Source organism: Melozone crissalis, unplaced genomic scaffold (genome assembly GCF_028551555.1).
Source record: "Melozone crissalis strain CALT ecotype California unplaced genomic scaffold, PUWL_Pcris_2 ptg000019l_1, whole genome shotgun sequence".
NCBI classification, from domain to species: Eukaryota; Metazoa; Chordata; class Aves; order Passeriformes; family Passerellidae; genus Melozone; species Melozone crissalis.
In genome coordinates, this window is record NW_026535797.1 from 24512674 (window position 1) to 24584338 (window position 71665).

At 41.7% G+C, this 71665-nt stretch overlaps 1 protein-coding gene across 2 annotated transcripts; it reads left to right on the plus strand.

The window, feature by feature from the left end:
* The first annotated feature begins 13859 nt into the window (after window positions 1–13859).
* On the plus strand, window positions 13860–35605 carry BMS1 (BMS1 ribosome biogenesis factor). 2 transcript variants are annotated; one of them, XM_054276787.1, is made up of 22 exons: window positions 13860–14118; window positions 14486–14676; window positions 15047–15126; window positions 16218–16406; window positions 16891–17033; window positions 18279–18400; window positions 18985–19181; window positions 19870–20006; window positions 20474–21300; window positions 21824–21925; window positions 22874–23031; window positions 23555–23636; window positions 24608–24684; window positions 25727–25912; window positions 26965–27153; window positions 27721–27901; window positions 29214–29272; window positions 31326–31448; window positions 32485–32632; window positions 33483–33658; window positions 34153–34314; window positions 35024–35605. In XM_054276787.1, exons 1-22 carry the CDS (start codon window positions 13943–13945, stop codon window positions 35258–35260), a joined length of 3942 nt encoding a protein of 1313 aa, XP_054132762.1. In that variant the 5' UTR covers window positions 13860–13942; the 3' UTR covers window positions 35261–35605. The 2 variants fall into 2 exon arrangements, with proteins under 2 accessions (XP_054132762.1, XP_054132763.1); XM_054276788.1 differs by lacking the exons at window positions 29214–29272; window positions 31326–31448; window positions 32485–32632; ... (1 more) ...; window positions 34153–34314; window positions 35024–35605 and adding an exon at window positions 28738–28962 and having other exon boundaries at window positions 27721–27917.
* Window positions 35606–71665: the final 36060 nt, after the last annotated feature.

Genomic DNA, 71665 nt, shown 5'->3' on the forward strand with positions numbered 1-71665 from the left:
AAATAATCAATATACCTTTTTATTAAGTGATATTCTTCCAGCTTCACATGGGGCAGCAGCCCCCACTCGCTGCCAGCCCTGTTGACTGCCATGGGCAGCTCTACCAGCCCTGGCATCTCAGCAGCCTTGGACCTGAATGTGAAATAGCTCATCAACTCCCTGCTCAGGCCTTTCTTGGGGGCTGACATTCAGAGATTCCATTTCTGATCCAGGCCAGTGTCTTTGACCTGACTTTTTAAAACAGGCTATTTCTCTTGACAAAGAGAGGAGTCTTTAGAGTGTTTAAGCAGCTGAATATAGCTCCAGTTGTAATCATTTAAAGGCAGAAGACCTGTAGCATCATCTAGTATGGCCAGCACATGCCATTAAATATTACCTTGTTTCTCTGAATAGAGGGCAGTGACTTGCATTTACAGGACACGTTTCAAGGGGCATTTTGTCTTTCTTTCAAGGTGTCATAAAACAGAAAGTCCACAGCTTTCAGTGATTAATCTTTCTTGTGTTTCTTAGGTGTTGTTAGATACATCTGGTGACTGATTTTGAGGGAGTAATTCTCCAGAGTAGCTGAAAAGCTTGCTTTATCATATTTTGCAAAGGTTTGCAATTCTGCCCTCATATTTTTGACAGATTAGTTATCTTTGTGGCTTCAGCATTGGAAATGTTATTTGTCAGTGAATTACATTTATTGACAGGTATAATCTAAACTGGAAACAACAAATCCCAAACACTGCTATGTGAATTATTGAAAAAATGCAGAACAAATTCACTTTGCTGAGTTTACAGAAAGTAAAACTATTTTACCATAACTTCTGAGATTTCTACTTTAGAAACTGTTGCCTCTTCAGTTTAGAAACATTTGCTATCTCTAACTTAGAGATATTGGCTATCTCACTTCCATCGGGAAGTACAAAGGGTATTTGCCAGGTAGTCGGCCTCTTTTGTTTGGTGTTCTCCGTGGATGCCAGAGAATAGATAGAGACACGTTAGCTCTTCCCTGTCTTTTAAAATTCCTTAAAAAGAAAAAAAGGAGGAGAGGGAGGAGGGAGGATTAGTCAAATTCAGAACAAATTTTATGGCATGAGTCATCATGCTAGAGTTGTTTAAACAGCAACTTTCTTTATAAGTCAGGATTTAGGGACTGGGCTTTTCTTAGGAAGTTACTTGGAAATAAACTGGAGCCTATTTTAAACTGGATTTGAAGCTGGTATAAAAGAGACGGGATCCGTTCAGGGAAAAGGAAATAGAATTATCAACAGGACTCTTTTTAAAATCAGAGCTAAATGGCACAATGCTATAATGAAACCACTGCAAGCAATGTCTGGTTCCTAATGTAGCTAGTTAACCTGTCATTTCTAATTTTTAGTGGGGACTCAGAATTGTATCACCTTAATCTTTTAGTTCTAAGATTAGAGAAGCTAAGGAAAAGTATGGTCTTTTAAAATACTTTGTGTGGCAATTTGACAAGCATTAAATTTTTGGGTTAATGGACAAGATTTTCAGCAGATTCCTGTACTTACAGGAAATGTTGAGTGCAATGAGATGTGCATAATAGGAAACAATGTGCAATAGCAATTCTGTTTGATACTGTGGTGAATAGCCTTTGCAACTTGGAGTGAGTTAACCTTTGCATATGTCTGCTGTATCCTTCTCCTTTGCCACTGGATTCCTTGGGTGTTTGATAAAACTGCTTCTCTTCTATCATATTTTAAACACAATTATGAGCATAATTCAAGTCTTGGAGATTGTCAGCTATAAAGGTCCCAGCTAAATCCTTTATTCTTTGCAAAGATTAGATCTAGGTAACACCTATAAAGTATAAACATATGAAATTCTTACTGATTTTACAACAAATTCAGTTTGTGCATTTTAGAGGTGAATTTATGTCAGAGTTCCATATGCTCATCCTAACAATATCACTGTGGGTTTTTTTCTCTTATTAAAGAGGAAGACGAAGGTGAAACAGCCATCTTTATCATGATGTGCTTCAACCAACATTGCCTTAATAAACCTTTGTCAAGAGACATCCAAGGCTCACTAGTTTGAAGTCCAGGTTGCACAGAAAGCTTCATTTTTGACCACAGCTAAGCAGTTTACAGTCCTCTACTTGTTTTCACCCATATCTGCTGGGAGTCAGTAACTTGAGTCCTACTGAAAATATTTTGTGGACATCTCTGATGTCTTTTTTTATTATGAGGTAGCTTTTAAAAATGAAATATTAACAACGAGTCCATTTGAAATCTCAGTTTATAAATGTTGGATTTATGCTAAATGGATCTGATGGAATTTTAAAAATTGGATATGAATGGACTACAAGCATTTTACAAGATTTTTTTTTTGAAGGTATGGGAGCAAAGAAAGATTTTATGTCATTTGGGTGGGTATTTAATAATAAAACTGGACGTACTTTGCAAGGATAAATTGTGATAGACAGCCTTATTCATATTGGTCATGTTGGAAAACCCTGAGCAGCTTAGACTATTCAGAAACATATTTCATACAGGTCCAGTGCTGTGACTCTGCACACCAGCATCCTACAGCACATACACAGGTTATAACAGGATGAAGGACTAAATCTCCATTTTGATGCCTTGTTGTGGCCTTTAACCACTTTGTGACAGTGCATGTGTATTTTAATACATAGTGTTTGGAATCTGGCACTATTTCTTCTGTCTCTCTGAAGGAATTCCTAACTCTTTTTTACTGCTTCCTACTGGGAAAGACACTGCCTTGTGTTGCCAAGGGGTATGGCAGTAAGCACAGAGTGCAGTGTTGAGAAAAAGCAAAGGCTTCCATTTAGTTTACTGTTCTTGAGGGTCCATTTGGACCAACTAATGGATCTTTTTTGTGTTTCTCAGTTAATGAACAAGTCATATCAATTGACACAGCTTTATAGTCCTGAATATTTTTTCCTATGTGTCTGGAATAGGAATATTGTCATGGAAAAACTAAATGCAGTAGAAAAAAGCCAGCAGAGATCTAGCAAAGAAATGGGGTCACTCACTAGCAGATGGTGAGATAGGTGGGAAGCATGTTTCACTACAGCCACATGGGTGGGGATGTTATTTGGGAGATGAGGAGGAGTAGGATTGACAAGGGAGGTTAGAGCAATAGTTCTTTAAACAGGGAGGAGGAGACTCCAGACAACTTGTCTCCAGTCCCAGCAGACTAGCCTGAAGGCCAAATTCACTCGTCCTTAGGTGACTAGTTATCATAATCAAGTTCAGCAGACTGCCATGTTGAGATCTGTTGTATTTCTATACTATCATGTGGTGTGCTTGGATTCTGTCAGCACAAGAAAAAGATAGTCCTTTTCCTAAAACATCTGCAGCTCAGAGGTCTGATCCTGTCATGTCTGAGAGTCCAGCAGTGCTTCTGGAGCTGATCAGTCACAGGACAGATCTGCAGTTACATAAAGAGCAGGGTGAGGACCATGACAGACGGTTTGTCACAAAGGAGAGGAGACAGGGAAGGACATGGCACAGAGCACAGGGAAAAGGATTACCATAAAATAAGGCAGTCTGTGAGCCTGACTGTACTGGGCATGAAATACCAGGACATTTAAAGGAAATCATCTTTATCTCAGTGGTGCTGCAGCAAGTGAGGGCTCTCAGACTGAATGGTGCTCAGTAACCTCTGGAGGCCCAGGCTGGATTTCTGGAGGATATTTTATCCACAGATTTTTTATGTTTCCTGAGGCAGGATTTTACTGACCACAGGTTTCCTACTGCATGGCTGTGTGGCTTTTCTACTGCTTTTCTTTATACTGTCTGTTCAATGGGGTCAAGAATACTGATAATCTATTCATTAGGTTTATTGAACAGGGAAATCCTGCTCCAGCCCATTCCTGCACTGGTGCAGACTCTTCTCTGCTGATTTGTCCTTCCCTGTGGTCATCCTAACCCTTGACAGACTCAGGCTCAGCCTGTCCAAACTGCAGATCAGTGTTATGTGTGGCTGTGGGAGGCAGGTCTGTCTCACAGAACACAGATTTTTCCTCTACCAGAGCAGGAGACATTCTATTGCACGAGGCTGGGGGCACTGATCACCACTTTCCTAGCTATCCTACATCCATCTTCTAAGACTTTTTTCCTACTGCCCAGAAAAAATGAACAGTGTTGGGTACTGCTGGGCTACCACTTCATAAAATACACAATTTTTACAAATACTTTACCTTTGGTATTATCTAGGGTTTCACTTCCTTTAAAAGTTAAAGAAGCTTTCTCTTTGACAGGATTGACAATTTATTTCTAGATTGCCACAGGACTCAAAAACTCACCAGTAGGCAGCATCCAGTACAAGTAAGGAACTTTTCAGGTTTCACAGCAGATTACCATTACAACACAGAAATGAGATTTTGGAGCTGGATAGATAATTCCATGAGAATGCAAGCTCAGTGAGGGTCAAAAAGAGAAAGCAAATGTTAGCTCTTAGGAAAGCACTGGGAAAAAAACCTGCACATTATCTTCATAACAGTTAAAACCCTATTATTCCTCTACATCTTAAATTCTGAGAGTCACTCTATCTTCTTTTTTCACAAAGGATACAGGATAGCCAGAAAAAGCTCTGGAAAAGACAATGTTAATGAGGAAGGCATGGAGCAGCTAGCATGAATAAGATGGGATTCTTCAGTTTGTAAATGAGGTGGCTGAAGGTAGAGAGAGAAGGGGTTTTATGAGAAAATGGTCAGTGTGAACTGCTGGAGTCAGTGAAGGTCACTCCACATTCTTGGGTGGGCAGCAGCAAGCACCAAATGATTTTAGCAAGTTACATGTTCAGAACACAGAAAACTAAATGCTGTTTCATGCGACAAGTCCTAGTGAAAGGATGCTCTGGAAGCTAAAATTTTACATACATTCAGACAAACACAGAATAAATTCACTAAACAGGAACTCTGGGCTAAAAATGACCGAGGTCTTCATCATAATTTTCAAGTACCAGTATGTAATTTACTGAGCTGGTTATAGATTCCTACGTTCCCATAGCAGGTATCCAGTTTTTATCACTGGTGAAGAGTTAAATATCAGGTGAGACAGACATCCAGTCTTTTTTTATAATTACCCTGGATTTCAGAGCATTACAATCAGTCACATACATAAACTAATTAAATTATTTCTTATATTTATTTAAATATAAGAAATATTGAAGTGTAATATTATTCCAAGTTATCTGAAATGGGCCTAATGCCTTTTTCATCTTGAAATATATAGATTTTATTGTGAACTAGAGCAAGATTGGTATGTCCCAAAAGTGCATGGTGTTTTCAGCAATATTTTTTGCCTCCACTTTCAAGCATTAGAAGCAGCATTTATTTCTGGTAGGAGAAAAGTCTAGGGCAATGCCTTGGATTAACAAAGGTGTTTACTGTTAGGGAAAGCTCAGTGTTGGTGGCAGCTCCCTCAAGAGCCAGTTCTGGACTGGGGAATAAATACTCTTGAAAAGCAAGGATTGTCATAAATTTTGTCTTCCTTTTGCTCAAGGTGCAAATTGTGCCTCCATCCTGCTTATCCTGCTGGCACCCCATGGAACTGGACATGTCTGGACACTGAACTACTTTTCAAAGCAAGTGGGGCTGCTGGAAGTGCTCCTTTCCCTGAGGAACAGGGGACAGCACAACCAGCACTTGTCTGCTCATGCTCCTGGGTGCCCCTGGCCATGAGAGTCCTGCTCATGGTATGAAATCTTTGTGAAAGAGAATCCATGTCCCTTTGCTGAATTCCACCGTTTTCCATTTGAACATGAAATCTCTTTGCATTTGTCCCGGGTTGCTTTCTGGCATTTTTATTTCAACGATGTAAGAGCTGCCTGTTACTACCAAGCCCATAATTAAAGCAGTGTTGACTGGTAAGTAATGGGCTGCAAAAGGTGTATACCAGAAGATAATTAAAGACACATTCCAGATAAGCACGGCATGAGCATCCTTTTTATGAGGTGTTAATGTCCGAAGACCAACTAGTGAAATTGATCTTGACTCCTCCGGGCTGAAAGTTCTGCTCAAACATCAATAGCTTTGTACTGCCCTGGAAAATGTTTGATGTAGGGATTTCTGAAGGGTGTTTGTCCCAGGACTTGCCCAGGCAGGCGCCTGGTGGCAGGGCCGTGCTGCACTGGGTGATTCAGCACACCATTCACGCTGGCGCGACTTTGGGGCAGCCGGGCAGCTCTGACATGAGGGCTGCTCTGGAGGGAGACAACAGAGCTGCTTCCCGTGCCCTGCACAGGATTGGTGCAAACCTGTTTTCGAGAGCCATTTTAAAGAGCACTGAGGCTAGTCCTTGTCTAATAATGATGTTGTTGCTCCTAAATACACTTTTCTTACATATCCTTCATTTCTGTTCTGTTCTCAGCATATCCCACCCGTGGTTTGGATTCCTCTGTAGATGCACTTTTATCACAAAGGGCATAAAGGAACCCCGGCAGAATGGGTTTCCACATTTGGACTCTACTAGCAAAAAATCTATCGCAAGATTCCGTGGATTTTTGTGGAAGTCTAAAGACAATCTATGAACCAAAGAGATGCTGTTTTTTTAAGCATGCTGCTTTGGATATTCCTGCTTCTTTTCCCACACTTCTCCCATTTTTCTATTTGTGAAATTAATCAAAAGTAGGGGTCAGAATACTATTTTCCATCTGCAGCTGTGGCAGAAATTAGCTCTTATGTTAGACCAAGTCCATATGCCTTAGCAGAAAAGGAGGGGGAGGCAACGATTGTCATCTTCTTTCCTGGAATCTGACTTAAAAACAAAACTCGCAATCTCTATCGATTAGCATTGCAAAGAAAATCTCTGGAAATGAAGGGTGTAAAGAGGCTGCCTGGCAGAGTTCCTCAAACAATAACTCCGGGAAGTGTGAACTGCTCTCTCTATGCTAGGGGATGTTAACAAAAGCTGTTCTATTTGAGCCGAGCTCGTACTGATGGACAGGCACTGTTAGCAAGCACTGCAAGTCTGTGCAAGCCTCTGCTGGCTCCTTCTTATCTCTTCTGCACTGGCTCTGTCTATAAGGTGTGTATGTGGGTGTTGGAGGAGGCGGTTTCCCTGTTCTTTTGAACTCAATATTGCAGGCTGCCTACAGGGGCAGCTTTGTGTTGTACTTCGTGCCATGAGATGATCTTTTCTGCCATAAAAACCGGAAATCCAGAAAGAAAATTTTGAGCATTTGTTCCAGCATTACCTCTGTCCAGACTGAATGAGTAATCTCTCTTGGTACCCTGCAAACTTCCTTGGTATCCTTGATCCAGTGTAGCATTTATCCCATGGACCGTTGTTGGAATTGCAGAGATGGAAATGTCATGTGCAATTCCACACTTTATTGAGACACTTCGAATTGAGGCTCCCTGATTATCTCTTTCCCTTTGCCCCTGTACATCCCTGTCCTATGCTGATGCTTGTATTAAGTTCGCCAAAAACTAAACTGGCCAAAAAAAAAGAAAAAAAGAAAAAGTGATCAGCTTTTTTTGAAGGAGCAGCTGCATGAGCTTTGCTAGCCCAGAGTGCACTGGAGATGGTTTGTGCTCGACTGGGTGCAAAGCCCTGTGAGGACTTCATGGCAGCTAGAGGTGAAACTGCATGCCTAGAACAAGAATTCATAGCTGAAGCTGAATTTGCTGTAGTGAACACTGTCAATCAAACTACACCCCCAAGCTTCATAAGTCTGCTTATTTTATCTGAGCACTCAGATACACATGCACTTCTGCTTGAAGATGTCATTTAGGCATAGTGGTTTCTGAGCCTTTGGACCGAGCTGCTAAAGGAATCTGGTCTCTGGAGTACCAGACTCACAGGAGCTGACTGCCATCCCTGTGTGCAAGGACATTCATTTTTGTTGTGAAGCACTCTGATGCTGTGTGTAATGGTAAAACCCTTGTGCAGCTCAACCCAGAAGTGGCAGCATGGATGATGGGTGCACTGGTCCCTACAGAATGCAAACAGTGTGTGCCAGCTCACACACACTTTGTCCCTGTACCCTTCAGATTCACAGCAAGCTGGAGCAGGTCCCAAGTTTGAAAAATGAATGGGGACAAGTTGAGATGAACAACAAATGATGTAATGATGCTGCTGTTCTTGAACACCTTCAGTGACAGCCATTAGTGGCCTCATTTGACAAATTATTACACTGACTAATTGATTTGCTTCTCTTCTAACATCTAATCCTTTTCAGTGTTGCAACTGTTTCTCCCTGCAAGTCCCTTATGTCACTCTTGGCTCTCTTAAATGATATTTCTGGCCACTCTTCTGAATTAATATGCTGTTCATGATTTCACCTTGGGCTGATAGCACAGACCTTGCTTGTTCTGTACCTGACTTGGATGAGCAGAGCTGTCTGGAGGGAAAGAAAGCTGCCCCAGGAAGGGAAAACCTTTGCTGAGCTGTTCAGCATGCACTCCGGAGGGAGACTGCTCCATCTGACCCGGGTGACCTGAGTGTGCTGGGGGAGGCTTTGTCCTTTGCTGTGAACATTGGGTGTTGATGCAATGTCTAGTAAAGCCACCAGCATTTTATTTCCTGCAGTAAAGCTGATGAGAAATGTCCCATGGATGGGAATAGGAGCAGGGTAACCAAATGGGGAAGACAAGAACTTGTCACCTGGGTGCAGGAAGCGCTGGGATGGCTTGGCTGCAGGAGAAGGGTGCTATGGAGGCCTCCTTGCACTGGGGGAGCACCGGGTTTCCAGCAGAGTTCCAGGCCTGCAGTGCAGAGAGAAGGGGAGCACCCTCAGAGGGATGAACCAAAGGCAGAAGATTTCTTCATTAAATTATTTGCTCTCCATTTGAATTAAAGAAAGGTGGATGGGTTGGTGGCAGCAGCGGGGACTTCGGGGACTTCGCTGGGAGACACTTTGGCTCCTTGGATGGGGCGAGCCCTCATTATGTGTATTTTGGTGATGGGATGACAATGGAGGTGTTGGAGACGGCTCTGAGTCACCCTCAGAGCCGCAGAGGGGCCGGGCCGATGGGTGGGGGTCGCTAAAGGCCGGGGTGGAGGGCTCTTAAGGCACGGAGCTGCCCGTGCCGTTACACCGCCCGCAGACCTCGGCCCGCATGGAGCTCGCCAGCCTGCCCCCGGCCAGCCTGGCCCCCGCCAGCCTCCCCTCCGCCAGCGCCAGCCTGGCCCCCAGCCCCGGAGCCACCGGTGAGCCAAGCTGGACGGGCATTGGTGGCGGCGGTGTCGGTGGTGGCGGTGTTGGCTGTGTTGGTGGTGGTGGCGTTGGCGGCGGTGGTGGCTGTATTGGTGGTGGCGGTGTCGGTGTTGGTGTTGGCTGTATTGGTGGTGGCGGTGTTGGCGGCGTTGGTGGCGGTGTTGGCGGCGCTGGGGCCGGAGGACGCTGCCCGGCCCCGCTGACCGCCGCTCCCGTTCTCTCCCCGCAGGCGAGCCCCGGGCGCGCCCCGGCGGCCCCAGCTCGGGGCGGGAGGGCGGCCGGCGCAAGCGAACCACCTTCAGCAAGGCGCAGCTGGAGCTGCTGGTCCGCGCCTTCGAGAAGGAGCCGTACCCTGGCATCGCCCTGCGGGAGCAGCTCTCCAGCCTCACCGACATCCCCGAGTCCCGCATCCAGGTGAGAGGGGCGCTCCGGGCAGGGAGGACGGGCGGGTGGCGGAGCGGCTTCCCCGGCGGCCCGGGTGCTCAGTGTCTGCCGGTCCCGCAGGTGTGGTTCCAGAACCGGAGAGCCCGGCAGCTCAACCACAAGAAGAGCGAGGCCGCCGCCTACGCCAGGCCGGGCAAGCCGAAGCCGCCCCGGTGCGCCGGGCAGGAGCGGCCCCGGGCGCAGCAGGGCCCGGGCACGGAGCGGAGCCGCCTCTGCCCGCAGCCGGGCCTGCCAGGAGGGAGCCAGAGCTTCGGAGGGCAGCCGCCGTTCTGTTCGGGGCAGCTGTACTCAAGGCTCGACGTGCATTTCAGGAGCTTGGATAACAGCTTCGGAGCGCTGGGTCAGACCCCGGCTGACTTCGGCTTGGACTGGTCGGGAAGAGGGGTCCCGCTAGGCGCGGGAAGCGTGGGGAGCGCCGCCCCGTTCTCGCTCCCTGTGCAGCAGGCACAGGAGTATCCGCACCTGAAGAAATCCTTCCCTGAAGGCTACTACTCAGATGCAGATGTTTTCCAGCCTTGTACAGACCACCAGTACCCAGCACCTAAAGAGAACATGTACAGAAAGCCTGTCTTAAACTACTTGAGTGCTAACCAGGGCCTGGGTGTTGAGAACTGTTTGTATGCCAAGTCAAGCACTTCTCCCTTTGGGAATGGCTCCACTTTCAGTTTTGATGGGGGGGAACCCAAGCTTGAGCCCGAGCAGATGAGGCACAGTTCACCTCTGGCTGCAGCTAGCAATGCTAGCCCTCCTTTGGTAGTTCCAAAGCATGAAGGGGGGTATCAAAGGGCACTTGGCACTCCAGCCCCATTGTATGAGCAGCAGCTGCTGGAGACAGTAAATGACTATGACTCTCATTGGCTGGGCATGAGAAATGAAATTTTGGGAATTGGGTTAGATTGGCTGCTTGAGAATGAGCAAAATGCAGAGCAAGGTCAGACAAGAAGTTACCTTTCTGCTTTTGGTGGCCAGAATTCAGTCTGTCATTTGGGTCAGACATGAAACGGGCAGTGGGTCCACTTGCCTGATGGAAAATGAATGTGATTTTTTTTCTCAGTTGCCAGTGTTGTCTGAAGTGGCCAGAGGTTTTGCAGGCCTAGGTGTGCAGAGTGCTTGCTCTGAGTTTTGTGCCCTGTATGGGAGGGAAAGAAAGATCAGCCACGTTAGCAAGGGCTGTCTGAGCTGTCTCCCAGCCCAGGCCATCATCCACCACCCCTGCAGTATTCCTGCACGTGTTTGGTCATGGGCAGCCTGACACTAACCTGCCTGCACAGACTGACCTTCACAGCTGTGTCAGCACTGGAGAGCTCTCTGTGCTCAGGCTGTGCTGGATTTGTTCTGCCAGGAGGTTTAGCACTATGGTGGTGTTTCTGTGGCCTTACTGAGTTTTGTTTCTATTCTGGTCATAATTCACTTATTTTAACTTAAGGAATCTTAGATAGCAGACTTATTTATAGCTTTTAGTTGAGAAAGCATTAACACAAGAGGGGTGCAAGCATGTGAAAAGCAGCCTTGGTGGTGGCAGGGGACATCTCACTGGGTGTGTTTGCATTTTAGGTGTGTTCCTCAGAAAGAACACTAATGGTCTTTTGCTGGGTACTTAATTTATAGCGTTTTCATTTAAAAATGACCACAGTCTTTTAAAAGGCAATATTTTTGTGATTTTGTGTAATTTGTTTGCAAATTGTTGGTTTTTTTTTTGTTTTTTTTTTAATTGTGATTGTCTAGTTGCCAAATTAAAGTTTTTTTTACCTTCATGAATTTATCGAATTGCACTCAGAGGGGAGAAGAACGTGTTTCATCTTTGCATTTGTACATGGAGCCTATTTTTAGAATTCTCAAGATCCATGGTTGTCCAGAAGACCACAGTAATCATGGAAAGGTTCTTCATGTGTACCTCTGGAGAACTGCCATGGATATGTGTTAAAGCAGTATTAGGCCTAGGATGCTGAAAACTCTACATGCAGATCTATTTTTGGGTTTAAAATGTGGCTCTGGAATAGTTTAAAGTATGCTTAGATTGTAATACATTTGCTATTAACTCAATTATTTTGTTTATAGAACAGAAGAAACAATAAAACTTAATCACAGACCATTATTTTATTAATGAAATTGATATCCCTGAACAAACTTGTCTCTGGAGGTGTGTACACAGAAGTCCAGAAAATTAGTCCACACTTTTGTCAGTAATTTTTATCTGGCTATAACTTTTCTGTCTTGGCCTAAAGGATTCAAACAAACTCATGTATTACAGAACAGCTGTATGGCTTCAAACAATAGCTGCAAGGCACTTTGGACACAAGTTGTATTTGAGAATGAAGGACAAAAAGATGATTGTATTCATGATTGTATCTATGACTCTTTTAGTAAATTTTTGAAAAAAATGCATTAAGACTTATTTATTTACATATACCCTCTCCCTCACAACATCTTCTTAATGAGAATGCTCATTCAACACGTAGGAGGTACTTCCACAGCAATGGTATAGTAGCCTCCCCTGGACTGGCCAGCATCTCTGCTGTCATGATCAGGTGATGCTGGGGCAGGAACCAAATGTGTTCAGCAGTTGAACTACTCTTCTGCCTGTAAAATACTCCTGTTTATAGAAGAAGGGAGGACTTTACACGCTAAATATTGAAAAAAGTATTTTCTACATAGCTTGTCAAAGAGATAGCGAGGACCCAAATTCACCAATGTCGCTTTTAGTCAGGCTGGGCTAATTCACTGCAGGGTGTCCCGAGCTGCTGATGCGGGAACCTGCAATCACATTCATTTCTTCCCAGCCGCCTCCTCCAGTGTGACAGCGTGACAGCCACGGCCCCGCAAGTGCAGCAGGAAGGGGAAGGCACCTGCCTGGGAGGCACGATGGGCCAGCAGCAGCGCGGAGGGAGCCGCTCACCCCCGACACCTCGTTAGCAGCCCTGCTCCTCGCTGGCTCTGCCACAAGGAGAATCACCCCTGGCAAGAGGGCTCTCCATTGAGCAGGGTGCGCACCCACAGCGCTCCTCACGGGCACGGGCCTGCAGGCGGGGCACAGAGCGGAGATAGAACAATGGCTCACTTCTCACCCTGCCCTGTGCGTGCCTGGTCTTGTCCCTGTGCCTGCAGGGCTTGGTGCCTGCAAAACGCCCCCACCTGAGCTGTGTTAGCGACAGAGGAGAGGACACCGCGTTAAGCTGCACCAGGGGAGGCTTAGGCTGGAAATCAGGAAGCATTTCTTCACAGAAAAGGCGATTAGACACTGGAATGGGCTGCCCGGGGAGGTGGTGGAATCCCCGTTCCCGGAGGGTTCAGGAGCGCGGCCCTCAGTGCCCAGGCGGGGCTCGGGCACGGCCTCATCACCCCGGGCTCAGGGATGAAATCCCCATTGTTCCTGCCATTCTTTGATGAATTCCATCAGAATGCACTGCACGGAAAAGCTCTCCATAGGCTTTTACCCTCTGACTTGTTCGTTCTCCCATAGTCTTTGGCAAGGATTCATTTTTTATTTTTCCCGCAGTAATTGCTGGGGCCGCATCTGCCAGCTCGTACGGGGCTGCCCCGAGCCCGCGGGCACCCGAAGGTCCGCACGCCTCCTGCGCTCCGGGTGCTGTGAGGCCGGCCCCACCGGGCAGCTATCGCGGGTTTCACAGAGCTTGCAGGGGAGTAATTTATTCCTAAACACGCGCACAGTGGCCGACTCCCGGTTCCCGTCCCGGTTCCCTGTGCGGGCTGCGCGGCGCTGCCGCCACCTTGCAACTGTGGGACAGCGTGTGCGCCGGCAATACCGCTCCGCCGCCGCGCCCGGAACTCTGCGCGCAGCCGCTGTTCCCGGGAGGGCAGCCCCGCAACGGAGCGGTCGGTGCGGACACACGTGGGCCGGGCGGCGGGACCGGGCCGGGGGACAGCACCACAACCGAGGGGACATTGCGGGCCCGGGGGACAGCACCCGAACCGGAGGGACAACGCGGGCCGGGGGAACAGCGTCGGACCGGCCAGGACAGCATCGGAACGGGCAGGACCGGGCCCACGGCCCGCACGGCCCCGGTGAGTGGTGGCTGCTCGTGGGGAGCGGCCCCGCGGCCGGAGCCCTTGGCCAGCTGAGGGCCCGCGGTGTGCCCGGCGGCTCCCCGCCCTCGGCCGCACCGCCGGGGCGCTGCCGGCCTGCCCGGGGCCCCGGGCCGGGAGTGCGGGGCGCGGGGGCTGCCGTGCACCGGAATGGGCCCCGGGAGCGGGCTGCGGTGCGGCTCGCCCGGTGCTCTCCAGCTGGAGTGCTGTGTACCCGTGCCCTGTGCTCACTGTGCTCTCCTCCTGTGCCAGCTGTGCCCGCCGTCATACGGAGGAACTCGGGATCCTGCTGGCTGTAAACAAGTGCTGAACCAGTAAGATGGAGGAAAAAGAGAAGAAGAAGCATCGTGCGAAGCAAAGCGGGCCGAAGGCAGAGAAGAAAAGGAAGCGTTACCTCAATGAGCTGGGAATAGGCGATGAGGAGAATGCGCGGAAGAGAAACCCCAAAGCCTTCACGGTGCAGTCCGCCGTGCGGATGGCCAGGACTTTCCATCGGTGAGGGTGCGAGCTGCTCCAGAGCCTCGGAGGCGGCTGGAGGGGTGGGAGTTCCTGGGCTTTCTTTGTTACTTTGTGTAGCCGTACAGAGACTCTGATTGTCGCTGGTGTGCCTGCCTGGTGTTCATCATTGACCCAGTCACGTTGTGTGTGTGTCAGGAATGGGGTGCTTCGTGCATCTCTGTTGCACTGTACACTCTGTTAATCCACAGAAAAGCAGTATAGCTCCTTAGGCTCAGTGGGAGTGCCTGGTGTCTCTGCTTGTGCTCCATTTGTGCTCAAGCCTTTGCAAATACTGAAACTTTCAAGTAGTAAATGCCACTATCCATGGTGTTCCTGTGTTTATTTATTACAAATTTCTCCTCAGAACTCAGGATCTGAAGACTAAAAAGCATCACATTCCCGTGGTTGACCGGACTCCTTTGGAGCCACCTCCCGTGGTGGTGGTTGTGGTTGGCCCTCCCAAGGTTGGGAAGAGCACTGTGATAAAATGTCTCATTAAGAACTTTACCAGGCAAAAGCTGGTTGAAATTCGAGGTCCTGTTACAATTGTTTCAGGTGAGAACAAAGAGAGGAGAAATGGAAATGCTTCTTTTGTGCTCCTTACTTGTCTTGCTTTGAGAGCTGGGGTGTGCTCATGTTCTCATGATTTTGGTCATTTTGAAGATATCATTTGGATGTGTGGTCTGGCATATGTACAGTAAAAGAAGATTGGATAATTTTAAATTTAAAAATTATATTTTACTACAGTTAAAACCAGGTAAAACAGATACTTCTGTAGTGATTAATGTTGGATGATTTACATGCTAGACCAGAATCTGAGTCCCAGACACCCTGGAGGAACTCCAGGAATGTGACCTGAAAAGAAAACTGTACAAATTGGTTTGCTCCCCCTGTTTCAGTTTTTGGTGCTTAATTCTGTTTTCAGGTAAAAAGCGCCGGCTGACCATTATTGAATGTGGGTGTGACATTAACACAATGATTGACCTGGCTAAAGTTGCTGATTTGGTAAGTTAACCATGGAATGTGACTCCTACTATAATTTATATTGAAATTGCTACTTTTGATTGGACTGCACCAGTGTCTGGTTTCTCTACACATTTTTTGCTATTAAAGGCAAAACTGTCCTTGGGTTTGAAAGAGAGCAGGACCTGAGCTCTTTGACACATCTTATGTTCTGGAACAACCCCAGCACTTTGCTCGTCCTGAGGGTGGGGGAAAGTAAAACTCTGTGTGTGTGTGGTGGTGGGGAGGATATGAAAGAAGGGAAATGCTGCTGAGCTTCATTGCCAATGCAACTGGTAAACTTCTAGTGGAAGGTGTTACAACAAGTCTAGGTGACACAGTGACTTCTCATTAGGGGATTTGGTTAAACCAGATAAAATCTGAAAATGAGTTTTAGTCAAGAAGTTTTAAACTAATGTTCAAAGTGGAAGTATGTATCAGTGTACTAGTTGGGGTTTTTTGTGCACCCTGAGGTCTCCATCTGTTTTGCAGTAATACAGCTGATTTCAGTAGAGTGTGGTCACTGTTGTAATTTACTTGCAACTTTTGGATCAAGAGATTCCACCAACTGATCCTGGGGATCCAGTGCATGATCCCTTTGTTTAGAATTCTACTTTACATGTGGATTTGGAGTATGTTATTCACAGCTGATTAAGTACTGGGATCCTTGTCTAAGTATTAACTATGTAAATATTTAAATACATGTGTACACTTATCTAGATATTCTTCTACTTTTGTGTTTTCTACTGAGTACAGGACATGTACCAAACAGTACAAATACTTCTGCTGGTGGATGATTCAGATTCTGTGTGCACATGGTGGTGCTGAGAATCTGTTTGGGTTTATTATTAGGGGGCTGAGATTACATTAGTGCTTGAAGATTTGGCATCACTCTCTGTATACTTTAAGTTCTTTATTGTTAAAATCCTAAACCAACTTTGCTTCCATTTTCATGTGACTGTTGGCTGCTGTGTCAGTGCACTTTAGAATTTTGGTTCCTGAGAAGCTTAAGAGTTTAAAGGTGTGGTCTTTGAAATAATCTCATGTGGGCACCATGGCATTGCTGTAGTGAAATGTGAATATTGTTTTTACAGGTTCTCATGCTCATTGATGCCAGCTTTGGATTTGAGATGGAGACATTTGAATTCCTGAACATTTGCCAGGTACATGGCTTTCCCAAAATTATGGGAGTTCTAACCCACTTGGACACATTCAAGAACAACAAACAATTAAAGAAGACTAAAAAGAAGCTAAAGCACAGATTCTGGACTGAAGTGTATCCGGTATGGCATTTAACATTAATTTTTTCATGTATTTTGCTTTATGGAAGCTAAATTAATAGTGGGTCAATACTTTAGTGTTTATTATGTTTTTACATATTTTAAATAGGTAAGTGAACAATGTTGATACTGTATCAGATTGTTTAATCTTTCTTCTGTTTGCTAAAATACTTGTGTGATTATTCTCTATCCTGGTGTGATAAGCTGCTTAATCTACTACTAGGTCTGTTATGCAGGTGCTGTGCAAGGAGGATCTGCTTGGAGGTCTGTATGAGGTCTTGAGGATGTGACTAGTTTTCCAGTGAGATTTAGGGGACAATTTTCATGTTGGAGTAGCCTGGTTAGTTTGATCTTTCAGAACCAGTTGTAATATAGTTTTCAATTAAGACTTACAAATTACAATTGCATTAACTGTGTATTTTTCTTGTTAGCTTTATGGGTATTAAATAGAATTTTTTATGTTTTTATGTCTTTTTAATGTGTTTAGGGTGCCAAGTTGTTTTATTTGTCTGGGATGGTTCATGGAGAATATCAAAAGCAGGAAATTCACAATTTGGGGCGTTTTATCTCGGTTATGAAATTCCGGCCTCTCACTTGGCAAACGTCTCACCCGTATGTTCTTGCAGACAGGTGTGTGGTTTTGTCTTTGTTCTTTATTCTCAGCCTAGATAGCACCTTGTTGTTTGAAAAAGCTGTGCTGTTGGCCCTCAGCTCTGTGTGTGAATGGGTGTTTGGTGTTCCCTGGGTGGCTTTGGGAAGGGAAGGTGACAGGTTTGTGCTGTTCAGTTTTCACTTTGTGTCAGGTGATGTACATGCCTCTGGTTTATTGTAAATACTTTTGAAAACACAGGATAATTAAAATAATCCTGCTTGTTGATGAGTATACTGAATTTCTGTGGAAAAGAAACAGCATTCTAGTGATTAAACAGCAGCTGGTGAATTAGTCCTCTGAGTTCCCTGGAATATCCCTTCTGCTCTGTCTCCCAGTACAGCATTTGATTCACAGTCTCTTTGGAACATGAAAGTAATCTTGATGGCAGCTGAGCCTGCCTGAGAAATTACCTCACCTTCCACATTTTATTGCCAGAATGCTTACAGTTATGACTAAATTCCCACAATAATCCAAGGTGCCTTGAATGAGCCTCTTCTTTAGCTCTAATTCTTCAGGAAAAATTGTCAGAGAAGTAGATAAGCATTGTGCAAAGTCCTGCAAAATAGATAAAGCAAAGAGAGGGAAAATGCAAACCCCATGTTCTGTAGCATTTCATTAACATTGTTTTAGGTTGCTGTAAGTGTTGCAGTTTGATGATGGTTGGGTCAGCTTTAAGGTGGTCTGCAGCCGGGTTTTGCTCCCGTTCTCCTCCCGGGCTCTGTGTGCTGCCTCCCCTGTGCAGTGTAGAGAGGAGTTTCCCCTCCTCTGCCTGCAAGCAGCCCCTCTTTTCTGTGGGAGCTTTTGTGCTGCTCACCAGCATTCCTAGGGAAAGGAAGGTGTTGTGTGGCTGCAGGGAATGTGACATTCAGCTGTTTGTCTCACCTCTATCGGTGAGATTGATTAGAGGAGGGTTGTGTGTACAGAGCCGATAAAGAGTAGTTAAAATGTGCTAAGAAAGCAGTACCTGCTCAGTGAAGTGTCAGTAAACCTTCTGGAAATTTGTCGAGCATAATTTTACAGCTTTTAGAAAAGAATTCTAAAATGTTCTAAGGAGACCAGTTTTTCCATGATTTTTTTCTTTCACATGATAATTCAGTTTTGATTATTAGAGTCTGCAGATCGTGCAGTGGCAGCAGTGATGTTCTCTTTTCTTAAATTACCTTCTCTCAAAAGTTATCATTGAGACTCTGGATATGTTAACTGTTATTTTAAATGTTGAGTAGAATGGAAGAGCTGACAAACCCAGAGGATGTTCGAATCAATCCCAAATGTGACAGGAAGATATCACTGTATGGATACCTGAGAGGAGCACACCTGAAAAACAAAAGCCAAATTCATATGCCAGGTAATTTATCAGTTTCAAACTCTTTCTGTACTGATATGCGAAAAACAGCATAGCTGAAATTATTTGTATCTTCAGAGTATGTTAAACAACAGATTTTCCACCTTTCTGTTACGTTTTTGAAATTGTTTTCATAGTGCACATTTTTGTGAAAATAAATCTTGTAAATAGTTTTGCAGTTTTGTTGCACTGATAAACACCTTATTCACAGTACTTAAAATTTTTTGTAAGTGTATCACTTTTAGAAAGTGCTTAAAATGTAAAACATATCAACCCTAATAATGACAAGTTAATTTAAATTATGTGAATTAGTAGATTATGTTTATTATGGTCAGAATTGAATAATTTAATATTATAAGTGAATTATGAAATCGTTTAAATTAAGAAATACCATGATAATAAATTTACAGAGCTATACAGAAAAGTGATTTGCTGTTTTTGTAATTCAAAAACAAGCAAAGAAACAAACAAAGCTTTGCAGGATTCTGGTGAATTTCTGTATACTTCTCTGAGTTCAGTGGTAAGGCAGAGGAATTGGATGTTTGGTACAGAGCTTCCTGTTGATGAATCATTGTGTGTCCCCTCAGGTGTTGGGGACTTCACAGTGAGTGATGTGAGTTTCCTGCCAGACCCCTGTGCTCTCCCTGAGCAGCAGAAGAAACGTTCCTTAAATGAGAAAGAGAAGCTTGTCTATGCCCCTCTCTCAGGAGTTGGGGGTATTGTGTATGACAAAGATGCTGTTTACATTGACCTTGGTGGAAGCCATGCTCATGAAAAAGAAGAGGTAAAAGAATGCTGGTGGTGGTTTGAATTCTCTTGGAAAATGTAGTTTTTATCCTTAAAGCCAAAAGAAGTGTTTAAAAATAATCTTTAAAACAATCAATCCTTTTCTATCCATAGTGGGTAATTAGTTCTTTTCTCCTTCAGGGATTTCAGAGAAGGGATATTTCTATTTCTTGTATTGTACAAAACGTTGGAAGATCAGTTAATATTAAAGACCTAAAGTTTGTGTAATAACTTTCCAAATATTGACCTAAGATTTATGAAATCTCCTGGTGCTGGACTATTACTGTTCTTATTTGTAGGGCATGGTGATTGTTGGGAGAAAACTTAAAGGATTTGACTGGTCAAAGGGAGAAAAAAAAGGATTTACCTACAAACAAATTTCCCTATATTGTGCTAAATGTTAAATACCTTTGGGTCTGTGATAATGTGTTTGCTGGTATTTACTGTAGTGGTTGCATACTGTGAAGGAGTCCCTCTTCAATTTTTCTTGGGTTGATATTATAGATATTCTTGAAATATGAAGAGGGGAAGGGAGACCTTGCTATTCTATTCTGAGAAAATGTTTCTTTAAAATGCTCTGCAATTTTTTCTTGCATATGCCTATTTCTGCTGGTTTAGACTGATAGGTGTCACTAGACAATTGTTTATTCAACTTCATTGAAAAGTAAGTAGTTTTGTCTTTCCAGGAGGAAGTGAGGCCAAATCAGGAACTTGTTCAGAGCCTCATCTCCACACACTCAGCCATTGATGTTAAGATGGCATCAAGCAAGGTCTCTCTCTTCATGGACTCTACACCCTTGGGTTCAGAAGATGTAGGACAAGAGTAAGTTTTGAATGTTGAGCAGTGTTTGAGCATGAATGAATCTCTAATTTCAGGCTCTAATTTAGAAAGAATTCTCAGTAGAGCACAGCTAGTAAAATGTCTGTTTCTTCCTCTTCTGAGATTACTCATATGCCACAGTGTATTTTGGGATAAAAGTAATTGGTACTAGAATGTTTGCAACCTGCCTTCCAGGAATTTCTTGCTGATACAAGTAACATTTCTGTTTTAATTAATTCCTTGGAAAATGAAGAAATTTTTTGGAATTAATTTTGGCTATAACATTCAGTATTCTTGAATAAAGACACATTACAGGATGCCGGTGTCTTTCTAATGGTCTATGTAACTTCACTTTCTTTGAAAGAAAATGTGTAGAACTGTTTAACAATATTAACATGAAGCTTCATTCTTTCATTAAAATTTTCTTGTACTTTACCATCTTACCCCAAATGTGGTCTTTGGGAGAGCAGGTTTGTGATGCCAAAAGAAGAGAGGCAGGTGGATTTGAAGACTGGAAGAGTTCGTCGGAAAGCTGTGTTTGAAGATGATGAGAAGGAAAATGATGATGTAGCAAGTGATGAGGAAGATGACCAAGAAGAAGAAGAAGATGAAGAAGAAGCAGTGTCTGAAGATGGAAGTGATGGTGATGATGAAAATGATGCTGAGGAAGAAAGTGAGAGAGTGCTCTTGAGGGAAGGGATGGCTGTTAGGAGAGCCAAGCGCCTGAAAACAGAGGTGCCTCAGGAAGAAGCTGTGAACGAGCTACCAGCATTTGCTGACAGTGATGATGATCTGGAGCTGAGCTCTGAAGAAGAAGGAGAAACTGCCCCTGAAGACAGTGAGATGGAGGAAGATGAGGAGGAGGGAGATGTACAAAGGACTTGTGAAGATGAGAGCTCAGGTAGTGAATTTGAGGCTGCAAATAAGAGAGCTGAATCTAAGCAGTGTGATATGGATAGTGAACATATAGAAACAAAACCACAAATCTCAGAGCACAGCCCCAAAAGAAAAGCAGTGCTCACTACAGATTCAGGAAACTGCACTGCAGAAGAGGCATCAGAATCTGAGGATGAGAACTCTTCCCTTGAAGAGGGTGATGGTGAAGGAGAATCACATGAGGAATTAGAAGCTGAAGAGTCAAATAGGAATGGATTTCAGGACAGTAAAGCAAAGAAAGCTGATAGTGTTAGACACACCAAAGTTAAGACTGTAGATACTGAGGATGATGATGTGGAGAACCTGCTGAGAGAGGAAGAGGAGTATGAAGAAAAAATAGATCTTTCTGCTGACACAACAGGTAGACTATAACTGTTTAATTTTTACTGTCCACTTTAATTGTATTAATTGTTAAAGGATATAATTAGTAAATACTCCATGATTTTGCCTGTCATATATATATATATATATGTATTTATATATAATTCTTAAGTTGCAAAACTTCAAGTTAGGAAAGCTTGAAATACTTGCTATTAAGCCTTTCATTTACATTGTGGTATGCAGTGTCAGGTTTCCTTCCTCTAGAACGGAGGTGATTCATTTTAGAAACAAAACTTCATTGATTTTGCATATACTTCTCTTTAATCTTTATAGCTATGTATATAAAACAAATTATGATGCTCTATAACATCTAGAAAGACTAAAACATGTTTGGGGTAATGTTACTAAAATGCCCTAACTACTCACTGAGCACTGGAACAAGAATCTCCATCTTTGGAGATGTTCAAAGGCTGTCCTTTGAACATTCTTAAGTCATGTCCTTATTTAAATTATTTTTGTAGTTGCTGATTCTTGTTCTTTTTTGCATTTTTTTCCCTTTTCAGGTGCACTTAAATGGAAAGAGGACCTCACACAGAAGGCAGCTGAGGCCTTTCTAAGACAGCAGCGATCAACCCCCAATCTTCGTAAACTTGTATATGGAACAGGTACAGATCTGCTTGGAAACTTGTCTCTATATATGATGGCTTTTAGCTGTTACCAAGTTTTCAAGTCTGAATATTTGAGCATGGTCATTTGGTGGGAGGTTTGAGGAGAGTTAATTGACTTTTTAATTGCTGATGCTTATTTTCACTAATAATTGTAATGAGAAGACAGTTTTTACTTTTCCTGTAAAAAGCATTTTGAGTTCATTTTCCAGACTGCTCAGTTGTTACTTATGTTTTCTTACACAGTTATTTCTTCCAAACCTTTAAGGTTTGGTTATTTGTGTAATGATCTGGTAGGTATTATGCAAACCCATTGTGGTAATTGTATTTCATAAAGGGATGTTGTCTGTTGGCTGGTTTCAGGAATTTCTGTCTCACAGTGACTGTGGAAGAGTCTCTTATACATGACTTAGTATCAGGTGTTTGTCAAGGGGAAAAATAGCTGGCTTAAAGGAAGAGAAAATTGCTGTTTATGTAACTTGTCCTGTTTTAATTCACAACTTGCACAGTTGTTGTCTGAGAGTGCCAATCTCATTGTGCAGAACCTTTGTAGAACATGATGAGATTGTAAACCTTCCACAGTGCAGGTGTAGGAAGGCTTTCTGACAGATTCTCCAGCCTGGTATTCTTGATTTACATACGGGCTTAATTCCTGTTCCTGTTCCTTCCTGTTCACACATCATTTTGATACTGTTCTGATTTGTGATATTGAACAAGCATCCTCTGTTTACTTATTGGGCAATGTTTTTTTAATATAATTCCAGTTATGGAAACAACTGGATCACTGTACCTTTTTCTTCAGGCTTTTACATTCAAAAACTGTTCCAGTTTGGTTCTTTTATTTCTTTAAACTGCTGCAGCTGTTGGGAAACATAAGGAGAGAGGTGGTTAATGAATTTCATGCATGTACTGTGGGGGAAATCATCACAGCCTCTGTGTTTGGTTTAGCTGTGGAGGATGAGGACCAGGAGAGTGAGGATGCAGATGATGAACTCGGAGGTTTGTTTCGTGTCAGCCGTCCAGACAAGGCATCCAAACAGAAGGCCAATGCTCTTGACTGCTCCAAATTCCTGGTAGAAAAGCCACAAGATTGGGATTTAGAAGAGGTAATGCCATTGGATGATTGTTTCTGCATATCCTGCTGGTTCTGTCCTGGCTGTGTCTCATGAAGCATGGCTGAGTTGTTATTGAAACAGAGCTGTGGGAGCTATGGCCACAGTGTCTTAGATTCTGCCACTTGCTGTCAGTATAAGTAACAGATTCCAAGGTTTGTTTTTAGAAGAGTGGCAAGTTAGAGTAAATCAATTTAATGCTTATCTCAATTGAGTATTTGGTGTATAATAGTTTGTTCTTTATTTACAAAAAAAAAAAAAAGCAGGGGAGACCCAAGCAAAAATACAATGTAGGGTAGAGATTTTGGTAATGCAAAGACTTTTTGGCAAGAATTAAACTGGGTTCACAATCCTGCTTTTGGGGAGGCATTGTGTAGTTTTGGTAATGGTGTCTTGATGTGGAGCTGCATGTGAGAATTGTCTCTGATGATGGAGTGGGGAATGTCTTGGAGAACATTTCTATTGATGATAAGCTGCAGCTGTGCAAGGCAGTGCAGCTGTGCAATTTATTTTGCAGGTTATGAGCAGTATTCGGGACTGCTTTGTTACTGGAAAGTGGGAGGATGATAAAGATGCAGCAAAGCTGTTGGAGGAAGATGGTATGTGTAACAATTTTGAAAATGATTCCTCTATAGGATTTTTAAGAAAAGTATGACTTTTAGTTATGTATATAGAATATTGTACCTTAGTGCTATACTTACAAGGTTTTTTTGTCAAACTACTATATAAATTATTATATAGATACTAATATAATTGCACATTGCTGTCAGTCTGTAGAAACAGTAGGCACATACCACATTCTGGAAATTTACTGTCTGAAAATAGAGTATGTAACTTAAATTACTAAATGGAGTCCTTAGTCTCAACACTTGGTCATGCCAGCTTTGAATTATGTATCTGAGTTCATCTGTTCATCATATATGGTTTATTCTTTTGGACAGTCATGGTAGAAATAAACAGAAATTATTCTTTATTAGGAAGACAAACTTGCCTTTCACGTTTGGCTGAAAAGTGAGATCTATCTTCAGATGTTTTGGAGGTGGTATTTTTGGGTTTTTTTTTGTTGTGGTTTTTTTTTTTTTTTAATTAGGAAATACTTTAAAAAGTTTAGTAATGTGGCTGTATCTTACATGCATTATGATTGTGCTTTAACAGGCTTCTATAAGCACATGTTTTTAACCCAAAGACAGTCAGCTATATTTAATTTTTTTTTTAAATTAAACATAGGAGCTCAATTGCTCTGCTGGTGTCTTGTGTCATTAGAGTGCAAACTAATGTATTGGGAGTCCTTTGGGGTGATCTAAACTTTATTTGCATTTTTTAAATCATAAGGATGTTGAAAGGGTAAAGGAGGAGCCACGTTGAGTTTAGCTGGGAATTTTCAGCTGAAGCTGTAAAGAGGGCAAAACAAATGTATAAAACTTGATGGGAATCAAAAATATTTGGACTGAAACTAATCTCCATGGCAGCACTGAGAAATGCATAGCACTGAACACATGGGAGGTGGTGTGGAGCAATACAGCAGGATGGTTAACTAATGCTCACATGTCTTGGGTGCTCACTGTTGCAGAAGAGCTGTATGGAGATTTTGAAGATCTGGAAACTGGGGTTGTGCACAAAGGAAAAGCTGTTGCTGCAGGAGAGCAGGTCTGATCTGCATTTTTATGTTCTTTAGCAAGATAAGTATGTGTTTCTTATCAAGTGTTAGGAATCCTATGTAATAAATTCAGTGCTCATAGAATCAATAGGAAGGAAATCAGTGGGAGCACGAAAGAAAATTTATGTTTATTACTGACTTTATCTTGAATGGCATGTTTTTAGCCTGAGCCTGAATTTTTGTTTGTAGTTAATTATGTAGAAGTCACCTCACTTATTTAACAGTAGGTGTCAGGCTTAATCAAGAGCTGCAGGATCTGGAGGCAGGACAGAAGTATTTTAAAACCAAATGTAATCATAACTGTTTGTACTATGTCATCTCATCTGATGCAGAAGATTACAGCACTCTGTTTAAACACAACAAATAGTGGAAACTTGACACAGTTTCCTAGTTCATTCCTCTTATCTGCATAAAGGAGGCTGGTGGAAGCAATTTTATGCTGTGGCTTGGATATCTTCCAATAACAGAACTGTAGTTGTCTGTGACAGTACAAACTGAAAAATCAATTTCTTTTTGGACTGAGCAACTTGATGGCTTTGCATTTGTTATAAAATTGAGGGTAATGGCATCATTTTGGCAGTTTTCAAATGGTCTGTGAACAAACTTCCTTCTCCCTGCTCTCTAGAGTGCTTCCAGCCTTCCAGCAGTTGATAGGTCAATGCTATCAACAATTACTTTTTTCTCCTCCTCTATTACATATGCTTATATTAGCTCTAGAATACCTGGTAGGTCAGTTCTAGGGTCTGTTCCCTTATGATATCTTCAGTCAAAAAAGTTTTGTCAGTGAAAAGGAATAGGATTAGATCATGAGATCTTTTGGTCCTTGCTGAAGTCGTCTCCTTGTATGAATAGCTTACTAATTTCTGTCTAAAATGGAAATGTTTTTCAAATGTCTAATAATTGACACTATAAGAAAATATTGTTTAATCATATCTATAAAAGCATTGTTTAGTAATATCTATCAAAATGTTGATCAGAATGGGTTGTTTTCAGTGAACCATTTTATATGTTTGACAACTTTTTGTTGATTAGTCTGGAAGTGAAGAAGAGGAGGAGGAAGATGAAAAAATGTCCAAACCAGAACCTGAGGAGGAGGAAAAGAAAAAGGAGCGCATGGACAAGAAAAGAAAACTTAAAGAAATGTTTGATGCAGAATATGATGAAGGGGATGCCACATACTTTGATGATCTTAAAGAAGAAATGCATAAACAAGCACAGGTACTGTCTGCTAATTTGACAATTTATCTGGCTATATGTCTTCCAAAATACTCCACAGAGTTTGTCTCCCAAAGATTTTTTCCTGGAGACACAGGTGATGCTCAGGAGGTATTTCAGAAAGAAATACATGCTTATGATTTTTTTATTCTTGAACTTTTTGATTCTGTTATCTGGAAAGGAAAGCAAGTAAATAAGCCAAACAAGTGAAAGCTTAATTTAAACTGAGTGCAATATTTAACCATACTTTAAATCACTGAATAAGCCAGGATGTATCATCTAAACTTCAACTACTTAAAAAGTTTTTAAATAAAAAAGACATCCTTTTATGTGTAGGAAGATGAAAATTCTCATATTAATTTCTGCTTTATATTTTCTTGGTATTATTTTTACTATGATTTTTTGCACTGTTATTAATGGATAAGTAAATTCTCTGTGACAGGCTTTTTCATCCAACTGTGAAGTTATTTTGAGGAGAAAATAATTAATGACTGTTGCTGTGTACATGTGGTAGAAGTCTTCAGTGTAACTGTATCCAGAATGTTGGTTTTGTTCCAGGCCTTTTGTTTTTTTCTACATGAGAGCTTGTAAGCTTAAAAGTAGCTTCCTTTTTTGACTGACTTGGGAGAATACTTTCTTACATTAATAACTTTAATAATGTTAATAACTTCACTGTCTTGTCTTTTGACAAAATTTTGCCCTAAATAGTTGTTAAATTAATTCTTACCTTCTTGTATTAGCCTCTGTCACAAAGGATAATCTGAGCTCTGGTATGCTGATGCACTCAGAGCACTTAAAGGGTAAAGAAGGACATTGCAGTAAAAGAATCAGTGTCTGAATACTGGGTACTGTCTTTCAAGTAGACTAACAGGCCCACTTGGGATCTCAAATTGGAAGGGCTTTGTGGTGGTAGAGATCTTCCTCTGAAGTCACAAAACCTATTAGATCTTTTCCAAAAAGATTTATATAGATGTTAGAATGTTTTAAATAGAACCATCCCTTCTTGAGCAAGTTACTAATAGTTGAATTTTGTGAATTATATCTTTGTCACATAGCTGAACCGAGCGGAATTTGAAGATCAGGATGATGAGACCAGAGTGCAGTATGAGGGGTTCAGGCCTGGCATGTATGTTCGAATAGAGATTGAGAATGTGCCCTGTGAATTTGTCCTGAACTTTGATCCTCATTATCCCATCATCCTGGGTGGTCTGGGCAACAGCGAGGGAAATGTCGGCTATGTACAGGTACGTAGCCAAAGGGCTGAGTGTGTTTTATCTCAGTGCAGGTGTGCTTCAGGGTGTCTGCAGTTACTGCTTTCTGTGTACTTAAAATACAGTAAACACAGACAGAAACTTCCATCCTTGTCTCCTGAATAGGGGATTTGCTTTAGACACAAAGTGTAATTCTACAGTAGCAGATTCTGGATCTTTACAGGCTTAATTGGATAACTGGAAAAGGTTACTGCTGTTTAATGTTCAGCTGCAGAAGTGTCTCAGGACTAAGGTCTGATACTGTGATTGCTAAATTGCAAACATTAATTGTTCTCTGACCTTCACGATCTATATACAAGTGACTACAGAAAAGCTACTAGCACGTATATAAATGTATTTTTAATATAATACTTGCTTGTATGGGTACACACATGGCTTCAGAGTGAGTGAAATACTGATTCATCTTCTGAAGATAAACCAAAGATAAAATTTAGTGTATAAAAATTCTAGTGTAGATAGAAGTTGCTTTCAGTCATTCCTGGAAAACAGAATCACTGTTGCCATCCTGTAGTAGCCTGGTTCACCTTCTGTTCCAACCAGCTGCGCCTGAAGAAGCACCGGTGGTACAAGAAGATCCTGAAGACGCGCGATCCCCTGATCCTGTCGCTGGGCTGGAGGCGCTTCCAGACCATCCCCATGTTCTACATCGAGGACCACAACGGGCGGCACCGCCTGCTCAAGTACACCCCACAGCACATGCACTGTGGGGCAGCCTTCTGGGGTGAGCCTGCTGCAGTGTGTCCTGCCTCCCCTCAGCAGAGTGCAGCTCTCACTGCACTGCACTGTGGGGCAGGGGTGAGCCTGCTGCAGTGTGTCCTGCCTCCCCTCAGCAGAGTGCAGCTCTCACTGCACTGCACTGTGGGGCAGGGGTGAGCCTGCTGCAGTGTGTCCTGCCTCCCCTCAGCAGAGTGCAGCTCTCACTGCACTGCACTGTGGGGCAGGGGTGAGCCTGCTGCAGTGTGTCCTGCCTCCCCTCAGCAGAGTGCAGCTCTCACTGCACTGCACTGTGGGGCAGGGGTGAGCCTGCTGCAGTGTGTCCTGCCTCCCCTCAGCAGAGTGCAGCTCTCACTGCACTGCACTGTGGGGCAGGGGTGAGCCTGCTGCAGTGTGTCCTGCCTCCCCTCAGCAGAGTGCAGCTCTCACTGCACTGCACTGTGGGGCAGGGGTGAGCCTGCTGCAGTGTGTCCTGCCTCCCCTCAGCAGAGTGCAGCTCTCACTGCACTGCACTGTGGGGCAGGGGTGAGCCTGCTGCAGTGTGTCCTGCCTCCCCTCAGCAGAGTGCAGCTCTCACTGCACTGCACTGTGGGGCAGGGGTGAGCCTGCTGCAGTGTGTCCTGCCTCCCCTCAGCAGAGTGCAGCTCTCACTGCACTGCACTGTGGGGCAGGGGTGAGCCTGCTGCAGTGTGTCCTGCCTCCCCTCAGCAGAGTGCAGCTCTCACTGCACTGCACTGTGGGGCAGGGGTGAGCCTGCTGCAGTGTGTCCTGCCTCCCCTCAGCAGAGTGCAGCTCTCACTGCACTGCACTGTGGGGCAGCCTTCTGGGGTGAGCCTGCTGCAGTGTGTCCCAGCTCACTCTGGCAGTGTGCAGCTCTCTGGCTTTGCAGGATGTGCCAGGAAATGCAGCTTTTGCAATGAAAAGTACAGCTTTTTCCCCATGGAACAAAAAATAACATCAAGTAGTGTGGGAAAATTGGCAGTTCTCTAATATTTGTGGATTATTTAAGTGATTTGTGAATTGCTTGGCTTTTAATCAAATTCTGAGCATTCTGCTAAGTTGTAGCATATTGAAGAAGAGCCTGATTTGTGTGCAGATAGACTTTGCACACATTATGGGCCCAGGCCTTGCAGGAGTAACTTCTTGTTAACCATTCCTTTATGGGGATTTAAATGTGAGCAGTAGTTTGAGTGCTTTAAACTTTGGTTTTCTTCATTGAGTATATTTTTCATGTATTTTTAAGCTTTAGGAATTTAAATAGGGATTAGATATTGCATAGTAAAACTTCTCAGAAATTTTTAAATTTAATTTTCTTTTAGGGCCCATCACTCCTCAGGGGACAGGATTTTTGGCAGTGCAGTCTGTCAGTGGCACAACGGTAGGTTTGTTACCACAGAATGTTTATTAACACTTTCTACAGATATTTGTGGAAAATACATATGTTCTGGGGAGAAAGTTTACATTATGATAAAACAGTGTAGTTGTAGGAACTATGAAAGTAGCAGGACTCAAGCTTTTGAAAGGTGTATTATGTTGATGTAGGGAACTGTATGGAGAGGATATTTTTGTTTGTTTGTTTTTTTAGCAAATTTCAGGAAGAAATTGTTTACTGTGAGGGTGATGAGGCTCTGTCACAGATTGCCCAGAGAAGCTGTGGATTCAAGGCCAGCTTGCATGGGGCTATGAGCAGCCTGGTCTAGTGAAAGGTGCCCATGGCAGAGATGTTGGAATGAGATGATCTTTGAGGTTCCTTCAAAACCAAGCAATTCCATAATTCCAATTTAAATAGCGTTAAAGCAGTATTTATCAGATATGAACTTTATTAGATATATATTAATCAAAGGCAGGTTCATGTTTGCAGACAATTGGTAACAAAAGCTTTGCATGGCATTGTAATGAGCTTGTCAGTAATCATTGGTGATTATTATGTCCTTCCTAAAATATGCCTTCAAGTACTATTGCACAGTTGTCTTTTTACATGTTTTAAAAGTCTGTTTTCATCATATGTCCCTCACATAATACAGTGTCTTAGAGCAGTGCACAAAGCATTTCTCCTTTGAGATTTTCTGTCTAAGATTCTGTTCCATAAAGAGAACACAGTGAGGTAAATCACAAGGACTTTTAGATTGTTTCCAAGGTAATTAGAATGGCAGTTCTGGAAATCTCATTAGTGAATGGTAGGAATGTTATGTCAGCAGCACTTCAACTAGTCTGTACTAGTCAATCTGCATTTTTCATGCTGCATTACTTCTGTAAAGGTTAGAAATTCTGAATCTTAGAAGTGAAATGTGGAGTGCAGGTGCCCCACAACAGCCTTCTCTCAAAGCTGGAAAGATATTCATTCAGTGGTGGACTGTTTTCTGGAGGAGGAGTTGGTTGAATGGCCACATCTGGAGGGTGGTGGTCAACAGTGCAGTGTCCTGGTGTGCAGTGGTGACAAGTGGTGTCCCTCAGCAGTCTGTGCTGGGACCAGCCCTGTTTGATGAGCACTGACCATCAGTGACACAGGCAGTTTGTGGTGTGGTAGACGTGCCTGGGGAATGGAATACAGTCCAGGAGAACCTTGGGAAGTGGTCCTGGGGGCAGCCCCTAAGGTTCAGTGAGGCCCAGTGCAAGGTCCTGCACCTGGGGCAGCCTCCAGTGTCAGTGCAGATTGTGCAGTGAAGGGATTGAGAGCAGCCCCTGCTGGGAAAGACTTGGGGGTTCTGGTGGACGAGGGGCTGAGCTGTGGTCGTGTGAACTTGCAGCCCAGAGAGCAAATCACATCCTGGGCTGCAGCAAGAGCAGTGCCAGCAGCAGAGCAAGGGAGGGGATTCTGCTCCTCTGCTCTGCTCTGCTCTGGTGAGACCCCAGCTGGAGTACCATGGCCAGCCTTGGGGCCCTCAGCACAGGAAAGACAGGGACCTGTTGGAGAGAACAGTCACAAAGATGACCGGAGGGATGGAGCACCTCTCCCAGGAGGAAAGGCTGTGAGGGAGTTGGGGTTCATCATGGAAAAGAGAAAGCTCTGCGGAGACCTCATTGCAGCCTTTCAGTATATAAGGGGGGCTTAAAAATAATGTGGGGATAAACTTAGCAGGGCCTGCTGTGATAGGATCAGGGGAAATGATTTTAAATTAAAGGAGTTGATTTAGACTAGATATTAGGAGGAAGGTTTTAACAACAAGGGTGGTAAAACATGAACAGATTGATGAGAGAGATTGTGGATGCCCCGAACCTGGAAATATTCAGAGTCAGACTGGCTGGGGCTCTGAGCAGCCTCATCTATTGGAAGGTGTCCCTGCTCACTTCAGGAGGTGTGACTAAATGACCTTTAGAAGTCATCTAGATGACTTTCAGTCAAACTATTTTATGATTCTGTGATTCTAAATGGTGTCTTCACCATTTGAGGAATACACATTCAGCAGTGTCTTTCATGTCTGATGTTTCAGCCTGACTTCCGGATTGCTGCCACAGGAGTTGTGCTTGATTTAGATAAATCCATCACTATTGTGAAGAAATTAAAGCTAACTGGTTTTCCATTCAAAATTTTCAAGAACACTTGTTTTATTAAGGTAAGTTCATAGGTATGTATACTGTAAAACCAGAGGTCCTGATGTTAGGAAGGAATGCACCCTGGGATTGTCTTTCCTGAGGCAGTTGTTCTCAGTTATTGTTGAATGCTGTTCTGGATCTCAGGAGCTGCCTGTGCTTTTTTGAGCTCTCTTCCATGTGACCTCTAAAGGTACTGGTTACTGCAAGGAATATGAGTAATTGTTAACCAGACAAAAATTCTGGAACAGTCTCCTGATTCACATTCAGTGTGATTTTTTTTTTTTCCTTCCCACCCCCAGCTTCCTTCCTAAAAACCCACTGATTAGCAATGACAGCTTTGGAGGATGTAAACCTGTGCCTGGTCTCATCCCTCTGATCAGTCTGATCCCACTAAATTTCAGCTCTGGAGTCAAAGGAGACTTCTACCAGTGCTTAAGGCTTCTCAGTTACAGTTACAAAAATGTCTAGGGTAGGGAGTGCTGCAGAAGTGAATGTTCACTGACCTTCCCACTGTGCTTAGCTGGGCTTTCAGCTCAGGGAGAGCTTAGGTTGTTGTGCATTTGAGGCAGCAAGCAGCTAAGCAGTGATCCCAGCAATGAAGCATTCAAGGGTTTGCACTAGGCATAGAGAGATTTTTTTCTTGCTTTTCTTGTGATAGATGAAAGAAGCACAAACCTTCAAGAGCTGTGTTGTATTAGAATCTCAGAACTAGCAACTTAGGGCAGCTTGGTTGTTTTTAAGGTATCCTGTGTTCTGGCAAATTACTTTAAAGTAAAGCTTCTGTAGATATGTTCTGGTTTGAAATTTTAAATACATATATTTAATGCTTAGCAGCCTTGCCTGTGATGTATGACTAAGTAGATTGCTTTCAGTAACTCACCTAAAGTCAGCTCTGGCTTTTTGGTATGATCAGCACTCTTAAGCTAAAGACAATGCTATGCTCCTCCTGTTTCTTTATAAGATATGCTTGTGGGAATTCTGGTTTTGTGGCCTACATAGGCCATCACAAGAGAGAGACTTGGCATCTTGAATGGCAGTGGTAATTCACATTTTCAGGGCATGTTTAACTCTCAGTTGGAAGTGGCCAAGTTTGAAGGTGCAGCGATCCGCAGTGTGAGTGGCATCCGAGGCCAGATCAAAAAGGCCCTCAGAGCTCCTGTGGGTGCTTTCAGAGCAACATTTGAAGACAAGCTGCTGATGAGTGGTAAGTTGCACATTGCATGTGAGGTATCACACAGCTTTCATCCTTCTTCACAGATTGTAAAGCTGTGTCTCAGAATTCTGGGATTTGATAATTGAGATGTGAATTCATGGAGTAAGAAATACCTTGTGAGATGTGGAGTGAAATTCAAAAGAAGGGTATTTTGTGTTGGATTTCTTTCACTTATACTCAGAAGTCATATAGTATGCAGATGAAAAGGCTTGAGTTGAAGACAAGCATCTTCAAGTGTTTTAATGATTTACAGAGCACAGATTTAGTGTTTTACACAGCCTTTTTCCTTGAACATGATGAATTGAATTTAGTGGTACAAGTGCTTAAAAGGACACTTTTCTGAAAACTTTTTTCTGTAATCTTTTGGGGAAATTGTGCAGAGGATCTCCTGTGTTTGCTGAGTGTCACTATGATATTGAGAATATGAGTTTATACTTACTTGGGTTTATATGACCTGTTTTCCTAAACACACCAAAATCACAGATAGTGCAAAATAAAAGCAAGTTAGTTCTTTTATAAAAATAGGCAAAGAAAATTGGTGTTGTCAGTAATTATATAGGCACATTACATATATGAATTCTGTTGCCTGTTCTTGAATATGAATGATGAACAGGATGGTATTCAGCTGCCTACTCTTCAGGGATGTGTGCTGTTCATGCCTTTATGGGGTTTTGCATTGCTTTTCCCACAAGTTGAAGACATTTGGTCCATATACCAAACACACTGCTAGCATGTGGTGCAGTATCTGTTCTGTTCAGGCCATCTTTGCTTAGAGTGTGGATGTGATGAACACTTTACTTGGCTCTAAAAATATGAAATGTAATGTTCCCTTTTCTTTCAGATATTGTTTTTGTGAGGACTTGGTATCCTGTTTCTATCCCAATGTTTTATAACCCTGTAACATCCCTGCTGAAGCCAGCAGGTGAGAAAGATAGTTGGAGTGGAATGAAAACAACAGGCCAGCTGAGGTATGAGCGAGGCATCAAACTGAAACAAAACAAGGATTCTCTCTATAAGGTAATTTTCTGTTTTGTTTTGTTTTTTAAAACCAGTCAGATTTGCAGTGTGTCTCATACCGTGCAGACTGAGAGCAGTGTAAATACATGTTCATACACATGCATGTGGGACTTTAAATTTGTATCTGCAAGGCACAGTCCTGGCATGAGATGGAAATAAAACAGTTGAGAATAGATTGTTATGGGTCAGTTAAAGTTTATAAAGTAATCTGCAGAGTAGAAGTCTTCTCCAGAAGCTTACTGAGACTTCTGCTATAGTAATTGGGGTGAACATATAATTTACAGTTCAGTCCAAGGATGTCAGAGGATGTTGTTTTTTTACTTTTGGTTCATGTTTTTTATGCTTTGTTTGGTTTGGGGTTTTTTTGGGGTGTGTATTTCTATTTTGGTTTGTGGTGTTTTCTGGGGTATTTTCCCCACTAAAAGATGCAGAATTAAATAAAAGCTTTTTAAGATCATGAGTATTATATGTATGTTCTGTATTCATTCTCTTAGCCTATTGTGAGGGAGAAGAGGCACTTCAATAAGCTCCACATCCCTAAAGCACTGCAGAAGGCACTGCCTTTTAAGAACAAGCCTAAGAATCTTGAGAAGAAAGGCAAGACTCCAAAAGACCAGTGGAGACCAGCTGTTATCAGGGAGCCTCATGAAAAGAAGGTAATTATCACTTACTCTGAAACAAGGACTCCTGAAGGGTAAAAGTGTTGTTTAAAGCTTTTCTGACTATTGTTTTGGCATTTGAATCTGCTGCTTATGCTAAAGATATATATATTCCTGGTCAAAAATGATCACTTGCAATTTGTTTTGTTCCTGTTTAGCACACAGTATGTGTATGGAACTGTCACTGAGTGGGTGGTGTCTATTTTTTAGACTAGTAGGTCACCTGAAGCCTAAATACAACTTTTGTCCTTGTCACAGCACTTGCAAGGTGTTTCACTTGGATTTAGTGCTCTCATATTATGGGTGACTTAAATTGGCAGCTGCAGTTTTTTATTTGACTTGTCATTGCCATGCATTATTAACACAGACAGGATTTGAAGCAAATACTCTGCTTCCAAAATTGAGAATTAGAGTGCTTGCAGAGGCAAGAAGATCCAAACTGCAGTTTAAGTGTTCTATAGTAGCAATTAGGCACAGCCTTTTAAAAGCTATCTAACCAAAATCAGAGTTCACAAAAATTAAAGCTTTGATTAATTTCCTAACAGGATAAATAATTAAACCATTTTAGAAATTGGGTAACAGGTGCAGAGATAATTAGAACTTGCCTTGAATCTCTGATTCATTATGTGTGTCTGCTGAGGTTACACTGCTTCTTGCTCACCAAAACTGAGCTGCATGTATATTGATTGTGTATTTTCTATTCTAGATATCAGCTCTACTCAGTGCTTTGAGTACAGTGAATAATTACAAGATAAAGAAAGCCAAAGTAAAGCATCGGGAACAGCTTAAAGAATATCTTAAAGTTAAGCAGAAGGAGGATGAACAGAAATTCAAGAGGCAAAAGGAGGCTAAGAAGAAAGTCTATCGCATACTGGGACAAAGAGAGAAAAAGAGGCAGAAGTCAAGCTTGAAAGGATCTAGTAAAGGAGAGAAGAGTATGTAAAATATCATCAGGTTTTAGGCCAAATGAGGAAATAGGGTAGCTGTGCAATTTTCTCTTGAAGAAACAAAAAGGCCTTGGGCTACACCAAATGCGCTTTCAAGAGAAGAAAGAAATGCAAATATGACCTTACTCACACTCTTGAATACATTTGGTATTGTATATAAATAAGATGTAGAAGTATGAATTGTGGTTTTTATACAGGAATATTCTGGAAGACTTTGTATTTCAGTATATTTCTATGCATACTGCATATTTCTGCATTTTCTAGCCAATAAAGTATTTTAATCGATTACAGAATATTGTTTCTTTGTGTGTTGTCTTAGTGGACTTCCATGGAAGAAAACTCTCCTGAATGTCTCCAAATATGTCCCTTACTTTGAGCTATTACCTAAGTTTTGCCCTTGGCAAATATTTTATTAAAAGGTTGGGAAATTCTTTATCTTTGATCTGAGTAGCTCACTCCTGTGCTTAGATCATTTCCTCCAGCATGAAAACATCTCAGTTTTTTCCACTTCTCACTAGGTTATTAGGCAGATCTTCAAAACAGTGTTGCATCTAGATCTTGTGTTACTTGGCCAGTTTTGGCACCCTGAGGCTGCCAGTAGGTCCCTCACTGACTGCAGCTTTCTGGGCAAACAGTATCAGACCTTCCCCAATGTGTGTAGCTACTCTGATTTTCTGTGGGGTTGGCACTGACAGGGTAACTTGCTTCCTTTGGGAAAATCTTCCTGTGTCCAGCCAGCTTGGTTCCATGGTACATTGTTAGGCTTAAGATGAATGGAGAGAAGAAGTGGTAGATGGTTTCAATCCTGTTAAATTAACTGACAGTTGAAGTCTTTCTCTGTATGACAGAAGACTTTGAACAATCATTTTGTTGGAAGAGCAGCAGAATTTCTTTTTTATGCCATATATGGCATAAAAAAGTAGTTACTATGATATACCTATTTTTAATACTTCATCCTCAAACAGGCAGTGGGGCAGATAATATCAGTAATTTCTTGGTCTCCTTCCTGAAAAAGTTTACTCTTTGTCATCAAGCTGAAATTCATTATTCACTGTAGCAATATTTGCTATCTCAGATGTGAGATCCCATGTGGGACCAGGCTGCCTCACACAAAAGCATTTGGTTGAATGGGTCTGTAGATTTTTTTTTAAACATTTAGTATTTTGGGATTTTCTTAATTAATCTCATGATGTTCTATTTACTGATATTGAAATTCTAATGCATCCATCTTTGTCTATATGATACTAGGCTGACACCTGACTCAAATTAATTTGTCAGTAATTTTTTTTGTCCCTTGTGAGATTCAGATGAGGTCACGTGAATATGAAAACATGGTTTATTGTTTGAATAATTGAAGAGTGTCTGCTGAATAGACAACTGCTGCCTTCAGAGATTTACAAGGAAATTGTTGGCATTTTGCCCTACAGAGTAGTACAGGATGGTTGGCCATGACTTTGTTTCTACAGGGTTTTTTCTGCTTCTGTCCAGCTGTGCTAGGCTAGGTCTAATTAAGCCATCAAGGAAGCGTTTCTATTTTCCCTGGTTTTATGCTGTTGTGAGTGAACTTCCATGTTAGGCGCTGTTGTTTGCATCTTCCATGTGTTCACGTGTGACAAGCCGTTGCCTGGGAAGTCAGCACTGCAACATTAGACTTTAGGTTTTCACATTTGCCATTTGCACATGATGAAAAATAACTTGGATCTGGTTTATCCATAATAGCTCTGCCAGAGACAAAAATGGTGGGGTACAGTCTTCATTGTGGAGAGAAGCACTCGGAGAGCCTGCTGAGCGTGAAGTTGTTACACCTGGGAAGACAGTAAAGATACTTGTTTTGGATTATGCTTCTTGTTTCCTTTAGGTAGCTTTCTTCAATGGGAGAGGAAACGTTGGAAATTGATCAGACGTGTTTGAAATGAACACAAGTTTAGTAGGCAGCGGGTAGTAGGTGGGAGCTTGTGTGTAGTGAGCCCTGCCGAGAGAATGGCGGTGGCACCGGTGCCGGGTCAGGGCCTTCCCTGCCGCTGCTCTGCTCCGGATTTCCAGCCCTGCCGAGAGAAAGGCACCGGGGGCCGGGTCAGGGCCTGCCTTGCCGGCTGCTCCTGCTCCCGCATTTCCAGCCCTGCGGGAAGGCTCCAGGGAGCCCTGCCGGTGAGGAGGCTGGCGTGTCTGCAGGGAGCCCTGCCGGTGAGGAGGCTGGCATTTCTGCCAGCCTGAAAAGAGCTACAGCCCCTGCCTGGCTGGAGACATGTTAATATTGCTTTTGAGGAGAACCACCACATGCCAGCTAACAAAGGTACTTGGGTTTTGTCCCCAAACACGGAATAAATCTAGGTTTTAGTGGTAACAGCAGTCCCTCACAGCGCTTTTGGCCTGGATTGTTTCAGCTGTGCCCCCACCCAGCCCCACATCCCTCGCCACAGCCTCCCAGTAAAAGTGCCCTAGGAAAACAAACAGTATTTACTGCTCGTCCTCAGCTGCTGCCACAGGCGGGGTTATCAGAGGAATTGCTGGCAGCAGGCCTGGGCTGGCAGGTGGCGAAGGAGGGGCTGAACTGTTCTTATCTTGGATAAGCCCAGTCCGCGCTGTGGGAGGTGCAAATAATTAGCAGTTGTGCTCGTGATTAAGCCTGAGGCAAATGTGAAAAACTGTAACAAAAGCAAAGTCGTTTGTACTACGATTTCCGTGCTAAAAAAAGTAACGTGCTGGTAGAAGGTGCCGTACAGGTCATGCAAGCAGGGTAATACAAAATGAACTGTATGCCAAAGTATTTCACATGGAAGTGTACACTCACTAATTGCCTGTGAGCAGCGGGATTGCAACTGCAACAGTTCACCCTGCCCGGCTGCGGAAATGTGTAACTTGAAAGAAACTGAAATTGCAAGGAAACAGGCATTGGAATCAAATATAAATAGAGGTGTGAGGGGTCGATTGGCAACCAGGAAGGCGGCTGTGTTGCTGATGTTGCTCTTGGAGCTGTTTGTGGAAGTGGTTAGCAAAGGCTAATGCCAGGTGAAGGGCAGCTGGGGACTCACTTTTAAATAAAACATTTCCCAGGAAGCACAAAGCTACATGAACACAATCTTCCCTTTTGGGCTATCTACCCAGATTCACTTTACCAGGCTCATTGCTCCCAGCTCATTGTGTTGTTTCAGTCTGGTCTCAGGCTGGAATTGGTGATACACCTGCTGGAGCAAACGTGATCTGCCCTGTCCTAGAGGCTGGGTTGTGGCAAATACCCACTCCAGCAGTTTGCCATGTGTCTGTCAGGCATGCCTCTCCCCTGGCTCCAGCTGCTCAGTGTATTGCAGGTGCTCACCCTCCACATTATCAGGTCACCCTGTTCTTTAGCCGTGGTAGAAAACCGCTCTGACTTACTTAAGAAGTGATCAAAAAGGCATGTGAAGGTAGCTATTAGCTATTGGCAGAGGTAGAAATCATACCAGGGCTAACCAGCTTTGAGAGAATTATTTTATACTGCTTGCTATTTTTAAATGGAATTACATCTTTGTAATGGTTTGCAAATAAAAACTCTGCTCACATGGTATTCCAAACTAAGTTAAAGTGATATTGTGGCATAGCTATTGGATCAAATTGATATAATTAAAATAAATATGTTAGACTGTCAAAATACTTCTGTGCTGTGTGTAATGCTCAACACTGTTTGCATCTACAAAGCTAAGCCCAGACTCCATCACTCAAACCAGGCAATGTCTGTGCTGGGTGATGCAGAGGTCCTGTTTATTCCACAGCCACTGTGCACCCACAGCTCTAAGTGAATTCATTGACATCTGCACATGTGTGCAATGCTGCTTCACATCAGAACTGTGATTTGTTCCTGGCCATCAGAGGAGTCTCAGGGTGTTTAGCATTGGCACAAACTAATGCAATTACATGTATCAGATACTGGCTTCTCTGCAACCAATTCTAAACAGTGTCCTTGCAGTAACTTTAAAGGTCACTGTTGATGGGGTCTCACATTTGCAAACAGCAAGCTTAATTTGTTGTCTATTTTAATGTATTGTCCTGAAGTTATTGGGTTTTGAGAACATAGAATCTATTAAGAAGCTTAATAGAGCAGCTCATTCCAATTATAAGAAGTGTATTGGTGGAGAAAATGGAAATGCAACAAAGATCAATGTATTAAGTAGTTGCCTGAATGGAGGAAATAGAGGAAATAGATGAAAATGAACTCTCTTTAGTACAAAAGATATACATGCTTCTATACAGTACTAAAAATGTTGGGTTGCTTATATTGTAGGTGATGATAAAGCTGTGCTGACTGTATAAAATCAGATACAGAGCTATCCACAACTTTTTCCTTCATTCATTTTTTTTTCCCAAGATGCTGCTGGGTACAGTTGAATTTGTTTTGTCTTCACTTTTTTTTTTATTTTAAATTTTCCTTCTGGATTATATTTCCCTCTTTTGGAGGTTCTTAAATTCCTGTGCTGGAAGATTGTGTTGAAAAGTTATTTGGCACCAAAATAACTTAGCAGTGAACCTGAGATGGGTTGTCTGTGATGGTGCAGTCTGGAGCAACTGGCTCTTTGGCTTTGAATTTCTGTTGCTAAATGCCAGCTTTCCTGAGTGAAAAATCAGGGTTTCAGATTATGGCCTAAGGATGTGGGCATTTGGATAGTGATTCTGAGTGAATGTTGCCAATCTCCTTTATCAGTGGCGTCTGAAGAAAGAAAACAGGGGAGGGACTTCTGACTCGGGTGAATTCTCTGCTCCAGTTTGCCATGTAGCACAGTTTGGTGTGTCATCTGCTTTGGCAAAATCTCGTGGGGAGGCAGAAGAGGGGGAAAAGTCTTAAGCCAGTTTTTGCTTTTCCTACCTTTTCTGCTGTAGCCCCCCTTGCACTGGCAGTCACGATTGAAACATGTTTGAAAAATGCTATTGTAATTATTCTTCATTTACTCTTAAGGGCAGGTTTCATAGAGCTATGAAACAAACCTATGATCCATAGAAATTCAATATTAAAAGCTAGTTGGATTTTTACAGTATCATTCATTTAATAATTTCACCTTTTGTGGTATAAACAGGTTGCCATTTAAGCCTCATTTTAAATTATCTGTGGATAATATCTGTGAAGGAATTCTCAAGGTTTTTTAGTTCTAGAAGACCATAGCCTGAATGTGAGCAAAACTAGGTAAAGACTTACTCAAAAGTTCACTCAAACACAAATTGTATATTTGCAGTAGGTTTTTACTTTCAATTGCCTGAACCAATATTTGTCTTGTTTTCCCATGAGAGGAGCAGTCAGTAGGACCTGGAGAAAGAAGTCCCCACCACCACGTTGTGGTAAAGAGATGAAGAATGATCAGGAGCCCTTTACTCTGCATTGCCCCTTCTGTAGGAATGGGGAAAGGAGTAAAAGCACTGTGCTGGAGATGAAGCTGGGAAGGAGATGTATCATAGCTGGGACTGAACTGAAATGTGCTCATTTCTTGCTTCTGGGATTTGCACCAAAGCTGGCATTTCAGTACCTGAGTAAGACCAAGAGCTGGACCAAACAGGGTAAAATGATACAAGCAAAGATAGATTAAAATAACATTAGCTATAGCTGAAAGTCACTTCAATCTCATGAGGCCTGCTAAAATTGTCTCAGGTTTCTTTCTCAGTTTTAGCTCAAGATCATAAGTTCCTTGTTTTGGTTCTGCTTTTTTGTGTTTCTTGGTTTTTTTGAGTAATATGTATCTGATGCTGAAGAAAAACACCACTAAGATTTCTCTTTTATGCTCAAATTTTCAGCATGTGTTTGCAGTGTTTTTTGCCCTTTCAAAAATTATCAGGAGAGGCTGCAAATCTTACAAGACTGCATCCTGCTAAAGATTCAGGGGGTTTCAGATCGTGTGATAGTTTCTAGGGCACATTGTTCATTACAGACAGTAACAACACAGGGAACAGGATGGATTATTGAGGATCTTGATGGATGATTCTATGATCTGAGGCTGGTCAGAGCTTGAAAAGAATGATAGAGATCTTTATTCCTGAAAATAATAATCTCCTGACTTTTGATGGGATTGCTCATATGATTTAAATGAGAAACTCTTTTTTGGAAGAGGCTTAATTTCCAGCCTACTGACAGGTGTGCATTTTTAAATTATTTTATCCAGTTTTTCCTCCTTGTTCTTCTGTTTCCAAGATTCATTTCTTAAGCAATTAAAAAAAATCTAATTGTCAATACGTTGTTTATTACAGTGCTGTATAAAGCACTTTAGTTCACTCGGATTTACAAAAAGTCTTTTTACAGAGTTCATTACAAAAGGCTCTTCAGGAAACAAACAGACCATGAGTTCAGTCCTCCTCCCCTCATGATGCTCCATCTGTCTGGACTGGATCTATTCTAGACACATAATAACCTTTGCTCACATCCAGGAAGGAACAGACTTTCAAAAATTATTCCCAGAGTTGAACTGCATTTGTTTTTGGCAGGTTTTCTATTCTATAAGGTGTCCTTTCTGGCAAAAGTGTGGGGAAAGCATATGTAAATGTATCAGGAATGTTCCAATAAAATTTTTGCTTTGCAGAATTCCATTTACAAATGTTGGACATGGTGTTATTGTTGACCTTGCTTTTGGTTAGTGAGGGCTGATCCCTCAGGACAGAGCACCTTGTCTGCTTTGAGACCAGTAACATCTGCTAGGTTTGTTCTGCCTCTTGAGAGGTGGTCTCTGCAAATCCCACAAGACTCAGAGCTTGGTTTAAAGGTATCTTTCCAAAAGTCAAAACTGTTTTCTACAGCTTCAGCACCTGTGTTGACGAGGGAACAGCAAACACCTGGGAATTTCACCCTGAGGTGTGCCTTGCCTTGATTGGGAGAGCACAAAACTGTTCCCACCTGTTTGGGAGCTCTTTGGTTGGCAGCCCAGCAGATGAGAGCCCTTCTTCTGCTGATCCCTCGAGAGATGCCTGGAACAGAGGCAGTGCTAGGAGCTGGACAGTGTTAAAGGAATAAAGCTGGGAATTATTAAAAAGCCTTCAAAGGAGACACCTTGGGCAGCACAAGAGTCTGGTTGAGGCTACACCCAAGAGGGATGATGGGTCACACATTCATGTGTGAATGTTTTCACACTTTTGTAAGTTTTTTTCCATTTACATATTGGGGTTAATTGCATAGTTACAGCTTCAGGTTATGAAGTCCCATCCTCTAGACTGCTCTCCTCAATTTGCTGTTGTTTCTATTTTTGGGGCCTGAAGCTGCAATGGTGTTCTTGGTTCCCAGGCTGGAGAAGGATTGTTTTGTGTAGCTAAACTGTCAGGAGAACTTGCTAACACTCTATATGAAGTTCAGAGTTACACACTAATGCAGTGCAGAATCTGGAAAATATGAAAGCTAAAACTTCAGGCATCACCACCTGTGCTGCAGGAGGAGTGACTGCCAGGAGCAAGGGCTGGTGAGGCCATAGCTGTCCTGTCCCCCTGCTCTGGCTGGGCCCTCTTGTCCTGTGCTTGGACAGTTGTGACTCAGTGGTGACCTGAGGGTTGTAAAGCAGAGGCTGCAATAGCCCTGAGTGTGCCAGAAGCTTCACCACACACAACCAGCATTCAGGCTGTTAGTCTGATAGTGCTGGGACTCAGACATGAGAAAGTACAGAATAGACTTGTGGAGGTGAGTTGAATTTTTTTAAAATCTTTCTGGTGGAGAACTTGCTGTTTCTACTGTCAAGGTAACTTTTACATTCTAACTGTCCCCAAAATATGGTAAAACACTTTGTGAAGAGTTCAGCAGCAAATTAATTGCTTCCCTACCCATAGCAGCAGTAGTCTGCTGCTGCCTGTCCCTGACCATCATTCCTGATTCTTGTTATTAATTCTGCCTGAATTAATACTAATGAGTCCTGTAGGGCTTTTTATACTGCACAAGGGAATGCCCATGTTTTGTGGGGAGAAAAAGAGAGAAGAGCTGATGGCCAGACCTCAGAGAATCATTGCTGTTTTGGAAGAGAAAGCCAAAGTACCTTTGCTGGTGGTTGAGTATTCCTTTCTGTAAGCATGGTGTGGGTGTGTGTCTGAACCTGCACTGTCAGACTCTGCTTTGCCTCCTCGGCTGCAGGATGGGAGGTGCTGCTCAGCTCTGCCACTGCAGCAGAAGAGAATGAGGACAAGGCACAGAGATGCCCTGTGCTACGTGCCTGTTCCCACATCTGCTGAGAAGCTTTATGCATTTTTGTAAAATGCCTCAGGAGCCTCTAGATGGGTCACTCACTTCATTGTGAGGTACCTATTGGAGGTATGGCATGAAAGCCATCAGTGACCTACAAGTGACATTGCCAAACTGTAGCAGCAGGTATAGAAAAACATAAATCTTTGGGCAGTGCAGCAAGCCTTGTCCTAAGCTGAAGCAATTCTAAATTCAGATATTTGTAAGGTCCCATGGTACTTTATAAATCCTGTAGAGCACTCTCCAAAATCTGGAAGCTCTGTCTCCTCTTGCTTTGAAGCCAAGAACACTTAGAGCTAATTCTCTCTTCTTTGCCCTTGCCATTGACCTCATTTATGGAGATGAAAGAAGAAAAAAACAATTAGCTCACTGGGAAATTCTATTATGCGGAAGGGAGGTGGACGTTTGATCAATACTCTTGGGCTGTGGTCTCAGCTGGAAGGGCAGATTTTTGTCTCCCAGATGGAGTGATGCCTGTTAGTCCCTGAGGCTTGCAAGCAGGAAAGATAGAGATCCAGCCTTTCACTTCTGGAAAACTAAAAGATGCCACTTTCATCTTCTCAAGAAATGAAGAATGAATATATATTGGACGTAATTCATCCTGTTGTTGGGGTAAAAGGGCTCAGTAGGGAAATGTGCCTTTTATTCAACTGTGCCTAATGGTATAAAGCAGAACCCAAGCCAGCCTTTTGCTCCTCCAGCCTGGAAGAGATTTCTCTTTGACTTTCACAATGCCTTACTGCATTCCAGCCTGTAAGACATTGTCTGAGTCCTCCCTTGCTCTCTCCCCTTGCTGACAGGAGGGGCCCTGGGCCTGTGCCCATGCTGGGGGCTGGCGTGTGCCCATGGTGTGTCCCCCCTGTGCCAGCTTCCAGCTGTCACTCCAGAGCAGCCTCTGCTACACTGGAGCAGGTGAAGCGGACCTGCCTGCTCTTAAATGTTAATGTCCTCACTGGAACAAATTAGCATATATGAGGGGAGGAAAGGATAAGTGGACTTTTGCCTTTGAGGCTACTCTTGCACGGTTGGAATCAGTGGGTTTTCATTCCTAATCACTGCACAAAAATATTAATTTATCTCCTTTAAGGTATGTTATCATGAAAGAAGAGAGATGTCAATATTTGTGAGTTCAAGGTTTAATTTCTACTGAAAGAACTGTTGAGAAGCTTTTGTAATGTATGGCTAATTTGTTGTAAAGATAAAAACATAAACTAGCACTGTTAATGGTGGGGAAATCTTACCCCTCTGCTAATGCCCTCTAACATACACATATTATTTTCATGCCACTAGTTGCCTTTTGGAATGGATAATTTGCCATAATGAGTAAAGCAGTTAATCTGCTGAGCTTCCTATTTTCCTTCCAGCTATAGCTAATATGGAGAGTTACATAGTAGAAATATTTTGCATTTTTATTCTACATCCACTCTAATAGTCTCAGCGGCTTTTACTCATGTAAGTGTAAGAAGCCTCTAAGCTACTGTGATAGCAGAGAGATCATAAATTATCTGCTTTTGCCAAGGTGGAAAACAGCAATGGCATGGCAGATGGCTTTAGTGTTTCTGCTGCTGGATTTAGAGCGTCGTAGCTGTGAGTCATAAAGCAGTAGTTTCATATATCTTTATCCTTTATTTAAAAAAAATAATAATGATTTAACTTCATTTTGGTAGGTGTTATTCCAGATCATATATCTTATTCTTCTCCCCAATACGCAACTGGCTCTTCATCAATCTTTTATTGGCTCAATGATCAGAACTTGATGCTGACAGTGCCAAAGTCATGGGTGCAATCCCTGTGTGGGCCATTTACTTAAGAGAGTTGGACTTTGTGATCCTTCAGGGTCCCTCCCAGCTCAGAATATTCTGTGAAGTCCATCCCTAGCTCTGCTGTACTTGTTTTGCCCTGGACTCAGGTGTAGCCCCAGCACTGCACTTCCCCCAGGCAGGCTTTGTGCGTCCCAGGAATCCCTTGGCTCCCCTTCCCACTTGTCTGCTAGCTAGATCCCAGCAAATTTGTTAGGCTTCTGTGATGTAGCAGATTAGACACAGGCTTTTCTGATTAAGGTGACTGATCACTGATCTGCTACACCTTGCTTTGCAGGTGTTTCAGCATCAAATCTTCAGTGCCAGGTGGCTGAAGTTGGTCCATGTAAAGGTTGTGAAGGCTGCTGCACTTGGAAGAAGGTGGTGGAACCAGGTAAAAAGGAAGGCTGTGCACTGATTCCTTAGCGTTGCTGGAAATCTCCTTAGAAGCCCCTGACTAAGGTAAGAAAATATCTTTCTAAGCCAAATATGCTGTTGTTTTTCTGAATTTTTTATCTGTTACTTGCTACATGTAGTGCAATGGGCTGGCTGAGCTGATGTTTTTTTGATTGTGCTGCTTTCTGAACATTGTGTTCTGGTATGGGCTCCAGATGCTGTGTCCCTGGGGGTGGCAGGGGACAGAGCACCAGGATCTGCATGCTGTGTCCTTGTCAGCACTCCTAGAGGGGCTCTGGCCAAGGCTTGCAGTCTGTGCCTATTTTTCTTCAGGCCTCACCCCCTGGAGTTTTTTGCTGTTAGATTTAAGGAAGATAAATAGCAATGCAGAGCTGGCTGTGTGCAGCAGTAGTGGTGACTTACTCCTGCCAGAAGTGAAGTTTCAGTGTGGAATCTGCTCTGGACCCTGGCATGACTCCTCTCTGCTCATCATTGTAGATTAGCCATGTGACCTCTCCTGCTCTACAGTTGATTATTTCACTATTGTTTGGACTTACAAAATTATTTGTTGCTAAATATAACAACAGCTCTTTTCCCCTTATGGTTTATAGAATAGGGAATTCGTCTGCTTACATTTAGGAAGTTCTTCTCCCTGACTAGATGATACAGCACAAGATGCCCTCTACCCAGAAAAAGCAGGGCTTTCTGAGAGGTGCTCTGGGCACACCTGGGCGTGCTTCACTTCATGGTCTGGCCCCAGCTGTGACCAGGACATGGATATGAGCTGTTATCAAACTGGCTCAAAGGGAGAGAAAAATAGCTGGTCCACAAAGTTCTGGCAGCAAGGGGAAGCTGATTTGGGCAGCAGCATATGTGCCCTTTTGGAGTGGGGATGCTCAGTATGGATTGTGTCAAGGAGGAGTACAGCTGCCTTCAATGAGCAAAATGGGCATGAGAAAGTAGTCCTGGTCATAAGGAGGAGTGCAGTGCTAAGATCACTGGTCAGTCAGCAGGCTGAAGTGCTTTGTGATTCTTATGGTGCTGAGATGCTCATAAAGGTCTGATGGAGCTGAGCAGCCTTCCTGCAAGGCTGTTTCTTGGAAGTGTGGGTGACCTTGGAAACAGAAGGGCACTCCTTCCAAGAGGGCTGCTCAGAAAGCCTTGCAGTAATGCAGAAGAGGCATTTTGCAATGCACCAGGTGGTGGGGACCAGCACAGGCTGGGATCAGTGCAATCTGGAATACCAGGTGGCAGGCTGCAGCCTGGTGCCAGCACAGGCTTGCTATCGTTTTCGTCATGTAATTCATTGGTGATCTTGCTAATTTGAAATCCGATCTGTGTTTTGTATTGACTTAAATATCTTCTGCCAAATGAGTGCTGGTGTGAAAATCTACCATTAATTGTTTGTCAAGACACAGCTGAAGAAACAGTCAAAGTGAGTATGACTCACTTGAAAGAAGTGCTTTTCACCTCCATTTCCCCTCTTCTTTCTACCATGTTCCCCCCCATCTCCCTTGTCTCTGCAGAGTGATGCTTTCTTTAGGGGAAAACACTGGGGCTTTGGCAGAGAGAACTTTGCAAAGGTACTGCTCAGGCTGCTGGAGCTACTGAAATACTCTGAGTAACAGATGACAGGCTTTCTGTCACTGCTGCATTTCTGGTGCTCTGGATCTTTTTCTGGATGTCTTCAGTGGCATTTCACAGCAGAGTGAGATTCAGTGACCTTTTGCCGGGTCATCACCATGGGGTTTATTCTCGCTTTTCTCTCAGTTGTGAAGCAAAGGCTGCTGGCACAGTTGGCAGGTAAGACTGCACTGCAGATGAATCTGATGTGATGGGGCTTCTGCAGTCTGGAGGGATGAATGTGTGGCAATCTCTAATGCCAGGTAACTTCTCAAGTCTTGCTTGTGATATGGCAAAATGAGGTGAAATATTTTCAAGTGCTAAATAGGTGGAGTATTGTGCCTTCTTGCTATTGCATTTTTGTATGTATTTCAGGGGAAAATAAATAGCTTTAAAAATGTGGGTCTGTCTATGGCAGAAGTAGCACTGAATTGAAACAGTGTGAAGAAAACAGTCGTGTTTGCAAGCTGTCTGAGAAACTTGCCTCTGATTGGTCTTCCAGGTTAGCAGAATGTGACAACCTATAGCAACAAAAGTGAACAAATACGGGATAAAATACAAGGTCTGCTTAAAAATTTAAGAAGTTGAACTCTAAAACCTTTGAAGGGTATTTGTATTGGGATTTTTCTTTCTTCTTAGCAGTGTTTCTAAACAATCTGGAGTGAATTAGACCCCTACAATTGGAAATTTAATTTTGGGTCATCTTTAAATGAACTCTAAAAGCATTAGACTCTACTTGGCCAGGATCTCTGCTTTGGGCCCAAGCCCAGCATGTCATCTCCAAATCAATTCCAAGGTCCCTTTCCAGCCCAAGCTACTATTGATTATTTCTCTTTCCTTTTAACAAAAAGTCATCTCTGCACTGATCGCATTATAAATCTTCGTCAGTAAATCAGGAAAGGCAATTTCAGAGCGAAGGAGGCTGCTGCCTGAGGAAGCACTGTGGCTTATCTCTGGCAGCTGGTGTGTGTGATGTGTGCCTGGGCTGGCCACTGCTGCCCCAGCACGGCCACCTCTTGGGCTCACAAGGCTGCAGCTGCTCAGGAGTCGTGTAGAAAGGAGTGTGGATACAAGTCTTGGGCACCTGCTCTTCCCGTCTCAAGTCCTGGAGACAGTTTTACTTTTTGATTCGTTTTGGTAGTGGAGTATAATCCTGGCAAGAAGGAGGTGCAGTTTGCTTCTGATGGGCTGGTGTGTATCAGAGGTGTTGGTGGTGGTGTGTGTTGTGTCACCTCTGCAGTGACAGGAGGTCCCACTCTTGACCCAGCGGTGTTGTATTTTGACAGAAGATAGGGAATATAGGATGGTACTATGACAAGATTGTAGGACTGTTTGTGTGGTATGACTTTTTATAAGCTTAATTCAGACTTTTTAAGCAACAGGTTTGTTTTGGCTTTTTTCAGGTGAAAATACTCTTTTTTAGTGGAAACTGTCATGGGAATCCCATGGAAAATAACTGTAAATAGGGGACTGATGTGTATGCAGTTTGTGTCAAGGCATATGAAATGATAATAAATCTCTTAAAATAAAGGCCAGGTGGCAATACAAGCCAGAGCAATGATGCCTTGTGTGCTACTAACTTTGTTAGTGCAGTTACCAATAATTACCACGTCCCTAAATGACCATATTGTATTCAGTAGTGTCAGTAAGGTCAATTCACAGTCATAGGATGAAAGGGGACACTCCAATAGCTCTTAATATGCATCAAAATGAGAAGATTGATATTGACAAGGTGACCTCAGCTCCGAAGGGGCAGTTTATTTTGAATGGCTGTAGTTTTCTTTTGCTTATGATTGACAACCTCAGTGGTATGACTATTTTCTTTCTTTCTTTCTGTGTTTTTTTTCCTTTATCTTGAAGGAGCACCCCAGTTGGTGTTAGCTATTACTTATAACACAGCTGTAGCACAAGCAAGTAAAGGCCAGTAAGATTTTCTGTAGCAAGTTGCTGCACCCCAGTGTCCCCCAAGTGCCCTTTGATGGTTCTCCGGATGACCCCGGCTCTGTGTTAATGTCTGGCATTCAGTTCCGCAATTAAAATGGGTGGCCTGACATCAGTTCCGAATTTGTCTTTCCTCCAATTTTTCATGTCCACCAAATTCATTCTTTTGTCCTCTTAACCTTCTCTGTGTCAGATAACTGTGTGTTTTATCCTCCAGTTGCCATCAGTGCAAAGTTTGCTGTAATTCATTTACAATCTCTTGTATTTTTTTCTTTTTACATTGAGTTTTGTACTGAAAATAAATTTATTAATATTCTGTAAAATTTGAAACCATCAACACTCTTCTATATACAGCATAGCTTTTTTCCCCCCCCCAAATAAAGTGATTAGAAAGTTATGCTGTACACTTTTGGGAGGAAGAACTGCACATTCTTCTTCCTTGCCTGCAGAACACCTGTGTACATACAAATCTGTAAACTTTAGTTAGCTAAATGTAGGCCTTGCAGAGTGTTCTCTGGTTATATTGGGCAATTAGAAGTTCAGGCTTAGTGAGCACTGTTGCTATCAGTGGAATGAGAAAGCATTTTTAATATACATGGTGGATATCTCCAGGATTTGACTGTTTGAAAGTATTGGCTGTGGAGGGAGGTTATGCTGTTACTGTGTGAGTGATCAGTGCAACTGTTCTCAGCCATGTGGAGGAGAAAAAGAAGTTGTGAAGTGTAGCAAACTTGTGAGAAAACACAACTTTCAGTAGAGGGCTCTTTAACCTCAGCTTCCTTGGAGGTTAAGAATACTTTTATGGCATTTCTTCCTGCAGAATATGGTGCTGCAGCTGTAGAAAATGCTGAGCACTGAATAAAATAAATTGTGCAAACAGAAGGATACACATCCCTCTTCAAGCCTCTTGGTTTGGTATAATACAGTGTAAGATATTTGTAAAACAGACAAAAAAGAAATACTCATCTCTGAGTATTTCTTAGGTAAATGAATGGCAAAGGGATGCTTGTTGCATGCTAGAATAATGGGGCCAGGAGCAGTAAGTGTTCTCAGAGATGTGAAACGTGGGGAGGTGACTTGGCAGTCTCGGAGGGCAGGCAGACAGACAGACCTCGAATATCTGGGGCTTTCTGCTCCCTTCTTTAACTGGTTGAGGTCCCTTTTCCCCCACTAAAACTCTGGTGATGCCTGAGCAGCAGCATGGCGTGGCTGTTGCTTCTTGCCTGAGTGTTGAGGCAGGAATGATGCCTGATGTGGGATGTGAAATATAAAGGAAAAGACATGGCTGATTTTTGTTCTTCTGTCAGTACCCATATTGCAATTCCAAGTCCATGAATATTTGGAGTGACTGTTGTTACTAATAAATAGCAGGCAAATATAACTCTTCTGTCTTGGTATAAGATAGTACTGTTAATTCTTTTTTCAATATCCAGGGAATACTTGGCTTTTAAGACAGGAAGAAGTAGGTACTTTTAAAACTAGCTTTAACTGTCTTCTCTGGCTTCCTGTTAGTCAAATAATGGGGGTAAAAAAAGAAAGCAAAACTTAATGAAGAAAAAACCCTGATACTTTGACTAACTTTTAAAATTAAGTTAATAAATGATGCGTTTGTAATACGTTTACATTGATTGCTTTCCCTCGGATATTAAGATTTGTTCTCCCTGGAGTGCAGTAACTCTGAGGTGGAAACAGGCCAGCGCGCGCTCATTCGCGGGCCCTCGGGAAATGGCGTTTGCAGAGCGATGGCTGGCTGGAGACTCAGCCCCTAAGGGGTTAACAAGTGGCACAGCAGAGCCAAGTCAGGGACTCCAGAGTGAGCCAGCTGAGCAGAAGAGAGGTGGTTTTGTCAAATACTTGGAGAAGTAGCTCTGACTTCAGAGGTTGGTTTTGACTGAGTAGGTTCACTTTGCTGAGCCCCATCATGCTATGTGCTGTCTCTGTTTAAGGAATTATTTGTGTTTAGATGGCACAGCAAAGGTTTGCTAAAATGTTTTTTTAAGCTGATGACTGTTATAAACCATTTTTTCAAGATCAATACCCTTCATTGTCTCTGTTGTGGCTTTTTCCCCCATGCAGCTGCATGGAAGCAGTTTGCTTCCATGTGTTCCCATCTTCAGTGTTGTCCTGTTCTGCTCTCTGGCTCTTGAGCAAAGCTCTGGTTAAGCATCAGGACTTGCCTGGGGAGTCTTTTTCTGTGTAATAGACTGAAAACCTCAACTGGCTTTACACATTGCCTCGAAAAATCTTGAGAGCTGGATTACAGCTGGGTTATTACAGATTGTCACTTGGCTACATTTTTGTGCAAATTGTTTTAAATCCTCTCTCTCTCTCTTCCTAAGTTATCTCCATTGCAAGTTAGCACAAATACATGTGATAGAGCTATAATCCATGGCTTGTTACAGAATACAATAGTAGGCCTTTTTTATGATACTCACTCATGCTGGTGATAACAGATAATTTCTGTTGAAAGGTGTTTACTCTTTGCAGTATTTCATTAATGGAAAGAAAGATTTAAGAACTTCTCTTGTAGGAAGTCTTCTGTTAGAAGTGCAAGAACAGGGCCCCTAGAGGCAAAGGGCCTGTATTTTTCAGAGCAGTACAGTAATTGCTAGTCTCACTGTAATCCCAGACTGCTTTCTTGGTCTGAGGACAGAGAGGAGGAGTGCTATGACAAAGGAAATGTGCCCCTTTTCTCCCTTCTGGGTTAAGAAAGGGGGGGAATTTTGCTGGTGCATTAAAGTTCTTTTTTTCTTGAATCAGCAGCTGAAAATCCAAGGTTTTCCCCTGCTACCCTGCAACTGGGAGCAGTTACTGTCTGGTTACTATATGTGTATACAGTGAGTAAGCAAGCAGCATTGGTTTGCTTATTACTGCACTGAACCTCTAACTTGCTGTCAGGTGCTGTTGGCAGCAACAAGGACCCTTTGGAGGTCACTTACAAATAGTAGTTTAAGCTTCTACTCAGAAAAACTTAAACTAATTGCCCTTGTGCTGAACAAACTGCTCTTTGCCAAGTAACATAATAAAGCAGTGCCTCGTTGAAAGGAGGGAAGGACAGGACATCAGGAAGGAAATTGGGTTTGCACACACTTAGGCAGACTACTTCTTCCCCATATCCTGGTATTATGGGAACTTTTCTTCTCTGGTGCCTGAGGAGGCACAGTCCAGGCTGCCCATCCTCAGCAGGAGCTACTGGCAGCCCAGGATGCCCAGAGGCTCCTTGGCTGATGCTGTACATGGGGTGCTGCCTAGAGAGGTTGGCTTGTGCTGCTCAGTCCTCAGCAGGACTGCAGCTCTTGCCTGCAGCAGACAGGCTGTTATGGGTCTTGCTGTGGCTGCTGTTTCCTTGTCCTGTGATCCAGACTTCCCCAAAGGAACAGAAGTCAGGCTGGCTTCTTTCTATGGAAAGCGTCTTGTTGCCTGCTGGGCACTGGGCAGTAGATCTAGAAATACTCTTTGCAGAGGTTCTATACTAGTATTTTACATTTTGAATAATATTTGAGGAGGCACTTGAGCCAGGTGTTTTTATTCCATGATGTATAACTGAACATTGGTTTCATGTTTCGCAAGTACACAAAACAAAGAGCAGCAATAATATACTCAGAATATCTTCCTGCCAAAGTGTGTTCCAGGTCTGTGGGATTTAAGTGCAAAAAGGGCCAACAGGGATAATCTTTTTGTTCTGTGCTCTGGGAAGGAATCTCATGGTATGAAATGTCCTATGGTGGGTGTGGAGAATGGTCAGAGGCAGCTGAGCCTGGCTTATGCCACAGGCAAACCCTTTGGTGTGGGGCTCTCCTGGCTGTGCCTGGCATCCACCTGGTGATGTTTGCTGTCACTGTACCAGGCTGCTGTGTTTTACTGGTTATGGATCATTTTACCATGTTACTGGAGGGGTGGTAGAGGTTTATATAATTCTTGCAGGTATTACTGGAGCAATATGGGATTGGAGAATTTCCCTTTTCTGAAACCTGCTGGTGTTGTGCACTAGGTAGTAGAAAGCACATGTGATCTGTCAGTTCTAGCATTTTCATAATGTGTTTCTTTTTGTATTGGCATAGGAGTTTAACCTTTCTAACTTATTAGAAAAGACTAGATTCTTTCAACAAAGTTCATGCAAATATAGGCAGGAAATACAGGAAAAGTACAAAACACTTTACATTCCTTCCCACCAAATAATAATTGAAATATTTCAGTCTTTAGAAACTCCATTATAATGCTACTTGATTGCAGATATAAAATGTATCTCTTCTAAACATACACTCGGTTCTCACAATTTTTCAATAATTTTGTATGGGGTATGGTTGTGTGTTGGTGATAAATACTACAAAAAGAATGAAAAAAAGATGTGCTTATACTAGCAACCAAATAGGATTTCAAATTCATAGTTTGAATATAAGTGTAATTGTTCCTGAATGGTACTTTTAATTTAGCTGAGCAATCTGATTTTACTGGACTCGAGCTGAAAAGCCTTTTACACAGGTATTCTCCTCGTGCTGCTGGATTTAAGCTAATATTTTATAGGTGTTGAAGCTGATGATGTGTTTTTAGGGAAGAGGGCTTCAGTCTGTGAGGCTTTTGCCTTTGATCCTGGGATCATAGAGGCAAGCTGTTCTGAGTTTGTGTGCTGTGGCAGCAGCTCTCTGGCCACAGAGAGCAACAGACAACTTTCCCAGGCATCGTGCTGGGGAAAGGCTGTGGGAAGATCAGAGAAAAGAATGAGAAACAATTCTTATCATAACTTATGGCACCTGGTATTGTGAACATGTGTTATGGAGATTTGTTTTAGCTGATGGTGATGGTTTTAATTAAAGGACCAATTAGGTCAACCTGCATCACAACTGTCTATAAGAGCAATGTGTTTCTTAATAAAGATAAAGATGGATGAACCTTCTGTGAATCAAGGAGTCAATGTTAATTACGACCCATCCAGGGCCCGTTGTGATGACAGTGGCTGTCACGGTGCTGAGACACCCAGCTTGGAGCTGTGCTTGCCAAGTCACAGCCCATCATGTCTGAGGCCATTCCTGGTCTGAGACTGAATTGTGCTGCTCTCTTACCCCCCAGCAGGACATTTCACCTTTTTCTGCATAGCAAAGAGAGGTGAAAAATCCTGTGGGCTTTTTGTTGTACATTTTTATTTTCACTATGGTAAACTGGATACTGTACATGAGCACTGCAGTAAGCACCTGTTAATGCAGCTGGAGAGCAGCTACACCAGGGAATGCTACCTTGGGGTAGTTCTTCTGATGAAGAATTTATGCTGTAGCAAACTTTTGGGTTATTGAGCTCTACAGCCACACAAATTTATGTAGAAAGAGGAAGGAACACACAAACATGTAGCACAAATTTTTAAATTTGCAGCAAATTAGATTAATGTATCCTAATACTTAGGGAGGCTTTCTGAAGAATAATAGGTACAATTTTTTTTATTTGTAAGTACAGGTAGATAATAAAAAGTCATTGTCTAAAGTTCATAGCTGAGATATTTTCCTTCCATTTTCAAATGACACCAGAGGTTTCCTTTTTGAGCTTATGTTTCAAAACTGATAAAACTCAGAGGGCTTTTTTCTTGCTGAAGTATTAATTTCATTCATGGAAAAAGCCAAGAGATCAAATATTGACCTGACCAAGGGAAAATATTGACAGTATAACTAGAAATTTTACTGGTTAAGGTGCAGATTGAGAGCAGAAATCTCATACCCAGGGTGCACTGAAAGTTTAGAGGCAGCTTGAAGCTAATGTGAAGAGACAGGTTGTCTGGGTTAATATCAAATGGGGAAAGACTCTGCAAAACCAGAAGGGAAAAGGATGCATAATGATTTCTAAATTGTATTAGGCTTTGGGATATAGTCCTTGTTTTATAATACATAGCTAAGTGATTTATAGTCTTGCAATAAAAGAGTGTTTAGAGGAATAATCCTCCCACCCTTCCAAACTTTAAGCCATCCATGATGCTTTCAGAAGCTGAGATGTGACCTGTTGTATAATTTGTTCCATTTCACTGGTTTCCTTAAATATGCTTGACATTGTGACCAGCAAAGTCATAGACAATCCTGTAGCTTTATTGGGCTTGTGTGTTAAAATGCTTGATGATTTCTAGGTTGTTTTTTTTGGTTTTTTTTTTTGTTTGTTTTTAAAAATGTAAGTCTTCCGTGTTTTCTGTGGTACTGATGACTTTTTTTGAAAAGACCAGGTTGGAGGGGATGGTGATTACTGCCTGGATGTTACTCTGTGCTTGGCCAGCAGGTTTTGGGCAATGATACTTCTTGGATGTCTTTCTCACTTGTTGTCTGCATTCAGTCTTTGCTCCCCACTGTACAGTATATGGCACTCAGCAAACCAGGTCCTGCATTTGGACTTTATCTCTTCAGAAGGGCTGAGACACCTCCTGTCTCATTTGCTCCTAAACTGAAAGCAACATAAAAAGGCTAACAATACTGTATGAGTATTGCATTACATGATTTTTTGCTGCCAATTACTTGTAGTGCAGTAATTATTAAGTAAAACTGATCTGCCTGAGGTCACAAAGCCAGGAATAGAGCACAGATCTCCTGACTCCTGATCCAGTGACGCAGCTGTTAATTCACACAATTTCTACTTGAGTTCATTAAAAACCTTCTCCCACAGCTCTGCCTCCCTCAACAGCCAAAGTTTCTCCTTTTAATAGAAGAAAGGAGCTTCCTTTGGGACTGTAATTCCCCCCACAGTGAAAAACTTATCCAGCTGAGAGTATGTGCTGTCTTTTGAAGTACTGTTAGCCCTTTCTGACCTGAGAAACAAGGAGGGGACTAAACTCCTCTGTCTGAGCTTGGAAAGCACATCTAATACAGTCAGGGCATGTGTGCTAGACAGTTTTCATGTCTGAATGCTGTAGATAATGTGCTTTACAAGTTCCCCAAGATGAAAACTCATTTTATGGTAACAAAGATGATATTCACATCCCTTCCTAAGCCAACCAACTCTTCCATGGAACTACAGAATGGGAAAATAAGTCAGGTGTGGGTTGTGTGTGTAGTTTTGATGATATTTTTGTTTGTGTGTATCTTGTTTTTCTGGGGTGGTGGTTTTGTGGGGGTCTTTTTGTTGTTTATTTTTAAGGAATAGATTTTGAGGACAGCAGGGACCATTATGGTCCCTGATACAGAACTTCATCCTGTGTTTTCTTCATTAACCATGAGCATATAATATGTGGCTCAATGTATATTTTTAGGTAGATAGCCATTCTTGATCTACTTAAGTTAGTGCCATATGAGCATTAACCTTTTCACATACCGAGTTGTTCCAACTCTTAAATATTAATTTTAGTCCTAATGGCTAAGAAAAGGGAGGTGTATGTACTCTCAGAAGAGAGCAAACACATCTCACTACAATAAGGGTGCTCAGAACATGAGCTAGATGCCATTTGGTAACAAGCTAGATTACCCTTATATCTCTCTTCAGATAATACACTAGTTTGGAACTATTTAATTTAGAGTTTCATTATATGAATTTACTTCCATGCTTCCAATTTTTCAAGAAATAATTCTGGAGAGAGTTGAGAAGTTGTTTCAGCATACATTGTTATTCACAAAAGATAAATCCTGTATGTTTCTGGATGAAGTCCTACCCATGTTTTTAAAACAGTATTTTTAAAGCTTAAAAATAAATCTATTTCCAGTGTAATATATTAGTTATGCAAATATAGAAAAGACTGTCTTAGTGTACTCAGTTACATATAACAAAACTTTCAATGAAAATCAGTGTTAGATATATTCAGCTTGAATCTTGAGACTTTGATTTTTATATTCTGCAGTCTTCTCCAAAGCTTTAATTTCAATACTGAAAACAAGTCACATAAAATATTATGTGGATGCTTTTCCTTTCTCCTTGGGATCAAAAAATATTTCATTTTTTTTCCCCAAGAGTTCTCAATACAATGCTTTGAGAAGGTGTTTCAGAAGCTTAGTGCTATGAGCTAAATAAAATCCAAGTGTGTCTCTGTGCTGTGAATTTGAGTCAGTGTTGTGGTATAGAGTCCACAAGGCACTGCAAGTGTAAGTGTCCAAGAAGGTGGGAGAAAGAAGAGGGGAAAGAAGAGTAAATCCCCTCATGTCTGCAGATGTTTGAGCTATACAGCAGTGCTTGAACAGACTGCTATTCCCTCTGCTCCAGGAGCAGTGCCAGTGTTTGCAGGAACAGGAAAGTTGGCAGTCGCAATTGTCTCTTCATTAGTGTGCTCTGTCTCTTAACCTTTGTCTCACCTACCTCAGAGGGCACCAGAATGAGGAAGTTGATCAGAAATTCAGGAGTCTGGGTGCCCAAGAAATTGGATTGAGTTGGGGCAATGTGTACGTGTGGTTTTCTGCTGCCTCTCTTTAAGGCATTCCTCATTATACAATGTAAAATGTCAATGGTTAGTGATGTATAAGACTAAAGGTAACTATCAGAAACTTAATCCCTGCCTTTTTCAGGTGCCTTTAACTTGGAGGCTGTACAATGCATGGAAGATGGCATACAGTGCCAGTGACACTCACGCCTTTTGTGTGTATTTATGTTCCCTGTGCTCTTGCTAGTGACGTGTGGGGTTTTCAATTCTTAAATTTTTTTTTCAAAATTGTATCTTCAAATCTCAAACCCAGTTTTTAAGGAGGTGAAAGAGTTCACAGTATGTGATGGGCTGTGGTCAGAACCTGTAGAAGTCCAGCCCAAATCAGGATCAAGCAAAATTCTTATTTCCCTGTGATATTTAAACTGCCTAGATGAAAGACAGAAACCTATGTTTACCTTCAACAACAGAATTTAAGTTGAGCTCATGCTTTGGTGCACATGCTGGACAGGGATCATACAAGAATGGTGCCAGAGTAATTTCTGTGGAGCACATGTATGTATAAATGTATGTGTACACACTAAAAACCATCAGTTGATTGATGATTGCAATGTAGCATGAAGATTCTATGTCATCTTCCTGGAACAGTGCTACTCAAAGGAATCACTGAGGGAAAGGATGTGCATGTAGATCATTTATAATGCTGTACCAACTATAACTTCTCATGATGGACAGATTTTCTTCCTTGTGCATCTTATTGGTACTTTAACCAACTTATTTTAAGACAGCAATGATTAAATTACCTAGTGAATGGGAAATCCTGTTCTGGGCTTTGAAACAGACATTTTTCTCTCTATATATCTATACATTCTCTGTGTGGGAGTGTGTGTGTATATATATATCAGAACTTTATATATATAAAGTTTTTATTTCTATATTAGCTCAATACTGTTTCACTACTTTTCCTTTACAATGTGTCTGACAAAGCAGAATGGTATTTTGATTTTACAAAAGTCATCTTTGTGCAGTCTGCCAAGCGTTGGTGCCGTGTTTTGTGGGGTGTGATTTGTATATATCTGTATAGATACCTACAGGTATATATAGAGCTATATAAAATAAAGCAGTAATTGCTCAGAGAGAGAGAGAATGAGGTTTATATAGCAATTTATCAGAGATTTTGTCAGTGAAAAGGAGAAAGAGAGATGATCCTGCTTACAGCCATGGCTCTAATCTTTTCATGAAGGGAGCTGTCAGATGGGCTTTGATTCTTCCTATCTAATTGTGTCAAAGAATCTGAATCCTGTTTCTGACAAAGAAAGAATGAAAACAGTTAGTTTTTCTATAAATATATGTGCATGAAAAAAGAAACAACTTGACTTATGAGGATTATTTTCTGCTTTTCTTCCTATTCTTCCTTGAAATGTTCGGAGATCCCTGTCAGTATTCTGAGATGTTAAATATTGAACATCAGCAAGTACAGAGCAGTAAGCCTCAAAATTGCTCGAAAATAATGATAAAAATATGGACAATGTAACTATTACCATTCTACAGATCAGAAAGGTCTATCTTAAAGATTATGGATATTATCTAAGGCTGTAGGGACTCCTGGCTGAGCCTGCAATCAAATGCAGTGTGTCTTGTGTGTCTTGTTCTAGTGTCTTATCTATGAAATGATGCTCACTTTTAACTCACAGTTCACCTATGGGTGCAGTACATTGCAGTTCAAATAGGATGATTTTTGTGTGTTGATACTGTTTTTAACACTGTGGTAGTAGGTTGGAAAGGCACATAGAAAATGAGTGTGTGGGGGGAGGAAGAGAGACACATCCGTCTGTTGCAATGATACAGCATCTACCACGACGTGCATTATTTGGAAAAAGAGCCCATTAAGAACAGCAAACTTGAAAGCCAAAACAAATGACAGGATATGTGAAGGATTAGTTGGACAGAGCATCTGTTATTAATACTGAACAGTACTTTTTGAAAACAAATGTGAAGCTTTAGCACAGTGGTGAGAATCAGTTTTAATGCCCTTCCATGAAACTAAGTATGAATTAGAGTCCTGCTCTTCTTTATTTAGAAGTAATATTTTCAGTTCTTGCTTTATGAGAAGCCTGAATGCAAATGCAGTCCTAAGTGGTGAAGCACTGGCTCTTTCTGGTCCCCTGGAGGACAGTGTGTCTGGTATGGCACGGCAGATCCCTTCTTTGGGGGCAGTCAATGACTTGCTTGATCAAGGAAAGGCAGGCTGGTTAATGCTCCTCTACTGAGTAGTCAGCATTGGAAAATCAGCAAGAAACTGTGCACTTTTGGAGAGATTTATTGATCTGATTTCCCTGCAGAACTTATTTCTCCATGAAAGCACTATACCTGTCCTCAAGATCCAGAGCATTTACACTCAAAATATAATTGAGTCTGGCAATTGTGATAAATACAGATTGTTCTCAGAAGTCATTCTCAGATGGCTCCAAAGCACGAGCACACCACATTGTGATTATTGCATGTCTGTAGCAGACTGGGGTTTGAAGGGTTTCTACAGTACTTTTCTTCAAAATCTGCAATAATGATCCATTCCTTAGAATTTATTTGTCAGTTAACAGTGACAGTTGTGAATGTGACTGTTTATAACTGTTGTAAACATGAAAGTTTGAGTACATTTCATGCTGAGGTCTGTGCAGTTATCCCTTGGCTACAAATACAGTTTTACCAACTTGTAATCATGGAACTTCATCAGCTTGAGATTCTTCACAGAAAGGTTCAATCTCAGCTATACAATAGAGATATTCATTGTTACAGCCTGTCCTCAGGTGATCCCTTATTCAAGTTTGTAGCAGCAGCGTTCATGGAAGGATCACAGACCACAATGAATAAGCATATTTTATAGATGTACTTGAGTATATTTATTATTTATAATACAAGCTACACTATATATTGAATACACTGCAATACCTCTAGCCCTTTTAGCTGCTTTGGACACACAGTGAGGATGAAAGGATACATCTCAACAGGAACTCTAGAGATTGGCTTTTATTTTTTAGTGTCAAGAAGCTTGGCCACCCCCCTTCTCTGTTCAGACTGAAAGCAAGCACCAAGGAGGAAAGGTGCCTTTCTCTGTATTAATACTGAGGAAGGAGAGACAGAGATTTTTGTCATTTATAGCATAAGACTTCTCTGAAAAAAAAAAAGAGGACTAAAATACCCGTGTTTCTACTTGACTTTATGCCTGGCATCACTGAAATGCATTTGTAGATCGTGGATTTGCTCGCGTTTCTGGCTGTCCTCCTGTGAAGTGAGCAGCAATTCTAACTCGTTAACTCGCAAGTGGAAAGGTCACTTCTCTCTTTCTGATTAGATGGCAGGTAAATGGGAAAGATGGATTGTTGATGTGTGACAGGAAAGACCAAGTAGCATTTCTTGGCTGCTCCTAGGCAGGCAGATGTGCATGCAGAGCCACTGACTGCATTGCCCTGGTTCAAGGCACAGTGCTTGTGATTCTTACAACTTTGCAAACTCCTATTCCATGGATGTCCCTGGCTAGATGAACCCAAATGGATTTGAGATTTTACTTAACTAAATTAATTCAAATGGTTTTAAGTTATATTACTATGGACAATTACACAGGCAATATAATGTTCTTTTCTTCATGATCTATAATTTCTTATCTGAAGAGAGAAAATACCTAAAGGACTAAAGTATCATAAACACCCTCTGAGGTTCTGTCTTTCCAACTAGTACCTTGCAATGGTTCTGCCGGCTGAAACTCCAGTGGAGAAATTATTTTGCAAAATTTTGTCATTCATTTGAGTATTTCTGAAATACTTCCTGAAAGAGCAAGAATGGAAGAACTTTGGGCTTTGTACTTTTGAATTGGTTAATCTGGATGGCTTGATATAGGATTAAAACTTGCTTACTTGTGCTGTCATTTTCTGTTGATACCAAACTGTCAGACTATGGGACATAGTACCAGTTGGCCAGAGTACAGGAACAAGCAACATTTTTTAATAAACTAAAGTTGAAATGGGATGAGCTGCAGATTCTTCTCTTCTGTAATTGCAGATCATTAACATCTGCCATATAAAATATATTACCCACACCCCTCAAAGAAATAAGTATCTTAGCTTCAATTATAAAATAGCAGATGAATATCTGCAATGAGTTTTGATCTTCTGCTTCAGAATCCTCATTCATGAGGTGAGGAAGGACTGGGCTTTTTTCTCTGGGGTGTGGAGGGTGAAGGGCTGAGTGGCAGCAATGTGTCCCAGTTATTGGCTGCCTTGTGAGGAGATGCAGTGCTTGGGTTTCCCTGGTGCCCAAGGTCCTGAGTTAGGGTTTGATCAAGGGTGAGAATGGTGAGTTTTACATGGCCTTGTAGCCTTGAAAGTCCTAACATGGCTACATTGATTGGATGGTGAGGAAAATTTGTCCATTCATTGTTTGTTTCTTACGTGAGTAATCTGGGTTGCCACTTGCGAGACCCCACATGAGGCTATGTCTGAGTCCTCTGTTAGTTAGCACTGGTCAGCTCAAGCCTAGAAATGCACACTGCCCCTATGAATAGATCTTCTTAAGCAAAACCACTAATGTTTTCTGCTGTTCTCTAGACCAATCCTGTTTTCTAGCACAATTCTGATATACTTGGAGGCTTTCAAGCCCCTTGAAGACTCTAGGGATAATTTTTTCAAGTGAAAGTCATTACTGATCTTTCCCATTTGTGTGTGTCCCCTTAGTTTTTTTTTGTTTGTTTTGTTATTGTTTTTGTTTTTATCCAATTTATAGGGCTTGTTCCTGTAAATCTTTGTGTTTCCACTGACTTTGCTATGGTGCTTCATATGGGAACTTTGCAGAATTGCACCCTTTATATCTTTTGAATTATAAATGAAGCTAATTGAAAATAGCATTCTTGCTTTTAAGCATTTCTCACACACTAATTTTTCCTCTTGGCTACTTCTTGTGGTTAATTCTGCTACCAATTAAGAAATAAATGCAGGCAACTACTGTCACTTGTACAAAGAGGGATGTAAAAGCTAACTACTTCAGGATACATTTAAAAAGTAAGCAAGTCCACTGGTGTTGTTTTATATTGTAATGACTAGAATAAGGTTATTATAAAGTTACATAAAGGAAAGACTAATTTCCTGTCTCAAAGAACTCTAAGAGGGATGTGTGCTACTTTCCTAACTTCTCCACACTGTTCTGTTGTCCACTGTTTATCATCTTCAAACCTTCAGACATGTTTCCTAGTGAACTTTCCTCTTTGTGAATATGTTTGAATAAACTTGATTTATCTGCATCTCGGTTTTTGATACATGGACTTTACAGCCCACACAACCCTGACAATATATTTTTTTCAGTGTGTCAATTTTGATTGAATGTTGAAGGAGTAAGGATTTTTTACTTGCTGCATAAGTATATTGAATCAGCGGGACAAAGTACATTTTAAACTAATTTTTAATTAATTTCCTATTCCCTAACATAACCTTTCAAGCAAAAGCTGTTTTTTAAGTAACACATGGGGAGAGCAGTTAAGTGTGCGTATGAAAGATCTTTGTGAGGCAAAACCACTACTCTCCCAGCTGGGATCTGTTTTCAAAATATAAATATATCAGAGACACACAAAAAAAGCTTTTCTTGTATGACAGCAGTAGCAAGCAGGGGGTCTCAGACCATTTGCTGGTGAACAAGATTACATATCATAAAGCTGTCATGAGTTGGCACTAATTTGACAGTTTGTTGGCTCAAGAGACTCCAGCACTGTGAATGCAGGGGATAGAAATGTTTCTGTGATGCCATGAGGTTCACGTGGAGGGCATTGATGAATGGCAGACAAATTGGATTCTTAAGTAAAGTTGTCTTGTGCTGGGGGTGGAGGGAGCATGTTAAAGCTGACAAATTTTGGGTTGCAAAATGTGTAATGCAAGACAATGGGAGAATGAAGATGTCTCAGAAGTTGAAATATCTGGATTTTTTGCTGTTCTGTATCTCTTTGGTGGGCCAAATTAAAATATTTTAACCTTGACATGGCCTGCATACTCTGCTACTTCATAGAACTTGAAGTCTTTTATACAAGTCAAAACTTATTAGCTATAACTGGTAAGTCTGGGCAACATGCAAGCTCTTCTTTGTATCTCAGAACAAATGGAGGGAGAGAGTGTGTGTGTGTTCTGGGAAAGAAATACATGAATAGATATCAAGGGGACTCTTCTGGGGGAAAAGTGATGGGTAGACAACAAGAGGGATAAATGAGGGGAAGAAAGAAATGTTCATGGGCAAACCTTTGAAAAACAAGACTACTTTTATCAGGCCTGTGTTTTCAAGGAATATCAGTAGAATATTTCAAAAGCCATTTTACCATGCTTTCATGACCATTAGTGAAATAACCACTGAAATATTTGCTAATGTATTTGTTGCTCTTTCCTGCAAAGTGCCTCATTCATGTTACTCTTGGGCTTATTCTCAGTCTTGCTTTCTAATCCATATGGAATACTGGGAACATTCAGTGTGAATTGCTCAATTTTTTAAAGGTGCATAGAGAACTGGGGCTTATTTTTGAGAACAAAAAACCCAAACAAGCTCAAAAAATATTCTATACCTTATGCACACCTTAACTGAAATAACTCAGATGATATTTTCATAGATACTATTTACTTTGAGATCTTCACACTTGAAGTTGCATGTAATGTAAGTTTAGCATGGCTGCAAAGATTTTAGCAAGCACTGGAGGTAGTGCTTGTTCATACTTTGGTCATTTTCTCTGCATGCGTTGACTTAAAAGTTTTTTTGTTCAGTTGTTCAGTCAGACAAGCAAGAGATGAAACTATCTGTTTTAAGAGAGATGATATTTGTGGTTTTTTCACTCTCTTCATGCTGTGCTATTTTGTACATAATTTGCCTACAACCATTGTTGAAATGATCAGTCTGCCCTTTATTGTCTGCTCTAAATTAAATATTGACTGGATGTGCTTGTTTAACAGCATAAACTTGCACCAGACAAGACAATCTAATTTGCACACTGAAACTCACTCTCTCACATAGTTTAAGGAATCTGTTTAGAGTCTACTGACATATATGGACTCATTATAGGCACAAGTGTTCTATATACACCCTAAACAGCTTTGTCAGGCAATGTAGTTCTAAACTAAAACATAGGCTTAGGTATGTGGGTTGTTACAATGATCATATCTTGGTAGAATATTTATTTCACTTCTTAGAGAATCAGCTGGAATTATTACTGACGAATTTCAAGGTCAATGATTGTGCTCACTTTCGAACATAGTGTGAGCAACTGAATTTCTATGGCAAATCCATGTGTTATTTCAAGAGTGGCTACATAACTGAAGCAAATGAAAAAGTTACTGAGTGGCTGGAGAGGTCTAATGCAGATTCAAGGAAAGTTCACCTCCAACTGAATCTGCTGAATTGTCTTTCCTAGTAGCCTGAAATTGCATAAAAGTCTATACTGAGGTTTATAACCCAGAAAAGATGAAGGAAACATAATAAAATCTATTTAATCAGGTTTAGGAGAAAAGTATTTTGCCCAGTTTTATCTGTCCATATTTATATGTAATAAAATGGAGACTACCTAGACTAGTTGCAGAAAACCAAGCCTGGGGCATGGTCATTGCAACCTCTGTCATTAATCTCTGTTAGGAAGATTGCACTTCAAAGTGCTGGGGAGTTACAGATCTCTGCACAGGTGAGGGTCTCAGCCTGACACTTGGATCAGAAGGAAGCTCCAGCCCAGGCATGTGTTTATGTGCAGCTGTTATTGATTCCCTATTGCTTTCCGTGTCTGATGTGCTGAGGTGAGGAACACAAAAAGGGCAATTGTTTGTGCCTGTTCAGTGCCTGAGAAAATCCATGTCTAAGGTACATTGAGTTGCTACCAAGACTAAGAAATAATGGAAGTTAAAAATCAATATTTTGCTTCATTTATATTCCCTCAGCTTCCTCCAAATCACTGATGTGAATGAAGGGACTGTTCTCCCATCAGGAGTAGTTGCTCACTTTAGCTTTTCCCATCAGTCTGTGCTGGCTGTTTGCTTTTGATAACCATGAGGTGAAGTTTGTAGTTATAATACACCTATTTAGTAATACTATAGGCTTTATTTTATGAGTGGGTGTATGTAGATAAGTATTGAAAAAAAAGCTGAGATGTAATATGTATTTTGGGTTGCTTAGATTCCTTCCAGGGTAAAGGAACAACGAAGAATAGAACTGACTCTGTATCTCTCCTCACAGACAAAGGTACCTAATCTTAAACACAGTCTTGGCTCAAGTGTCTCTATGTTTAAACTTGAACAAGAAAACCTCAAGCCTGTAATAATAAACCTCAGGACTATGGGTTCCAAGAGAAAAGAAGAAAGAAGTTATATATTGTTTTCCAAAAGAGTCCTGAAAAAAATAGATTTATTTTAGCCACGCTACAGGATGTCTTGGGCCAAAATCATTTCACTAACAAAAATCACCGCTTATGGGAAGTGAAACAATAGGTGTAAACTACTGAAAGCAGGCTGCTACTTATTTGCCCACATGGTTGTATCTCATTGTTTGTCTGTGTTGCAATAAAGTCGAGCTTCAAATGGAAAAAGCACAGTAGTTTCTAGGCAACAGCTTAAGTAAACAGGGCTACAAACTGACAATTGGTCACTTGGTGGTAATAGGATATGAATGACCCCCTGTGGAACATACCCTGTTATTAGTTAGCTAGATGTTGTGAGCTATGAAAAGGAAAAGGCAGAACAATCTATTGTAGACAATGCATGGGAAGTGACCTTCCTTTGAAAACAATTAGAGATAAAATTCCTTTTATTCCTGAAATGCACAGAGCTCTGGGATCAGGGGTGTTTGCCACCTTCATAAGCCTGTGTTTGGGCTCTATCTCCTGCAATATTGCACATCTGCAACCAGACACAGAACCTGCTTCCAGGTGGAGGCAGCTGTTTTAACACCATTTATTTGCTGAAGTATCTGGATGAGGGACTGAAGTAAAACTGTGACAGCTGAGTACAGTGAACTGATCCTCAGTCTGGTAAGGGAGTCTTGCTTGGCATATGATAAGGTAGATACACTTACCTGGGACAAAATGCATCAGAACCTACAGGGAAGAGGCACAACAACAGTACTCTGAGGAAATGGCTGAAAATCAGTACACAAGCTTGATTATCAGCTTTGAAAGCTGTCCCTGTCTTGGATGTGGGCATGCATGCAGGTCTCAGTCCCAGTGTCTTTGTAAGAGGAGATAAACAGGTTACTGAGTACAAGTAAGAGACAAGGATTAAACAGCACATTGTTTTGGCCCTTCTTTTCCTACCAGGAAAACTGAGAATCAAAACTTTCCATGCAAAATTCCAGAAGAGACCTTGGTTTCTCAGCAAGACACAAAATTCAACAGATGGAGATGGTTGCCTACTGAGTTACTCTACAAAGGGAGTTAGTAAGCCAAATGAGCTGCACACCTACACACTAAAACTTATTTCTATCCCAGAAGATGCCCTAAATGTGGAATTTTTTTAAACTAATAATCTTGCTGTTATTTGAATCATATTAATGAAAAAAGAACAACAAAAAAACCCCCAACTAAACAGCCACCCCCCCCCCCCCCCCAAAACGCAACCAACCAACCACCCAAGAAACCCTAACAAAACCCCACACCACTATAGTAAAACACTAAGTTATTTAACAGTTTTCTTTTGTGAAACAGGATTGATGTGCACAGTATGCACATTGATATTGTTGTCCTCCTTGCCTCTGACTGGCAAGGGCTATGCCCCCATCCTCACTGGAGCTGTGCTGTGTGTGACTGGAGGCTGCTCTGTGTAGAGATACTATCAGTCTCTCCTGCTGAAGTTGGTCTGTTCTCTGAGGATTCAAAAGGGACCCTCAGGATTCAGAGAGAATGGAAAAGGAATGGGGGGCATTTCGTGAGCTATAGAAGGAAATCAGTTCTTGTGGTGATGAGTCTTATAAAGTCACTTCTGAATATATTCGAACAAGGGTTTTTATCTTTTTTGGGGTGAGTGTTCTCATTGCTAGGATAGCCTAAAAATGGGTGAATGGGGCAATATCACTGGGGTTGAAGATGATGATAAACCTTACTTATAGCATGGAGTTAAACTTATTCAGTGTACTGTGGGAATGTGTGCTAGGCCAGGCCCTCAGTTAAAACATCTAGAATTACTTGGCCTTATTTATTTCAACAAGATACAAATGTCAATTTCTGGATTCTTTGGTGACTTCCTCACCTACCTGATGTGCGTGTGTAGAAGCCAAGCCCTTGGCAGATGGACATTTTGGGATGTTAAAAACCAACTTCTTGGAGGAGTTCAGGCAGTAAGCAAAGCCTATGATTATAATAATCATGAGCCTGTGATTAAAATTTTGGCACAGATTCCTACAGTGTAGTAACTCCAACTTTCAAAACAAAAATCCCTCTTGGATCTCAAACTTGATTTGTTTTGTACCTCAATTTTCTGTACATGAAGAGGACAGCAATGATGCAGATTTCACAGTGGTCAAAGCCGTGCAAGAAGGAAGCTGTGATAAGCATGAACATTTTGGCTGACAAATTTTAAATGACAGAAAGGAATAGATTTTAAATGCTCTCTATAATGGCAAATCTTTGCAAGGCCTTGGATACAATAAAGAAATGTTGATTCTGTTATGCTCACCTACCCCAAACCAGGAATGAAGTTGTAGAACAACATCAGTAGCAACAAATTATTAAAATAAACTTTGGGCCAAGTGGTGACTTACACCACAACTTTAAATTCTATTTGTTGTCTGGCTCCTTTGTGAATGAGTAAAATCTTCACTGGCTCTGAGATGCTGTTAGTGCTTAGAAGGAACAGGGAATTATGCCATAATTAGAAAAAAATACATGGGTGGGGTGTTGGGAAGAATTGATTTTGCTTAATTTACTGCTTTTATTCTCATCCTCTCCTCAGTAAGTAACCATGCAGATCAGCTCCCTCCCCCCACTGTTCTTAGCTCTGCTTACATCTGTGCTTGGTGTTAAGCATCTATTCTGGCTGTTATCTCCTCTTAGGCTGCACAGGATCAAACCTTGAAAGTTCAAGGCATTCCATCTGCCTTCTGTTAATTACCACTTTTATTCCTTATGATTCTGCTTCTTTCTAGGGGAGGTTTTTTAATATTGCTTGTAAAGGACAATTTTCTCTAGTAAGATATGTAAGCACAAGGCATGTATTGATCTTTTCATGACCTTTTCTAGTAATAACATGTGAGATGTACTGCTACCTTCAAAGAACAGAGTGCATTTTCTCAATATCATGGAGGATTAAATACTGCAGTGTGAAATGTATAGTTCATTTAAAGGCATGTAAATACTTTTTATGGCACTTAAGAACTTTAGACAAAGATGTGGGGGTAGAAAGCAAAAGAAACATTGTAAATTTGAAAAAAAATTCCAGCCATGACAAGCCAACAAAATAATCCACCAAAAATTCAACCTTCCATAATTTATAACACAATTTTGAGTGTGTTTGCACATAAAATCCAACAGTAATGCCAATAAGTTTAGTAGGTTTACAAATACTGTATTATAAAAAAAGAAAAAGTATATTTTTACTTATTATCCATATATTTCATGTAAGAAAACCAGGCACTGGCAAGGGAAGTGCCAGGCTAGTATCACTCATGAAATCTGCTCAGGGTGCTCTGTAAAGGCAGCACGAGCCTCTCTCCACATCTAATTGCTTTATTTCCACTGTTGCTGACTTCCTTGTGCTCATGATCAGGAGTGAATGCTGGATCACAGGGCAGCTGTGGGCTTACTCCAGAATTGGAAGCTCTCTGTAAGAAGCTGAGGACATGCTACCTGTACTTAGGTTTTGTTGATGTCCTCTGTCATATATTGCTGATGCTCCAGAACTGGATTGAAATTGCTGGGTTGTTGTAGGAGCACTGCATTCATCCTAGAAACCTTGTCTGAGCAGCTGAGCACTTTGCCCAGCAACTATCATCTGAATTTCCTTGTTTAGCAGTGATGCAGCTTGTCTTTCTACTTGGGTTTGTTAGCTCCAGCCTCACAAATGTTGTAGATGCAGCTTGGCAGGGGTGAAGAATAGAATTAAGAATTGTAATTTTCCTACATGTATGTTCTTCCTTGCTTTCTCTCTTTACTCCTGATTTTTTTTTTTCTTTCCATCCACCAGCCAAATGGATGAATTCAAAACTTGAAGCAATGAGCCAGCAGGAAGGTATAGTGCCTTAGAGACAGGTCTGGAAAACTTCTTCTGTGAAAACTCATTATTTCCATGTGTTGTCAAAGGACAGTGCTTTTAGAAAAGAAATCTCTAGAAACAACTTGTAGTCTACTGCACTACTTCTAATCACACCCTACAATGTGTTAAGGCCTCAGAAAGAGAAGTTTCATCTTACCCTGATTTGCATCTGGTTTCTCTTCAGGCAATTGACCAGAAAAATGCTGAAAAATATTCAGCTGATGAAATACATATTTCTCAGCTTCAGCATTTAGAGCTTCCTCTGAAAACAAACTAGGGAGAGCTGTCTTGGTGAGCAGACCCACAGCACAATAGTCATTGCTAAAGATATAGATCTAATTAGGATGTAGTCCTAATTAGAATGCATTGAAAAAGTTGACCATATGGCGATAAAGATGGATAAATTGTGAAACTTTCTTGCATAGTGTAAAAAAATACACTTTTTAAAAACAATCTTTAGGGATTCATGTCTGCTGAAGACCTTTTTTTATTAAAACCATAAGAAAGTACCACATTTAAAAGCTGAGAACATGTAGTACTTGGGAACACAGTGGCTGATGCCTGACCCGAAGTAGATGTGCTCTGTTACAAAGCAAAGTTGAGGAAATTGTAGAAACCTTTGGTTTTGCTTTGTTTCTAAGAGTTGCAGTAACTGTCTGCACTTAACACAAAACCCGGTACCAGCTGAGGCAGAATCATCATGAAGCCTCTCCCACCTTTCCCATGCACATGTAAGGACTTTAAACAAAAATATTTTAAAGATACCACCATTTTGGAATTGTTATTTTCAATTAGTTTGCACTTGCCACTCCCCTTCATCTTCCAATATTAATTGTCCACTTTGGAAAGTCACAGCTTGTGTGTGAGTATATTTGTGTTCACAATGCTTTGCTTTTCTTAAAGCAGAAGGAGCAGTCCAGTATGAAACCTTGAGTAAGATTAATGTCCAGGGTTCCTAGAAATTATTATTTCTTTTGCCTGGTTTCTGTTACCTGATGAGCCCTATTTTTCTTGGGACACAGCTATAATGAGTCCAATAAAAAATAATAACCAGAAATATACAGGGAGGAATTATAGTATTTCACATTTACCACAAGAGAGCTGGAAGGAACTTCAGACAGACCAATTTTGTCCTTGCAGCTGCCTGCTGGCAGTTAGTTTTGAAAAGACCCTTTTTACAGAAAATGTGGGTAACTGTCCTGAGACCAAGTTCATTTACTGCACTGTAGAGGCTGTTAGAGGGGAAGCCTCACCCAGAAGGCCTGTGTCAGACCTTCTGGTTGGTCATCCTGATCTCAAAGGATGGGAAGGAGCAATGAAGTAAAGCCCAGTGTTTGGGTTTTGTAGCATTCTTACCATCTTTGAGATAGAGACATCATTTTCTGGTTGAAAAGATTCTGCTACATCAGGTCAAGCTTTAAATGGTTAAGTGGGTCTCATGTTCTACGTGTGAAGTAATGCTATTTTAACCAGAATAGTTTTCTTGACAAGTAAAACTAAGGGCTGGAGTTAGTTGGTGTGCCCCACTAGCATGCTCAGGATCCCCACAGACAGAAATAGGCTGAGATAGAAATAAAATTGATTGCTGAAGAGTTGCAAGAACCCAGGCACTTGCAGGTGTCTGGTATATTTGCTTCTCTTCTCCCTAGCACCCTCCATTCTTTCAGAACATTAACTTTTATTAGGTATTTGATGCTACTACCAAAATCAATAATTTCAAATGATTCTTTGTGGGTTTGGGGATATTTTAGACAGATATCCAATATTTTTGAAGATAAATATAGCAGTAAACTTTATAAAATTATTTTAGCTGTTCTTCTGCATTACTAATAACATTAGAATAACCTGAAATATTAATTAACTAATTTGCTCTTCCTCTACACTTGCTGGACTAGTGAATAGAATTGTTCTGTTCCTTCACTTTG

Coding starts and splice junctions, on each gene's coding strand:
- BMS1 (XM_054276787.1), top strand. CDS start 13,943: ATGGAGGAAAAAGAGAAGAAGAAGCATCGTGCGAAGCAAAGCGGGCCG. Junction 18,401..18,984: donor AAGCCAAATTCATATGCCAG/GTAATTTATCAG, acceptor GTGTCCCCTCAG/GTGTTGGGGACTTCACAGTG. Junction 23,637..24,607: donor AAAGCTGTTGGAGGAAGATG/GTATGTGTAACA, acceptor TCACTGTTGCAG/AAGAGCTGTATGGAGATTTT.